This window comes from Salvia splendens, chromosome 20 (genome assembly GCF_004379255.2).
Source record: "Salvia splendens isolate huo1 chromosome 20, SspV2, whole genome shotgun sequence".
Taxonomy (NCBI): Eukaryota; Viridiplantae; Streptophyta; class Magnoliopsida; order Lamiales; family Lamiaceae; genus Salvia; species Salvia splendens.
In genome coordinates this window covers 25,774,371-25,845,731 of record NC_056051.1, presented here as the reverse complement: position 1 = coordinate 25,845,731, position 71,361 = coordinate 25,774,371, and the positions used below count along the sequence as shown (strand labels likewise).

Below are 71,361 nucleotides of genomic sequence, written 5' to 3'. Positions count from 1 at the left end.
ATCGCCATGTTTTGAACAACTTGAACTTTTGAGGGGTTTGCCTTGAGTCCGTCCTTTGAAACCCAACAACCCAGAAACTTTCCCGAATCTACCAAAAAGGTACACTTTTGGGGATTAAGTTTGAGGTTGGCTTTCTTGAGCACGTTGAGAGTGGACTTGAGGTTGTGCTCGTACTCCGAAGTGCTTTTGCTTTTGACGACTATATCGTCAACATACACTTCGACCTCCTTTCCAATCAGGTGCCGAAAAAGCTTGTCTACCATCCTTTGATAAGTGGCTCCGGCATTCTTTAAACCGAATGGCATCTTTTTATAAGCGAAAATGCCGAAATCAGTAATGAAGGCCGTTTTTGAAGCGTCAATCTCATCCATTAAAACTTGATGGTATCCTTTGTACAGATCAAGAAAACAAAAAATTTCAAAGCCTATCAAAGCTTCTACTTTTTTATCTATGTTCGGAAGGGGATAGCAATCTTTGGGACAGTGCTTATTTAGATCGGTGAAATCTATGCACATCCGCCATCCTCCTTCCTTTTTCTTGATCATGACAGGATTGGCCACCCACGAAGGATACTTCACTTCGAATAACACATCCGCCTTCAATAATTGACGGACTTCGTCATGGATGACTTGACTTCGTTCTGCCGCAAAGAGTCTTTGCTTCTGTTTTATCGGCCGGACTGAAGGATCAATATTTAACCGATGAGTGATTACCTCGGGGGGCACTCCGGTCATGTCCAACGGAGACCATGCAAAGACGTCTTTATACTCCTTGAGGAGCTGGATGGTTTTTTCCCGAAGTAGGGGCGTTCCCTGAACTGTCATCGAGTTCGGCTCCGGTATGACTTCGGTCATCGCCTCTGACTCCGGCTGCTGTGATTGCTATGCTTGGTGGTGCCGATCTGACTGCTCGGCACTTCTAAGCGCAATTTGCAGACATTCCTTTGCTCTCTTTTGGTCACCTCGGATGACCGCTATCCCTCCTTTAGTAGGGATCTTGATGGTGAGGTGATAAGTGGAGCAAACGGCCCGAACTGTGTTGAGCCAGTCTCTTCCCAGGATGATGTTGTACGGGGACCGAGCTTTCACCACGAAAAACTCAATCATCGTACTGGAGCTAGTAGGCGCTTTCCCCACCGTGATCGGAAGGCTGATAATACCTTCAGGGCGGGTGTCCTCCTGAGCGAAGCTCTTCAGGGGAAGCGGAGCCGGACTGAGCCGAGCTGGGTCCACTTCTAGTTTGTCAAAGCACTCTTTAAAAAGAATGCTAACCGACGCTCCTGTATCCACAAACACCCTGTGGATCAGTTTGTTTGCCACTCCGGCTTGGATGACAATGGCGTCTTGGTGAGGAGAGATGGCCGGGACGGGATCAGCATCCGAGAACGTAATCACTTCGTCCTGCTTCAGCCTTTTATGCGTTGGCTCCTCTCGATTGGAGCCTCTGCGCTCTGACTTTAGGGACGACTTGGTCTTCCCGGCAGGGAGAGCGTCAATAGTCTGGATTACTCCATCATATTGCGGCTCGTCATCGTCTTCGGGATCCGGCTGCCTTTTCGGATCCTGAGGAGCGCAGTTCGCACCACTCTGCTTCTTATTCTTCTTTGGCTGCTTGCTTTGGTATTTTTTCAATGTCCCTGCCTTCACAAGAACATCGATACCTGCAGCCAAGTTTCTGCACTCCTCAGTATCGTGACCGTGGTCTTGATGGTAGGAGCAGTAGCTATCCTGTGGTCGGCGCGCGGCTGATTTCGTCATCCGCTTTGGCTTTTCGAATAGGTCAGAGTGCAGTTCGAAAATTTCCGCTCTCGGCTTGTTCAGCGGTACGAACTGAGCGGGCGGCTTCTCGGGATTGAGACGGGGTCCCAATCTGTCTTGCACCGGAGCCCTTTGAATTCTTTCAAATGGAGTCCGGCGAGGATGCCCCTGATCGCTATGATCGGGCTTCCTTCTGTCTCCTCGGGTCGATGAGCTGTCTAACGACCGTTTGCGACGGTCTGCCTCATCGGCCCGGGAGTACTGGTCCGCAATGTCCCACATTTCCTGAGCTGTCTGCGGACCGCACTCAACGAGCTTCCTGTAGAGAGCTCCGGGCAGGATTCCATTTTGGAATGCCGAGATGACAAGCAGATCGTTGAGATCGTCTACTTGCAGGCATTCCTTGTGGAATCTTGTCATAAAGTCGCTGATTTTTTCGTCGCGACCTTGACGAATGGAAAGCAGCTGAGCCGAAGTGATTCGGGCTTCCGCTTTCTGAAAGAACCTCCTGTGGAAGGCATCCATTAGATCTCGGTAAGATCTGATGCTGCCCTGGGGGAGGCTATCGAACCACCTTCTCGCGTTCCCGATGAGCAGCTCAGGAAACAGCTTGCACATGTGGACCTCGTTGAGACCCTGGTTCGCCATGTTATATTGATAGCGCCCCAAGAAATCGTGAGGGTCCACGAGCCCGTCGTAAGTCATCGACGGAGTTCGGTAGTTCTGTGGTAGGGGAGTTCGGGTGATGTCGTCCGAGAACGGAGTCTTCAGTGCTCCGTACACGGCGAATCCGATATCTCGTCGGTATGGAGGAGATTGAGTTCTCCTGTGATTCCGGTACCGAGGAGGAACTGGAACATGTTGGGGACGGGGATTCTTTCTCCTGGGAGATGCGACACTACTGCGGTAGTGACTTTCTTGTGCGGAGGGAGAAGGAGAATCCGCCGTTTTCGTCTCCGGCTGCTTTTGGCTTTTTTGCAGGAAGGTTAAGAATTCCTCCTGCTTCGCCGCCAAAAACTGCTTGACAGCCTCATTCAAATCGGGCTGCTGGGAAGACTCAGTGGGACGATTTTTGGAGCGGCTTGTTCCTTCGCCATGAGAACTGGTGGTGGATTTATCCCTAGGCTGTTTTCCAGACCTATGGGATGGATTGGCTTCCTCCTGGTTCTCACGGGCAGGAATACGGGTACTCTGCGATCTGGAATGCATTTTTTGGGTGGAAAAAATGGATCGAAAATTCGCTTTATCACAAATTTTGTTCTCTGTTTCCCACAGACGGCGCCAGTGATGAATCCGCGAATTTCTGATGTTAGGAAATGCTGGTAGAGAATAAAGACTACGACACAATGAATTTACGTGGTTCGATTTACTGAAGTAAATCTACGTCCACGGGAAGAAGGGAGGGCAAGATTGTATTGCTTGATCTGGGATTACAGCTTACAACACAGACTTGCTATATGATATTTTATCTCTAGAGCCTGCCTCTTCTACCTGATCTAAGTTATATTTGTACATTGAACTAGGATCGTGGTTTGCAGCCCCACTAACAAGATCGTGGGTGAGCAATAACTGCTCAATAACTGCTTCGTACCACTAAATAGATCGTGGGTATAGTGGAGGTCGTGGAGGCCTTTCATGAGTCCACTAACTCCTAGTTCGGTCGAATGCTGAGACCGAACTGCTGGACTTTACCGATCAGCTCTTGCCGATCTGAGAGGAGAGCTTGACTGGTCGGCTTTTACCGAGCTGTAGGCTGAGTCCGAACTCTTTGGTCGTGCCGAACTCTTTGGTGCCGAACAGATACTCTTTCTTGGGCTCTGGGCTGATGGGCCGTCACTGTTATTGGGCTTGCCATTAGGGTTTAGTTCGTACCCCATCAATCTCAACACCATCCACTGCTGCTGCTGCTGCTGCATCCAGAGGATGCATTTCGAGATAGCACTCATCACATTGGTAGAAGAAATTTGGACTTCTGATACGACCCTACGTCGTATCCCGTTCTCCGGCGTCCTAGCGAAGGATCGGCGGTAGCAAAGAACCGGCTGTGCGCGGGAATTCCTCTCCGTCGGGCAGCGCGAGATCTTAGTAAAAGAGAATTTCTCAACACGTTATTGGACCAACAATGATTTTATTGATTTACTGAATGAATGCAAATAATAACCATTTATCCCTATTTATAATACTCAAATACTATACCCTAACTTATTGACCAAGATAACAAATATATGGAAGGATTTGGTGAATCAAAAGATATAATAAGATATAGGATCGTATCAACTCCCCCACGGTTAAAATCCACCTTGTCCTCAAGGTGGAAACCACGAAGCAACGAAGAGAGTTGAAAGCCGACTTTGGCGAGACATCTCCTCCTGGATCAAACACACACCGAACAACTAAACGTCTCACTTCATCTCCTCCATCATTAAACAACAAAGGACACCCAATGTGGGCGGCAAAATTCCATCCCAAAACGAAAAGCTTGTCCATGCTTCCAAGAGTGCTCAAACATGACGTGTCATTGCGCCTTTTTTCTCCACCGCTGAAACCTTCATTCACATATCTGTTTAAAAAATCGGTCTTCATATTGATGAGCTCAAGCTTAGGTGCCACGTAGCCATAAAACTCAATTGGACCAAGCTCTGGTAATCCAAGTTCCCTCCTCCTAGCATTGTAAGCCATATTTAAGAAGTCAATATAGCTTACACCTGGAATTTCAACTGATGATTGAAAGCTCATAAATAATCCAACAGTAGCTCTTTCCTCAGATTCCATCTCACGCAGATCAAACCCTTTGTACATTACACTTCCTCCTGTAACCTCATAATCTGGATGACCAGCAAGGGCCTTTGCAAATGTACTTTTCCCTGAGTCGTTCTTCCCCATCACAGCATGAACCTCTCCATGGCGGACGGTAAGATTAACCTCTTTGAGGATAGGCTGCTTGGACTCGGCGATGACAACGGAGAGGTCTTTGGCTTGAAGCAATAGGTCAGTGGTCGAGGATGAAGGGGCCTCGATGGCGACGGAAGCTGATGGCTGCTTGCCGCGATCCCCGTCGCCCTTGACCGTGTATCTGGCCCCTGAAGATGCACCAGGTTGGGTTGCCTGTTGTGGCCCATGAATTGAAGAATCGTCGCCAAACCCTAATCGCGGTATTGACGCTACCGCCGGCGCCGGTGGTTGTGCGATGGCCGCACGCCGTTCCGACGCGTCGATCCTCCGCGGCGGGTCCGAATAGCGATCGTCCTCATGTCTGCCCCTTGCCGTCTCCCACGTTGGCGCCAGTCTCCCGGTATGGTCGTCGACCCTTTGCGGCGGGTTGTCCCATGCTGTCGGGCGTCTCCCCCGAACTCCCTCGCCGCCGGATCCGTAACGATCCCACCACAACGCCTCAGAACTTAGCGGCTGATGCGTAGCCCTAGACGACCGCCCGTTGAACCCTAACAGGGGCTGTGAAGCCACAGTAGTTGCTGTCGACAACAGCGGACTTTGTCTTCCTGAATCGCCTCGCCCCCAAGGGCTGTCCCATGTCGTCGAGTGTCTTCCCCCGTGATCCTCGTTGAAGGGGTGTTGCCTTGGTGTCTCTCAATAGGCAGGTGGGTCCCAACAGGTACGAGTCCATGGTGGGTCCCAGCAAGACCCCGGACGGCCCCTGCCTCCGCGGCTTCCCCGCCCTGCCTGTTGGCTGTCCCGAAATCCCCCACTAGGGTTTCGAAAATTATTTCCCCTGTCACCATAACGTGTACGTCTAAAACCCTTATCCCCCCAATCATCTCCATCCTCGAAAACCGACGGCGGTTCTGCATCGCGAGAGATTACCGGTTCCAGAGATTGGAAGCGGCGATCTGTGTCGGCCCTCCACACCTCAAACTTGTCGAGGCGATCCAATAAACGATCCAACTTACCACTCACCGAGTCATCAAGATGTAACTCCTCCGGTTGACGAACTTCGAACTCCCCATCTTCCAACTGTGATTGATGCGAGTTCCCAAAATTGCGACGATCAACAGGCTGTTGACGGCGCGATGCACCATTCGGGAACGAATCTGGGCGTGAAGAGCCCCCGACCGCCTTTCCGTTGTTGTTAAATCGTTTCATGAGCACACAGGATGAAAGCACCAATTGATACGACCCTACGTCGTATCCCGTTCTCCGGCGTCCTAGCGAAGGATCGGCGGTAGCAAAGAACCGGCTGTGCGCGGGAATTCCTCTCCGTCGGGCAGCGCGAGATCTTAGTAAAAGAGAATTTCTCAACACGTTATTGGACCAACAATGATTTTATTGATTTACTGAATGAATGCAAATAATAACCATTTATCCCTATTTATAATACTCAAATACTATACCCTAACTTATTGACCAAGATAACAAATATATGGAAGGATTTGGTGAATCAAAAGATATAATAAGATATAGGATCGTATCAACTTCCTACTTGGAGACAAAGGATGTGGTCTTTAAGATTGGGAAGGATGAATTCTTGTTGGATTTTGTGCGCACATGACTCGTGCAGAAAAAAATTACAAGCAGCAAAGGTGCAAGTGTAAGAGGGAGCGGATAGAATTGGCAATCCGCAAATTTTGCAAAAATGATAGTTATCAGTTTCATCCACTTCATTATCATCTACTAGAAAGGAAATCAATGGATGAGGATGACTGAAATGCCTATCACCCTCCATGCCAACTGTCATTCCAAAATACAGAGAGAGGTGGTGTTAAAATAGTGACAAGCTTATATTCAATTAGAAGAAAAAAAGAAAAAAGATTAACTCAAAAATACCAACCTAAGGTAAGAGAAGTCGACGAAATGCGGAAGTGCCTCTGATATTTTCTCTCGAGTGTTGAATGCAATTGAATGTGAGAGAGGAGAAGATGGCAACAACTTCAAATATATATATGAATGTTTTGGATGGAATAATGATGCGTGCTACTTTAACAATTCATGTATTTATATACTTGACTTGGTTAGTCGGCCAAGTATATCAATCAAATATCACTACATCCACTTTCTTCGAATGTCATTTGAACATTACTTATAAGTGTAAGAGAATAATGTAATTTAAGAGCATCCACAACGGGCCGCCCTATAGTCCGCCCTAGAGGGTGCCCTATGCTCCGCCGCATCATCATTCTATCCTCTTACCCTTCCACCTGCAGTGGGATGCCTTAAAGTCCGCCCTATAGTTTTAACTACTGTTTTGTTAATTAATTTTATGTTTTCAAATATGTCATGCAAAATAATAAAAAAACATTACGATTTAAAGACAAATCCTACATTACTTAATTAAAAAAAAGTTACAAGATTTAGAAATAAAAATAAGTTCACTACAGATAAAAACCTGGTCTAAAGCAATCCCAATTTGCACTGGAGATCATCGATCATCCTCTTGAGTTATTCGGCTTCTCCCGGGTCCTCGCACTGCCTGAGGGCGTTGTGCGTGTCCAACAACGTCCTCCGGTTGGCAGCCGCCACCAACTCCGCGTAGGCATGTCCCGCAGCCGAAGTCGGGTTCGGGGCCGGGGCGAGGTTCTGTGAGGATGTCGCCTTCGCCTTGTCCTTGTTCTTGGCAGCCTTGTTGCCAATGGGACGCCGGAAGGACATCGGTGTGCCCGAACTCTCATCCTCGTACATCGAATGGTTGAGGTCCATCGGAGGTGCGCGGCTGTCGCTGCTCGTGAATCCCTCATTGAAACTTCTGTTTCTCCTTCAAGATGAGCCATGAGTTGTAATGCTTGAAATCTCCGTACAATGAAATGTACGACGCAATCGCTTTATCGCGCACATCAGTCAAACTCTCGCCGCTGCCCTTCTCCCTCAAGCACTTCTCGTACTCCGACGAGAACAAATTGACATGCTTCTTCACCTGATCCCAGTGCTTGCAGAGCTGCTCCCTATAGTGCTTGTAGGCGGCGGCCGGCTTGGCCTTGTTGTAGCGATCAGCGATGCGCTCCCAGTACGCGATTTGCTTTTGGTTGTTGGCAAACACCGGGTCCTCTGAAATATCAACCCAACACTTCGTCAAGACAATAGTTTCTTCCGGGTTGTAGTTCGTCCTCCCTGGGGCAAATTCTTCATTCTTCTCCGGAGGCGGCAACTTCTGGCTCTTTGCCTGTTCCTCTTCTTCTTGGGGCGGAGCCTGAGGCGGCGGCGGCGGCGGCGGAGGCAGAGGCGCGGCCGCGGGGTGGGGCGGGGGCGCGGGTGGGAGACGGCTCCATTTCTGACAGCCTGTACGAATCTATGCTGAAATCCAAATTGTACTGGGTGTTGGAGTTGAAGGGTCAGTATTCATCAGGGTCTGTACCCGGCCATGAAAAATGAATCCAGTAATCTCATTGTGAATATGACAAAGCCACGCTTGATCTACCAATCCCGGAATGATTTGGTTGCAACACCCACACTACTCGAGCCTCGCATCCTTCCCTTGCTTTGGATGACGGTGGCCAATGCGTCTTGCATCCGGTGCATTCATAAACACAATAACTCCTATATTACTCCCTCCCTTTTGCGTTAGTAGAGACATTTCTATTCAGCACAAGGATTACGGTCTACAGAAGAGATGCTTTTGTGTGTTAAGTGCAAAGCTAATAAAGAATGAATGTTTTCCCTCTTCAGTGATGCAATTGAATGTGTATGTATGTATATATGTAATTGAATGTGAGTGAGGAGAAGATGTGTTTAAGACATGCCAACAACTTCCAATATATATATATGTGTGTGTTTAAGACATGCCAACAACTTCCAATATATATGTGTGTGTGTTAAACATGGCAAGAACTTAAGCAGATCCCAAGCTATATGGATTGTATTATTTTCATAATGTATTAAATATGTTATACAATTTCTAAAATAATACTACTCCACAAAATATTGTAGTAGATGCCAAGAGTAAGGAACTAAAACTTGTTGCCATATTAAAAGTATGTTACATGAGTAATTAATTTCAAGCAACAAAGTCAGCACTGCACCTTTATTCTAGAGTGAAAGACAAGGATTCAATAATATAATTCTATGAGATGACTTATTGAAAGTTGAACGAAAAGAAGGGGCTGAATCTTAGAATTAGAATTGCACAGTAGAAAAATGGATTGATGACTGCGTGAAGAAGAAGATGACTTGGGCATTAAAATACAATATAATACTCCTAAATGATTACTATTAGTGGATTTTTTAATAATTATTTTCAATTCAATTTTATCTTTCTAATAGACTGTATTTTGTACTCCTAGTTTCCTCTTAAATTTTCTCTTCTAATGCACTGTTTAAATCATTCTCTTTTATCAACCATTTTATTTCATAGCTTTTGTGTTTTAAAATCTTCTGATAAATAAATATTTTATCTTTCTATTTTGAAGTAATTAGACACTATAATTATTTATCCCGTCTAAAAATTGAAAATCATGGTTACACCACTATGTGCGCACACATACACACATATCTTTAGTATATGGAGTACTATATACTCTCTTCATCTTCATCTGCTATTAACAGTCCCGATTTGCCATTTAGTCTACCCGCGGTTAAGAATTTCGATTTACTTTTACTATAGTAATCGCATTCCACTAACTCATTTCACTCGCATTTTATTATAAAACACGTTTATAAAAATGAGTCTACATTCTACTCTATTTTTCTCACCCATTTTCCTTTATATTTTTCAAAATTCATACCAAATTCAACCGAGACTCCTAATCTGCTGTTCAGAGAAAATAAAGTAGAGCCCCTACCAAATAAAATTTATGCGTCCGCCCCTGCTTACCAACCAATTTTAAATTTTCAATGCACTTTAACTGTATATTCGTTTATTACTATCAATGATCATGTGTCGTGATTTCATAACTACTTTACTCTAATAAAATCAAATTGAAGCCTAAAATTGGGCTTTCAAACTAACTAAACCAAAATTTCACACAATTTAACTTATTCGTAAGAAATAAGGTTGTGTGTAAAACTTCAAACTGTGCGGAAAGGGACATATTATAAAGTCGGTACAAATTAAAGTGTGATTTAACTTGTAGATCGGGCTGGAATTTGACTTATGTCCATCACTCCGATTTCAATTATTAAAGTTATATAAAGTTTGTAAAACATATCTCTCTAGCACTGTGGATTTATATTTCATCGCCAATCCCAATTTACTTCTTCCAAATGTATCCACCATTCCCAAAGAGGAATCAAAACTTGTACAAAAATACTTATTGGTGCGATGATAGTATTTAATCATGAAATTTTATCAAATTCTTATTTGTATTATCACGATGCCTATCAAATTTTGAATGATAAATAAGGAAATTTCAAATTTTCAACGGTCTCATTTTGACCAAATTTGTTTTAATTTTTTTAGTTTTAGCTTACTAAGATTAAAATGAAGTCGTTTGGTCGTCCATGACATCCAAAAATCAATTGGTTGATTCTTCCTATAAATGAATTGTGAAAACTTGTATGTTGAGGGGTTGGGTTGGGTTGGATTGGGTTTTGACATCCAAGTCAATGGAAATAGTTGCATTGATACACAAAACCAATGGAAATAGTTGCATTGATACACAAAACTCCAATTATGGTTATGAATAACCTAAAAATCGACCATTCGTAATATATATCATATCTTAATAAAATATATGTTCTCCCTCAGTTCCATCGAAGATGATCCTTTTTTTTTGTCCCAACTAAGATGACCCTTTACTAATAGTAAAAACCATGTTATCTCTATTTTTATTCAATCTTTCTTATTTTATTCTCTCTTCTCAACATCAAATTAATTTGCATAAATTCACGCGTCGTCCAAGAAAGGAGTCGCCTTTTTTGGAACGGAGGAAGTACATTATAACAACGAAGCACTTCTTTGGGACAGAGAGAGTAATTTATAAAAAAAATGGTAAATTTGAAATGCTAGGTACCCCTATTCAAATTGAGTGAGAAGAAATGGTCATCCCACCAACTAAATCTCTAAAAAAACGCGTGGGAAAAAAACACCTCCACATGCATTATGAGAGTTCAGTCATTGACTTGGAAGACTTATATTTATGATGTTAATTACACCAAAAGCAGACTGCTGAATCTGATGTGGTTAGAGGATTAAGAAAAGTAACCATACATATGGAAACTAGAAAAATAAATATAAGTGATGGATGTCGTTGCTGCTATGATCATTTTGAGCATCAGCATATTGTTGATGAGCAATGTAGTTGCAGCGAATGCTTCAAACTCGAGCAGAGAATTGGAGGCGTTGATGGATTTCAGGTGGCCTTATATCAACTCCACTGCTCATCACTGTGGGTGGAAAGGCATCACCTGTGATGATGATGGCCGCGTTGCAGAGATAAGCCTGCAGTCTCATGTAGGATGCTATGGTGATGATGGGTGTCACGATCTTGGCTGTTTGGATCCGCTTGTTTTCACATCTCTCACTAGCATTCATCTGAGCTCGTGTGGTCTCTATGGAGTTATCCCACCACACATAGGTTACCTCTCCAACCTATCTTATCTCAATTTATCACATAATCTACTCCAAAGTGTTATTCCTCTTTCATTGGCAAATCTGAGTGAGTTACGCGTTCTAGACATTTCTTATAACTATGGTGTTTATGGTAGCATTCCACCTGAGATAGGAAGCTTATCAGAACTAACTCATCTCGATTTGTCCTACAATCGACTCAAGGGTGAGTTGCCTCTTTCACTTTCAAATCTCTCTAAATTGGAGATACTTGACATTTCTTCTAATAACTTTTCTGGTGGCATTCCACCTGAGATAGGAAGCTTATCAGAACTAACTCATCTCGATTTGTCCTACAATCGACTCAAGGGTGAGTTGCCTCTTTCACTTTCAAATCTCACTAAATTGGAGATACTTGACATTTCTTCTAATAACTTTTCTAGTGGCATTCCACCTGAGATAGGAAGCTTATCAGAACTAACTCGTCTCTATTTAGCTAGCAATCGACTCGAGGGTGAGTTGCCTCTTTCACTGTCAAATCTCACTAAATTGGAGATACTTGACATTTCTTCTAATAACTTTTCTGGTGGCATTCCACCTGAGATAGGAAGCTTATCAGAACTAACTCGTCTCGATTTGCCTGGGAATCGACTCGAGGGTGAGTTGCCTCTTTCACTGTCGAATCTAACTAAATTGAAACGCATTGACATTTCTGGAAATAAATTTTCCGGTGGCATTATGCCTAAGATAGGAAGCTTATCAAGATTGACTCATCTCATTTTGTCTAAGAATCTATTCATGGCTGACCTACCTATTTCACTACCAAATCTAACTAAATTGGAGCTTCTTGACATTTCTTACAACATCTTTTCTGGGGTCATTCCACCTGAGATAGGAACCTTATCAGAAATAACTCGTCTCGATTTGTCTCACAATCGACTCAAGGGTGAGTTGCCTCTTTCACGTCCAAATCTCACTAAATTGACAAAACTCCACATTTCTTCTAATGACATTTCTGGTCCCATTCCACCTGAATTAGGAAGCCTCCAATCCTTGGCTGTTCTTGACTTGGGAAGCAATAGCATCACTGGTGTCATTCCCTCTGAATTAGGAAACCTCCTGTTGCATGCAGGAGTATAAACCGTAATTAGCTTACATGCATGCAACATTAGCGAACATGCATGCGGTGACGTGGCATTAGTTAAGAGGTCTCAACCAATAAGAAGAGGGCAGTGACGTGTTGCTAGCCAATGAGAAGGAAGTGAGCTAAGATACAGAGAGTATAAATAGCAGTAGTTGTTCTTTCTTTTGAGTCGTCGTGAATATTGTGAGTTGTATGTTTGTTAAGCTCCGATCGTGGATCGCGAGCTCCTCTTTGCTTCTTATTCGATTGTAGAACATTATCATTGTTAATGCAATCCATTTTATTGATCATTCAAGTGTTGAGATCGGCGTTTTATCGCTGAGTTCGGCAACGCCGAACTAAGAGAGGAAGACCGAGAAGAGGTCACTGAGCTCGGCAGTGACGAGCTAAGATAGGCCGACCACGAAGAAGTCACGGAGTTCGGCAGCCGACCGCGAAGAAGTCATTGAGTTCGGCAGTGACGAGCTACGATAGGACGATCGCGGCGTAAGATCGTAACAATTGGTATTCAGAGCAATCGATCTCCGGACGTCGGAACGGTTACTCGAGGTGCGGAAATGGAGAAGAAAATGTTGGAGGCGATGGAGCAGAAATTGCAAGAGATGCGAGAAGAGCATAAGGCCGAGATGATGGAGATGTCGCAAACAATTGCTGCGCTTAATTTGCAGAATCAGAAAAATAATGAAATGGAGACTGGTTGGAATCGGTATGAAAATGGAGGAAGATCGACGCGATATGAATTTCCTAAATTCGATGGAGACGGTTTTGAAGGGTGGATGATGAGAGCTGAGTACTTTTTCCAAGTGGCTAAGGTACCTGAAGAGGATAAGGTTAGAGTGGCTGCAATTCATCTAGAAGGGAAGGCTTTGCTGTGGCATCGAGGTTTTGAAAGCTTACATGGAGATATGGCGTACGCGGATTGGTCGAGCTATAGTTCATCCTTGGCAGCTCGCTTTGGTGCTCACGCATATGAGGATCCATTAGCTGACCTCAGGAACCTCAAACAAACAGGTACGCTACAAAATTACATGGATACCTTTGATGAATTATATCCTAGAGCTGGAATTAGAGAGGATCAAGCTTTGAGCTTCTTCTTATCTGGATTAATTGATGAACTACAAATGCCTGTGCGTATGTTTAGACCTAAGGCATTATCTGAGGCTTACTCTTTAGCTAAACTACAAGAGTTGACTGTGAGAGCTCTAGGTGTTAAAACAAAGGTTAGTCAGAGCCATGTTCAAGCGAGCAGTAGCTACTATTCTAATAGCAAACCTTTGGCTGTGACTGCTACTAATAAGGTTGGAGTCTTGAATAACTGGAATGGAAGTAACAAGGAGGTTGGTAGACCGAATGGTGTTAGAGCTAGTACCAATTTGACTCCAAAAGAAATGGATGAAAAGAGGGCAAGAAAAGAGTGTTTCTGGTGCACGGAGAAATTCACTCCAAACCACCAGTGTAGTAAGAGAAGATCATATGTTGTGCAGCTACTTGAGGTAGGAGAAGTGGGAAGTAATGAGGTGCAGGAAGTGAGTGAGGATGAAGAAGAAGATGAGAAATCTGATCTGCAGCTCTCCTTACATGCTGTGTGGGGAAAGGATGGACCTCAAGTAATGAGGATTAGAGGGAAATGTCAGGGTAAGATCTTGAGAATATTGATAGATACTGGTAGCACTCACAATTTTTTAAGCTCGAAAGTGGCTAGAAAAATCAATTGTGAACTACTTCCTGTTAATTCAAAAGCTGTGGAAGTAGCTAATGGGCAGATTCTGCAATGTACCCAAAAATGCAATAGGTTGGAATGGGAGATGCAAGGATCCCGATTTCAGAGTGAAGTCTATCTTATTACTCTGGAGACTTATGATCTGATATTGGGTGGAGAATGGTTATCCACTTTGGGAGAGATTAAGTGGAATTTTAACAATCTCAGTATGGTCTTCAAGTTGAATGGAGAGGAAGTGAAACTACAAGGTGAGAGATGGTCACCTAAGGTTGAGCAATTGAATTTTCTACACATAATGAATCCAGATGAAGCTGATGTTAATGAGAGAAAGCTCAGTCAGTGGATACCTGCTGTTGAGTTGGAGGCAGATTTATGTTATGAGCTTAGTGTTGAGGAAATGTGGCCAAAGCTTAATATGATTCTTAAAGAGTTTGCTGGAATATTTGAGGAGCCGAAAACACTACCTCCACAGAGAGAACTGGATCACAAAATTATTTTAAAAGAGGGAGCAGATGCCATCAACATGAGACCTTATAAATATGCTGCACATCAGAAAAATGTTATTGAAGCTATGATTGAAGATATGCTTAAGGCTGGAGTTATTCGACATAGTGAGAGCCCTTTTGCAAGTTCCATTGTGTTGGTTAAAAAGAAGGACTCTACTTGGAGAATGTGTGTGGATTATAGAGCATTGAATGCTATCACTGTCAAAGACAAGTACCCTATACCTGTTATTGAGGAGTTGCTAGATGAATTGGGTAAGGCTGCTTGGTTCTCAAAGATTGATTTAAGGTCAGGTTACTGGCAAGTAAGGATGAGACCGGAGGATGTCCATAAGACTGCTTTTAAAACTCACTCCGGGCACTATGAGTTTTTAGTCATGCCATTTGGTTTGACAAATGCTCCAGCAACATTTCAGAATCTAATGAACACAATTTTCAGAAGTTATTTGAGGAAATTTATACTGGTATTCTTTGATGATATTCTAGTCTACAGCAGCAACCAAGAGGCCCATGAGCAACACTTGAGAGTGGTTCTGGAATTGATGAAAGAACATAGCTTATTAGCTAAAAGGAGCAAGTGTACTTTTGGGTGTAAGAAAGTGGAGTATCTCGGTCATGTTATATCTCATGAAGGGGTCTCAACTGATGAAGGAAAAATAGAAGCAGTGAAACATTGGCCTCAGCCTAAGACTGTCAAACAAGTGAGAAGCTTCCTTGGCTTAACTGGCTATTACAGGAGATTTGTGCATCATTATGGAGTGATAGCTAGACCACTGATAGAGGTGATTAAGGGCAATACATTCAAGTGGACAAATGAAGCACAAGAAGCTTTTGAAAAGCTGAAAATGGCTATGATAACAGCTCCTGTGTTGGCCTTGCCAGATTTTTCTAAAGAGTTCGTTATAGAGACTGATGCTTCGGGATTTGGAATTGGAGCTGTGCTAATGCAAGATAAGCACCCCATAGCCTTCATTAGTAAGTCTCTATCTCCTAAATATCAGACTTTATCAGTATATGAGAAGGAATTGTTGGCTATTTTAATGGCTGTGAAGAAGTGGTATCATTATTTGCAAGGCAAGAGGTTCATCATTCTGACTGATCATCAGAGCTTGAAATATTTGATGGATCAGAAGCTGACTACACCTACTCAACAAGCTTGGATGACCAAGCTAATGCAATTTGATTATGAAATTAGATACAAGAAAGGCATTGAGAATTCAGTGGCTGATGCTTTGTCTAGAGTTCCAGAAGTGATGACTTATGCTCTAACTTCCTTTGTGATTCCTCTTGAGTTAATTGCAAAAGTTAAGGAATCATGGAAAAAAGACACTCTGATCCAGAAAATTTTGGAAGAAAAAAAAGCAGAATACAGAGTCTCATCCAAAATTTAGTTGGGAGAGGGAAGAACTGAGAAGAAAAGGCAAGCTGGTGGTGGGAAATGATGTGTTACTTAAGGCTCAGATCTTATCTACTTTCCATGGATCTGCCTTGGCTGGTCATTCAGGAGTATTGGGAACTTACAAGAGGATAGCTGCCCTGTTATATTGGCCGAAACTGAGAAAAGATGTCAGAGAGTTTGTGCGACTATGTGTTACTTGCCAAAAATACAAGCCTGGTAATACTTCTCCGTCTGGATTATTACAGCCTCTCCCAATACCTACTGCAATTTATACAGATATCTCAATGGATTTTGTTGAAGCCTTGCCGAGCTCTCAAGGTTATGACACTATATTTGTGGTGGTGGATAGACTAAGTAAATATGCACATTTTATGGCTCTTTCACACCCCTTTACAGCAAAGAAAGTAGCTGAGGTGTTTATGGATTCTGTGTTTAAATTGCATGGAATGCCAGTTAAGATTGTGAGTGATAGAGGAGCTATCTTTGTGGGAAGTTTCTGGAAAGAATTCATGAGCTTGTTAGGGGTTGAGTTGTTGTATTCCACGGCTTATCACCCAGAAACGGATGGGCAAACTGAAATAGTCAACCGAAGTTTACAATGCTATTTACGTTGTGCTATGGGAGAGAAACCGCATACTTGGTTCCATTGGTTGAGTTTGGCTGAGTACTGGTACAATACTACCTATCACTCGAGTATTAGAATGACTCCTTTTGAAGCTCTATATGGCTTTGCACCTCCTTTACATGTTCCTTATTTACCGGGTGATTCCAATATTGAAGCAGTCGATCTTGCTCTCAGAGACAGAGAAGAGATGCTTGCTATACTTAAACGAAATGTCCAGAAGGCGGCTGACAGAATGAAGAAACAAGCGGACAAACACAGAAGTGATAAGGAGTTTGAGATAGGGGGGTGGGTTTGGTTGAAATTGAGAGAGTATAGGCAGAGATCCATCCGAGGAAAACACCATAAATTTGAGCCCAAATACTTTGGTCCATATCAGATATTGGATAGGATTGGTGCAGTAGCTTATAAACTCAATCTACCAGCCTCGGCTACAATTCATAATGTGTTTCATGTATCATTGTTGAAACCAGCTTCACCTCCAACAGGCCCCGTAACTGATCTACCAGAGATATCTCACTTAAATGACGCTATTCCTCAGGCGATACTCGACAGAAAAATGGTTAAGAGACATAATCAAGCGGCTACTAAATGGCTCATCCATTGGGAGGGAAAATCGCCGGCAGATGCTTCATGGGAGTTTGCGGAGGTGATTCAAGCCAGATTTCCATGGTTCCTTGTGGAAAAGGAACCTTAAGAGGGGAGCATTGTTGCATGCAGGAGTATAAACCGTAATTAGCTTACATGCATGCAACATTAGCGAACATGCATGCGGTGACGTGGCATTAGTTAAGAGGTCTCAACCAATAAGAAGAGGGCAGTGACGTGTTGCTAGCCAATGAGAAGGAAGTGAGCTAAGATACAGAGAGTATAAATAGCAGTAGTTGTTCTTTCTTTTGAGTCGTCGTGAATATTGTGAGTTGTATGTTTGTTAAGCTCCGATCGTGGATCGCGAGCTCCTCTTTGCTTCTTATTCGATTGTAGAACATTATCATTGTTAATGCAATCCATTTTATTGATCATTCAAGTGTTGAGATCGGCGTTTTATCGCTGAGTTCGGCAACGCCGAACTAAGAGAGGAAGACCGAGAAGAGGTCACTGAGCTCGGCAGTGACGAGCTAAGATAGGCCGACCACGAAGAAGTCACGGAGTTCGGCAGCCGACCGCGAAGAAGTCATTGAGTTCGGCAGTGACGAGCTACGATAGGACGATCGCGGCGTAAGATCGTAACACCTCCAATCCTTGTATGTTCTTGACTTGAGCAACAATGGCATCACTGGCTCTCTTCCTTCAACTTTCATTCAATTAACAAGATTACAATTCTTGGGATTGGATGTCAATAGGTTGGAAGGTGTTTTTCTAGGGGGGATAGAAAAACTATCTTCAATCAAAATGATCAATCTAAGTAGGAACTCAATCAAAGAACAGATACCTCTTGATCTAGGAGATGCTCCCGTTGCACGGTATCTGACTATCGACCTTTCTAGGAACAATCTTTCCGGAAGAGTCCCTCAATCTGTTTTTAAGTTGAGTAGCATCGATTTGTCCTACAATCATTTGGAGGGCCAGATTCCGCTCGCTGTCTGGCGTAAGTTTCCGATTGAATCATTCTTGGGCAATCCCATGTTACTTGTTCCAAATGAGTCCATGCCCGAAAGAGAAAAACATCGAAACAATTCAGTTACAATTTATGCTGTGGGGATAGTATTTGGCTGTGTGTTTCTGTTTTCAATTTTCTTTGGAGTCTTTTTCTTAAGAAAGAAAGCAGCAGCAGCAGCAGTCACACCTGATCCCAAACATGGAGACATATTCAAGATTTGGAATTTCGATGGCAACATGGCATATCAAGACATCATTGAAGCAACACAAGACTTTGACTTCAGATATTGCATCGGAACTGGAGCCTATGGGAGCGTCTACAGAACTCTACTGCCCACTGGAAGAGTTGTTGCTGTGAAAAAGCTTCACAAATTTGAAGGAGATAATCCTACTTTTCACTCCTCTTTTAGGAATGAAGCTAAGGTTCTCTCTCAGATTCGCCATCGACATATTGTCAAGCTTTTCGGCTTTTGTCTGCACCAGCGATGCATGTTTCTCATCTACGACTACATGGAAAGAGGAAGCCTCTTTAGCGTGTTGAAGGACAACGAAGAAGCCGTGGAGCTGAACTGGAAGAAGAGGGTAAATGTGGTGAAGGGCATTGCCAATGCCCTATCTTACATGCATCATGATTGCAGCCCTCCTATTCTACACAGAGACATATCAAGCAGCAACATACTCTTGGATTCAGAGTTTGAGGGTTGTTTATCTGATTTTGGTACTGCTAGATTGTTGGATCCAGATTCATCCAATCAGACTCTATTAGTCGGAACTCGGGGGTATATTGCACCAGGTACGCACATCTTAACATAGTTTAAAGTAGTAGTAATTGTTTTCATGACGATAGCATGTTTGTTGGGTGCAGAGTTGGCCTTCACAATGGTGGTTACAGAAAAATGTGATGTGTATAGCTTTGGAGTTTTGGCATTGGAGGTCATGTTTGGAGATCACCCGGGGGATTTCATTTCCTCGATGACGACGATGAAGAGATCCATGCAGTTTGCTCAAAACATGATGGTGCAACAACTCATGGACAAGAGGCTACCATCTCTAGACGAAGATGTAAGAATGTCGAGGGAAGTGGTTGGAGTGGTGAAAATAGCACTGAAATGCATTAGTTCTGATCCAAAGTCGCGGCCGTGTATGAAGGAGGTGTGTCAGGAACTCGCAAACCATCCACCACGATTGACAATGCCATTCCGCTCCATATCGGTGCTCCATCTCATGCACTCACTCTGAACTCACAACTTACAACTGCCTTCTTTTGGTAATAAATTTTCAGATGGTCAGTAGCCATATGGAAATGCCTCTATTTTCTATGTTTATGTATCAAGATTCAATATAAATGTTGGCATATGTAGCTTTGGATTTATACTATTGGGTATAGTTAACTATGTTTATGTGACTTGTAAATGACTAGTATGTTTTTCTCCCCAAGGTATATTGCCACCTCTAGTTCTTTTGCTCTGTTTATTTTACTTTGATTAGTCCTGTATAAATTGCGTTAGTAGTCGATAATTATACAAGTGCAGCCTTTTATGAAACAAAATAAAATTAGAAGAGCATCATAAAAAGCATATCTTCCTAGTCAAGGCTTGGTTTGTATTCATATGTTTGAATGTTGGAAAATGAATTTGCCTCCGAACTTGACTTAGGACAGATAACCAAGCGAGGGAATGCAGTTTATGTGGAAAGAGTAGTCACATTTAGCACAGTGGTACAACCAATACTTGCACTCTATACCTTCCTCACACACCTCACAAATGTCATGATCAAATGCAAAGGATGTTGATTGAATTCACCAAAATGAACCATTTTTTGTAGTAAAGCGCACCTTATATGGAGCCACGGGAGCAACAACTGATGGGGTGCACGGATAGCGGGAGGTGCGAAAGAGAATGTGTGAGCTGTGATTTATAATGGTTGGAGCAGCCATGCATGACAGATCAGTCATCATGTACGAGGAAGAACAAAGCAATAGCAAAGTCCATTGCAAGAAAGAAAACAGAAAATACAGCAAAATATTCCATTGAAGAAGCATTTGGCTGGGTCCGAACAAGGTTGGGGAGTTGGGTTGGGTTGTGAGTGGATCATGGACATCCAAGTCTAGAAAACTCCTATTATGGTCATGAATTAACCTAATATTTGAAATATATATCATATCATCATATAAAGTTTTTGTACATTCAGCAGATGGAGGAGTTGGGTTGGGGAGTTGGGTTGTGAGTGGTACCACAATGGGCGGACGTCCCGACGGAAAGCCGCGGATCTGTGGTGTCCGCAGCGGACGTCCGTATCCGTCCCTCCCACGCCTAATAGCTGACGTCTCACGCGGACATCCGACATGCCGGTCGGACGTCCGCCGGGAAATCCGCCACTGCGAATGCTCTCAATGCATATACTAGTATTCACGCTAAATAATTCAAACATTCCGGAAGAAGCATGGCATGAGCTCAGCTCCATTTTGTCGTCTTTCACAATTAAATTGCTAAATTGCTAGAGTATTCTCATTAATAAAATTAAGTAGAATATGGATACACATCATAATTGATAGTAGTATGTCTAAATACCCTGGCAATTTTATTATGTATGTCTAAATACCCTGGCAATTTTATTATGAAAATAAAACTACACGTTTATATCATCGTGGTTCATTCTATATATAAAGAGCAAGGATATAAAACCAAAACAAATTGTTATTTTTGAAAAAAAAATATTTAGGCATTCTATTATACTCCCTCCTACCCATAGAAATATGCCATTTAATATTGACACGGTTTTTAATGCATAATTGGAAAAGTAAAAGAGAATGAGATAAAATAGTTGAAAATTGTGTAGTGAATAATGAGGCCCATAAATAAAAGGTAAAAGAGAAGGAGAAAAAAGTTGTCAAAAATGAATATGGACTATATGTATGGAATGGATGAAAAATAAAATATGACATATTTCTATGGGACAAAGGGAGTAAATAGTTGTAGTACATATCAACTAAAAATGAGATCAAAATAATGAATTTTGTCTTTTACAAAATAAATGTGATTTTACAAATTGGATCTTCTATAATCTGGAGTCGTACCGTTATTATTGACTATATATATATATATATATATAGGGTCATGATCTATGGCAAACACCTCTTAACCATATAACTAGAGAACAAATCATAGCCACAAGATCAAGAAAATCAAGGGCTAGTATTAATACATGTAATTTTCTAATTTAAGGAGAAATTAATTCCCTCAATCACAAATTTACTCCACAATAACAAGGCGGGGGTATAATTGTCATTGCAGCTAAAATAATGTCATTGGCAAATTCACAAATTCAATTCGTTTGAGAACGAATTCTTCGTTGAGCTCCGAGAATCTGAGCAAGCGGAAGCAGGCGGCGGAGAAGAAGCCATACCGCGGGATTCAGATGCGCAAGTGGGGGAAATGGGTGGCGGAGATCAGGGAGCCCAACAAGCGCTCCAGAATCTGGCTGGGCTCCTACTCCCCCCACGTCGCCACCGCCCGCGCATACGACACCGCCATCTCCTCCTCCGCGGCCCCACCGCCCGCCTCAACGTCCCCGACTGCGTCCCCGAGTACTGCCACCAGGACCTCTCCGCCGCCGCCATCAGGAAGAAGGCCACCGAGGATGTTGTACTGTACTGTAAATGCTTCAGAAAGAAGGGGAATATCTCATACGTGGCTAAGTTGTGTTGATGAATTGATAAAATGTGAAGTTTGGCAGTGCTTATATTGCTTGTATAATGTTTTGAGGCTCAAATCTTTGGTTGCTCCTCCTCTCTGTAAAAAGCAAGTAATTTGCAGAATGAATAAGGAAGGTTACTTGTGGATGTGATTTTACTTCACTCTTTTGTGAACAGTAAAATCAAAATAAGAGTGATGTCTTTTGTGAACAAGAGTAAAGTAAAATCAGAGTAAGAGTGATGTGTTTTGTGAACAAGAGTGAAGTAAAATCAGAATAAGAGTGATGTGTTTTGTGAACAAGAGTGAAGTAAAATCAGAATAAGAGTGAAGTAAAATCAGAATAAGAGTGATGTGTTTTGTAAACAAGAGTGAAGTGTTTTCTGAACAAGAGTGAAGTGTTTTGTGAACAAGAGTGATGTGTTTTGTGAACAAGAGTGAAGTAAAATCAGAATAAGAGTGATGTGTTTTGTGAACAAGAGTGAAGTAAAATCAGAATAAGAGTGATGTGTTTTGTGAACAAGAGTGAAGTGTTTTCTGAACAAGAGTGAAGTGTTTTGTGAACAAGAGTGAAGTAAAATCAGAATAAGAGTGATGTGTTTTGTGAACAAGAGTGAAGTAAAATCAGAATAAGAGTGATGTGTTTTGTGAACAAGAGTGAAGTAAAATCAGAATAAGAGTGATGTGTTTTGTGAACAAGAGTGAAGTGTTTTCTGAACAAGAGTGAAGTGTTTTGTGAACAAGAGTGAAGTAAAATCAGAATAAGAGTGATGTGTTTTGTGAACAAGAGTGAAGTAAAATCAGAATAAGAGTGATGTGTTTTGTGAACAAGAGTGAAGTAATTTTTAATCCATGTTGTTTTCGATTTACAATGACAAAAGTAAAATTTAATTGAATTCTCGACGAATTTAAACAATATTTCTGTAATTCTAAAGTTGTAATGGAAAAGAGAGTACTTTTTTCACATTGTGAGAAGAAATAGAAGATCGAAAATGAAATAAACTTCGTCTTTCAAGATCAAACGAAAAGCGATATGATATGACTATAGCAGCTCCAACACTAGAAAGTGATCAAGACCTAATTACTGTATTAAGATATCGGAGAATCCATGCACAAACACCCCCACTGTGTGATGCCTACACCAACCCCAATAATGTGCTGGCGCTTGATCAAGGCAGCTGCAGCTCCTCCGATGGCAGCCATATCAGCCACCAGAGCTTCTCCTTCCAAGGAATTGACGATCACCACCAAAACCTCTTCTTCAACGACGCCGGCACCTCCACTTCCTCTTCGAATTACGCCTGCTTCAACGATAATCCGCAGGATTACTACAGCAGCATCGAGGAGATCAAGGAGCTCATCACGATCAACGACGGCAGTGTAATTTCATATTGTAATTTCATAATGTAATTTACAAAAATACCCTTAGTCTATTTTATATAATTAATATAAAAAATATTTGTTCCATTAAGATGTGTGGCTGAGATTTGTTCTCTAGTTATACACTTAAGATTAGTTATATCTTGATCACTACCCTATATATATATATATATATATATATATATATATATATATATATATAATTTATATGTGTGATACTCCCTCCGTCCCCCAAATTTTTTCATAGTTTAATCGGGCACGAGTTTTAAGAAATGTAATGGAAAGCGGGTTGAAAAAGTTGGTAGGATGTGAGTCCTACTTTTAAAGTATTAGTTTTATAATAAAATGTGAATTGTAATGAGTTAGTGGAATGTGAAGTTCATTACTAAAAATGGTAAAAAGTGAAATGTGACAAATTTTGTGGGGACGGATGAAAATGGAAAAATGTGACAAAATTTCAGGGACGGTGGAGTATTTGTTTATATTATTGTCATATTTTTTTAGAATTATAATTTATAGACACTCACTGTCACACCCATATATATGTCTTGCCGACTTTATTTAGCAGCTTGATTAAGGAAAAATTATCAACTAAACATTGCCGACATTGAAACATAGCATGATTAGGGCCTAATTAACACCACTAGTAATTATGGGTAAAATTAATTAGTAGAATATGAAGCATAATTACCAAATATTATGTACTTTTTTAATTTATTAATATTTCACGTGCATGTATAATATCATTATTGCAATGTGATAATCCATGCCATTAGATACCTGTACTAGTTTTCAGTTTTTTTATGACCCAAAAAATGTGTTGCATCAATCAAGATTGTATTCAAACGGTCATCAAATTTCAAATTCATGATAGTGAATTGACTAAGTTCTATTTCTATATGTCTATATAGGGATTATCTCACAAATATGGATTACTTTGTTCGAATATTCCTTTTATAAATTATAAGTAGTACATTATAAAATGATGGACAAAGTGGCGGCTGATTAGCTAGATTATTCATGTAAATTTTTTGAAATGTATTAGAGATTGTAGTCAACTAATAGTGACAAGAAAATCCAAGACATCAATTTTGGTTGGTTATACAATTCTAACTTTTTATATGTTGGTCCCAAATATCAATTATCATTATATATTTTGCTAGGGAAAAGACCAACTATATGTCCATAAACAGTAGTGACACTGAAAAGAAATAAATGAACCAAATTGAAATACATATATTTATATTCATGCAACATTAATGGATGAGAAATTCTATAGAACTCGGCACCTCATGCAATAATGTCTAAGCTTCTTGCCGCTAAGACAAAGGCTCTGGACAAATGCTATAGCTTCTTCAAAACCCTAATATTGTTACTTATATATGTATCCTCCATTCAATTTTTTTGTAACATCTCATATTTAATTCGAAAAGGTATCTGAAAATACGAGATGTAAACGAACACACGAGCAATTTAACGTCGGAGGAGTGCCCTAATAGTATCTTCATCCACATTTCCAGAAGCAAGAAGCTGAGAGAGTCTCTCACTTAGATCATCCATCTCTTTGTGCAGTTTCTTGAGGTAATTGCATGTCTCCTTCAAAATCTTTGTTGCTGAAACCTATTTTAATGAACAAGAAAAAAATAAAAAAATTTATTTTCTTCATACTTCCAAACACATGCATGAATATGTAATGCCTAATTGTTCATATTTAGCTAGTGAAAGTCACCATATCAACTTTTTAATTTCTTATTGCTATTATTTTTCATTTTCTCCAATAGTTTAGATATATGATGATGGGTCTTTTTTGACCTATTTCCAATTGTGTCTTCCATATCTTGAGGTTTGGTTAAGGGAAATCTGTATGTGAATACTAGCTCTTTCTTTTTTGTCTGAACCTTGTGTCTTGTTTGTCTTTATATCATAAAATCAATGTTTTTATGAAGAAGAACTGCATAGATGGGGTGGTCTTAAACTTGATGTTTAGGGAAAAAAATATATTTCTTGGGAAAAAATCTATAATTACAACAATTCAGACATTAATTTAATTAAGTTAATACTTCATATTTATAACTTACCTTTGTGTTACACCTTGAACTTGAATCTGGCAACAATGGATGCAGCTTCAAGATCATTGATCTCATCTTCTGTTATTCTTGAACTTCTTTCCCTTCTACTTGACATAATCTCTCTCTCTCTCTCTCTCTCTCTCTCTCTCTATTGTTTGTGTGGAGAAGTGGGAAGATGTAAGGAGAGGAAATGAAGGTCTTAAAAAGGAAATGAGAAATGGTGAGGGTTAGTTAGAAAAGGTAATAGACAGTTGAAATAATACAAAAGAAAATTATTGCTATTTGCCCTTTTGCAAAGGTAGCAATTAGAAAAAGAAAATCTACCTTTTCAATCAAGTTAATTCTATTTAATTTCGGTTGCTACTATATTTATTACCTTGGGAATATATTATGCTGATCTATGTAAACTAATTCGCAGCCAAATTTTATGAGATGCAAATTAAGTTTATATTTAAAGGGAAATTAGGTATACTGTATAAAATTCAGTTACATGTCAACTCAAATTGCAGCAAAAAATAACTTGCAAATAACAAATACAATCATAGCTAGTTACAATTTTTCACATTTTTTATTTGGCGAAGTAAATTAAAGTCTATATAGCTTGGATGTTCACTTTAAGGATTCAATTTATAATCATATTTGAACCTAATTTACACAAAATTTAACAACCGGTTTGTATAAAACTAACAAAATTCCATATGCATCGATATTAATAATAAAGTATTATAACCCGACAATATAAGAGAAGATCCTAGAGGGAATAGAACACGTGTATGCATTGGATTGGTTAAACAGGATTGCACCAAATAGATTCCTTGTTTGTTTCTCATTTTCTTGCTGTTGTTGGGATTGGATTTGGGAATAGGATTTCTTGTCCTTTTTGTTGACATCTCTCTCCCTGTGACATTGAAATTGTGTCTCTTTACAGACTCCAAGAAAATTATTGGACCTTGGCAGCATTCACCATCCAAGAAATTTGGCCATAATTTTTGGGGTTAGTTCTCTTGTTTGGTATTAATTTTGCAATTTTCAAACTTGCACAGAGCATAACCACCCAGCATTACTATATAAGTGCTGTTGCAATGGAAATTAATTATCTGCCAATACAAATTCCATGTACATATCCATTGAACCAAGTAGTTTTGTTTCCTGTCCATCATTTAAAGTCCTTAATTTATTAGGGGTGATTAGGAATTGTCATATAAAACGTGTACAAACTTTTTTGGTAGTTACTTATTTTATTGTAAAGATTAGAACTTTGTTCTATCAAATTAAACATTTAATTTCGTATTGGGTACAAGAATAATTTCGATGTTAATTTATATGATAAACCAATAAATTACATGATTTTGACACTCATCTAACACAACTAATTATCTCCAATTTTATGCCAAGAAAATATGTACTAAGCGTATGAGAAAATCAAAATAAAAACCAAAAGAGCTGATAAACTTAGGAAACATGATAGGCCTTACAACTTGCAGCAGCCAGTGTAGTTCCAGTGTAGTTTGTGTTGCGCTCGTGCCTCCGGCCTTCCAGTTTCGAGAATGCTCCTTTTCTCCCACGGTGTATCCTGTAGCAAGGCTACTTACAATCAGCACGAAGTTGTAAAAGAGTCTCCGCATACTATAAATTTTCCTAATCAATCTATACTCGGATATAATAAAAATCAAACGTTACCGGTTTGGGCTCCCTCTCATTGTGTGAAGACTGAGACAGCTTGCAGATCTCTTCATGCTTCTGTATGCCAGTTTACCAATAATCTTTACAAGAACAGCTTCCATCTTGGAAATGATGGAAGCGATAGGCATCCCGTACAATGATAGGCCGATCAACCACCTTTGAGATAAACTTAATCCAGTTATGGCAATCGTTACAGACGCGCAGATTCTTCATGACATGCAAGGGGATGATATCTGGAAGACTTAAAAGTCCAAAAGCAACAGCCAACTTTTCACTGTGAATTTGTGCAGTCAGGTCCTTCTGCCTAAGCTCCGCATCGTTCCATAGGCTACTTTGATCTGGCACATAACCAATTGCAGCCGCCTTCTTGGTTAGTTCATCCAAGTACTTGTATATCTCGTCTGCAAGAGGATGGAGTCTATCACCGACAAAGAATGCATGGACTGTATTTTTCACTTCAATCCAACTACGACCAGCCTCTTTCTTCACACCTCTGTCTCTCATGAGGAGTCTTGTGCGATCCCGATGACCCCATTCACCGGTAACAGCATACATGTTCGACATAAGGACATAAGTAGCAGAATGGTCAGGTTCTAACTCCAAGAGATGCTTCGCTGCAACTTCACCAAATTCTCTGTTTTTGTGGACCGTGCAAGCACTTAAGAAGGTCCTCCAGATCATAGCATCTGGTGTGATTGGCATAGACTGCACAAATGCTTTTGCACGGCCGAGTTGACCTGCCCTTCCAAGAATATCGACCACACATGCATAATGTTCTTGTTTAGGTACTAAACCATGTTGTTCACTCATGGACTTGAAGTAACTAAGCCCCTCCTCCACCAATCCTACATGGCTACAAGCAGTCAAAACTCCAATATACGTTATATGATTTGGCTTTAGCTCGAGGATATTCATATCGTCAAAGAGCTCAATAGCTTTTCTACCGTATCCATGTTGAGAATAACCGGTGATCATTGAATTCCATGAAATTTCATTCTTCTGAGGCATCTCAAGGAACACCCTCTTGGCATCATTAAGGCATCCACACTTTGCATACAATGTTACTAAGACATTGCACACTTCAGTCTCGCTATTATGTCCTGTTTGAAGTATCCTGCCGTGAATTTGCTTACCTAGTTTAACATGTGCCAAATTTGCAGCAGCACTAATAGCAGAGCCATAGGTGTACATATTAGCCACCTCTCCAGCTTGTGTCATATGAGTGAAGACCTTCATTGCTTCTTCGTGGTTTCCACTCTGTGCAAATCCTGATATCAAACCATTCCATGTAACATTATCTCTAGAATGCATTTTCTCAAATGTCAAGTGTGCTTCTTGTACACAACCACATCTAGCATAGAGACATACAAGTGCATTCCCAACTGATATATCTGAAGAGAAGCCGGAGACAATAGACTGACTATGAATTTGACGTCCTTGTTTTAGAGATTGAATTCCAGCACAAGCACTGATAGCACTTGCTAATCCTATATTATCTGATTGAATCCATCGTTCTTGCATTTCCTCGAAAAGTTTAATAGCTTCAGCAAACATGCCATGTTGAGTATATCCAGAGATCATAGCTGTCCAAGAAACTATATCATCTTCGCTAAGCCGTCTCAAAATTTTCATGGCAGTTTCAAGTTCACCATTTTTGGCATACATATCGATAAGCACACTACAGACATACACATTTGGCTGAAATCCAGTTTTTATAGCCTGGGTATGAACTTGTTGTCCTAGATCAAGTTCTCCGACAGAAGTGCACGTTCTTAGAATGCTAGGGTATGTGTATTGGTTAGGTTTCAAGCCCATAATTTGCATACGTGAAAAAAGGTTAAAAGACTCGTGCAGATCTCCTAGCTGTCCATATGCCACTAGCATCATATTCCATAGCACCACATTATCTGTTTGCATTGCAAGGAAAAGCTTATGAGCTGTTTTAACATCAGAACATTTTACGTAAAGGTCTAGCAGAGAACCCTCGATAATGATATCCGCACATATTCCTGCCTTGATTGCATATGAATGCAATTGCATTCCCTTATTAAGATTCCCCATTGAAGAACTACTACCCAGCAGACTCGCAACCGTAACACTATCTGGTTTTAAGGACTCAGTCTGCATTTTCTCAAACAATTCGACAGACTTACCAACTGATCCTTGCATAGAGAACCCTGATATGAGAGTGTTATATGAAACTTTATCCCTTTGCTTCATTTCACTAAAAACCAGTTCAGCAGATGTTAAGTAACCACATCTAGAATAAAGTGAAAGAAGAGAGTTGCACACATATACTTGTGACGAGAACCCCCACTTGCATACTAGAGCATGAAGTTGCTGACCTACTCGATATAAGCTTATCTTAGTGCAAGCACTTAATATGCTTGAAAAAACATATGGAGTTGGATATACTCCTATCCTTCGCATCTCACTATAAAGTTGAATACTCTCTAGTTCATGACAATTACGAGACAAGCCTGATATCATGGCAACCCAAGACACACTATCCCTCGCACGCATATTTTTAAATGCTTGAATTGCAGAATCCACACATTCATTCTTCAGGTATAAGTCAATCAGAGGATTGCAAACATGAGGAATTTTACTTGAACCACAGCAGATGATCTTAGCATGAAGCAGTTGGACAAAGTGAAAAGAAACTTTAGCACCGATGCAAGCCTGCAGAACATTAAACACGGCATCATCCTCTAGAGTAGCAATCTTGTCGAGCTCTCGTGAAATGGTGAATACTTCCCTGTGTGAATCCCTCCCAACATAAAACGATCTTGTTTTCTCGTAGAAGCTCGAATTTCTACATTCTGAAACACCATTCAATACCTCTGATACATTCAACTCTTTTGCAGGTGTACTCCGATTGACAAGCCCCACGGAAACTTCATCGTTTTCACACAGCTCGGTTTTCAAAATTCCCCCTTCAATGTCATTGCCATTTAGCGAGTCTACAACATCCAGGTATTGCTCTAGAGCACCTGCATTGTAATTTCGATGATTTTTACTAATTTCCTGCAGCAAGCCAAGAGCACAAACTGTTAGGTTTCTTTGTTTTCCAAACTAATTTCTCCTAATTAGCACCAACTTCCATCAGTTGAAAATTTTTTATCATCACAAAAGTTTATCAATACATAGGTTTCTACCAAGGATTTAACGTCTAATTGCAATTCAAATACTTTTACATAGAGCTCAATACAGCTGCCCTAGTTTACTAAAACAGCTAACAAAAACGAAGCAAGGAGTTAAAACGAACCTTGTTGGGGAAGTTCACTGAAGCTACTAACTGCAATCGCTGCAAGGAAAAGTGCGCAAAGTAGCCACGTCGAGCTAGCAACATCCAACCACTCTCTACTCCCTTGAGAAATGTAGTTAATGAAACGTAGAAACATAGATGATGAGGAGGAACTTAATCATTAACAGAAGGAAGGCGGAGGCGGCGCTGTCGACTGACTGAGTCGGCGACTTGCCGGATTCCGATTAGGAAATCAATATTGCAGATTGGGGATTTTGGAGAGAGAAAGGAATCGATTGTTAGAGAGAAGGAGATTGGGCTTTTTTCATAAATAGTATTGGGCTTTGTTAGTTAAAATATATTGGGCTTGATTTGATAAAAATTATGGCCTTGTTTTAGAGTAATTAATTTTGGGCTGCAGAATTTAAAATAATATTTTTTTAATTAAATGTTGGACAGAAATTAAACCGATTTTGGGCCCAAATTGGGAACTAAATTAAATTATGGTTAACTAAATTAATCATATAAAAATTTTGGAATTAGATGGAATTAATAACCATTCATGCTAATAGGACCAGTTAAATAATTCAAGCAACCAATTGAACCTTTAAGTTAATTCCATCACTGAATAAATGTCATAAAGTAATGACTTGCCCCCAAGCCCGACGGATGTCCTCGGAGAAGCGTGTTTTGTCCTCACGTCACACTCCACCGAATTATTAAACTCACAATCCATTATGGAATCAATGTATAAAAATAAGGCTCATATTGCATTACCTTTACCTGTCCATTTTCTTTCTCAAAATTAAACAATTTTTTAAAATTCACATCGTCGTTATGTAACTTTAAATTGCAAACGGGAAAAAGTATTTTCGAATGCGATGTGCAGCATCATCTAAGAAATTTAATGCATAGAAAATTTAGCTAATATAGCAAGTGATACCTAAGATTGAGGCATCACACACCTAAAATGAACTAACTCGTTGATCTAAGGAAATAACTTAGGCCGAAGTAAGCCGCAATTTTCGCTAATTTAAACAAGTAATTAATAGAGTCCATTTGTCCTAGCGGCAAGGAGTTTAGACATTATTGCATGAGGTGCTGAGTTCGAGTCCTCTTGACATCGGTTTAATTTTCTCCTTGCTATAAGAGTTTAGTTGTAATTAGCAGTACTAATTTGCAAACCGTAACTAAATCAAAATCCTAAATTGCGTTAATCAACCATTTTCGAAAATTTAAATGCATATTATACTGCGCTAGTAGCTCAATAATTAATTCAAATTGAAATGATTCTAAATCGACCCCATTTACATAAACTAATGAACTTCTCGATGCTAGAAAAATTAAAACCGTGCATGGCATCACATACACATTATTATTCTTCTACTCGTAGAGACAGAATATCATGTTAAATTATGACAAAATCCAAGATACTAATTGATAATTAATTTATTTTAAATATATCATCAACTTGCTAAAAAGTTTAATTAATCCCACCCAATAACTAATTAGTCCTCATTAGCTGTTAATTATGGCCATGACATGTTCTTGGTTAAGGATGAACGAGATGAATGTCTCCACGTATGAAGCAAGTACCAATTGATACTATATATACATTTAATACTGCAAATTTGCAGCCACCAATCGTCATTTAGAATGTCAGAGAAACTATATATATCAAGTTGTATTATAGTAGGAAATTTTATTGCAACTTGATTTATGTGACAGAGTCGCAATATACTTAATTCAGTGCAAAAGCTTGTTTGTTAAGTTATTAGTTAATTCCCATCCCATGGAAATGAAAATATTCGTCAAAGGGAAAAAATTTGAATTTACTTTTACATATAGACTAAGTTTTAACTAAACATAGTGTAACAAATTTTCATAAAGATTAGTCATGATTACATTATACTAATATTTAAACATGAATATTAATTTCTTTGTATTCGGTGCATATATATATGGGACTATACAACACAACTTAGTTAGTATGACATTTATCTATCATTTTAAGGGTCGGGTCAATTTACTACTTTAATGAACACTTTATTTTTTAAGTTCGGGTCATTTTAATAAGTCTAAATTTCTAGAAAAATCATAAAGTTTGATTAAATTTTGTTAAGTTCTTTTGACTTTGAAAATCAGCTATAAAAATCATGAAGTTTGGATTTGTAGTTGATTATCTCATGGTGAAAAATTATGATCGCTTATGTTTAATATATTTTCATATTTTCAACCAAACTGGGTTGCTTATGTTTAATATATAATAATCCTTGTTGCAGTCCGTGCGGGCTTGACCCAAAGCGGACAATATCAAACTAATGTTGCAGTCGACGATCCTAACAAGTGGTATCAGAGCCCAGGTGGCTATGGGTTGTGCCTGGATGAGCCCAGGTTAGGGTCGGGCCATGAAGGACTCGGGTTAGAGTCGGGCCTAGGATGACCCAGGGGCCAGGGCTGGAACGACCCATGTTCGTGTCAACTGCGTTCCCGATGTGGTCTCGGTTTGAGGGGAGGTTTGTTGGGGTACAAAACCATCCCACATCGGATGAATAGGGGAAGTTGGAAGGTGTATATAATTCCTGTCCAACCCCAATTAGTTTGAGGCCTTTTGGGAGTGACCCAAAAACAAATCCGTGCGGGCTTGACCCAAAGCGGACAATATCAAACTAATGTTGCAGTCGACGATCCTAACACTTACATCCATATATGATTTTTCGAATGTTATATTTGATAGTACTAACTTTATCAAAAATAAACACTATGGGATAATTGAGAACAAATCAAAATTTTATGATTTTTCTGGCTAATTAATAGTTACATGATTATCAGAATTTGACCAAACTTCATAAGTTTCCCGCAATATAAGTTGCTATTTTATTAATCACTAACTCCAAAGTTCATGTTAAGCCATGAATATAATTCAATTTTGTACATCCATATTATTCATTAGTCTACAATCTAGAATTGATACAGCAAACTAAATTAGAAATTACTTCTATAAGATTCGGCCATTCTTTCCCACTTGAGCAAGAGCTACTTGTTTGTGTGGGATGAATTTTTAATATGCATAATTTAACGAAGGGGGACACTTATTTAGATATGAGTGAGTATATTGTCCTAATACTACAACATATAATTTTTATGTTAGTATATTGTCCTAATACTACAACATATAATTTTTATGTTATTACCATTGTTAATTAGTAGTATGATGTGGTCATGAACCACCTGGGAACTTGTGAATTCATATTGTCTTAAGCTTCAACAGAACAAATAATTGGAATCTACAGAGAGATAAGAGTCAGAGATTGATTCAAATTATACACAAATCTATATTAGAATATAAAAACTCTCCATAAATTGATTAACCAAACGATATTTCTACTGTGAAAAGCTTGGAAAGAAGAGAACAAGAAGATGCTTAATTAAAGCCAGTCACATGCTTCACTAATTATTCAACTCTTGTGGCCAAAACAATATTTTGTTTTACTACTTAATTTTCATAATTAATTTATAGCACATGAAGAAGAGAGAATTACCTGCTTTGGATTCCTTTGTAACAATCTCTCTCTCTCATTAAATTCTTGTTTAGGTTTTTATTATAAATTATTAATTAATTCTTAATTGAAGTCTACTTACGAACTAACCACAATTTAATTGCAGTGATGGCGCTTCCATCTAAAGACAAGTGTGTGTGAAGAACATAGTTCCACAACAAACCGATGTTTACTCAATTATAAATGTCATATTTTGAAATTTTATTTCATTCAAAATTTTAGAGTAAAATTATGCTAAACTCACACATTACAATTCCACCCTTGTCTTAAATAAATGAAAATAATAAAAACTTGAGCACTAAAAGATGATGTCTTGAAATTACAAAAAAATAATCAGGAAACAGAAGCAAAAATTAAGAGTAAATGTCATTTTTAGTCCTAAACATATGAACAAAATACGAATTTGGTCCAAAACATTCACTTTTTGAAAAATAGGTCCATAACAAATGAAATTATTGTCGGAATAATCTTTTTTTGACGATTCCGTCAAAAAATTAATATTCATGCCACTGTGCAAATAACGTTGACCGTTAGTTTTTTAACGAAACCGTAAAAAAAAGGACTACTTCAACGACTACTTCAACGACATTTTCATTTATTATGAACCTAATTTTCAAAAAGTGAATATTTTAGACCAAATACGTATTTTGGCCATATGTTTAGGACAAAAATTGACATTTACTCAAAAATCAATTGTTCATTTTGGTATGTGTTATTTTTCAATGGTATAACTGATACGCTCAGATTTTGCACGGTTTTAAGGTCATCTTTTGGTTCGTTTTCAATGTCAAAGTCGCATCATATGTCCATTATTTGCATATTTTGTATATTTTTGTATTTTGACATGTTTTATGAGAAATGTGCATATTTGAGCCTAAAAAGGGAGTCAAATCGCGAAAATGGAAATTTGGAGTTGTTCTGCATGTCCAGCGACCGCTTCAGCACTACCGGCGACCGCTGGCGCCTAACGGCCGCTAAGCCAGTAGTGGCCCGCTCCGGAAAAGTTGTGCATGAAATCAAGACGCACCCAGCAACCGCTGGAGAATGCGTGGCGACCGCTGTCGAGAGTACATAGAGTTACGGAATGATGGATGGCGACCGCTGAAACAAGTGCAGCGACCGCCAGCCAAAGGTCAGAAGCCTCAGACCATCTCATGGCGACCGCTGGCCAAGGTGCAGCGGCCCACCAGGAAAAAGCAGCGAGCAAATTTGCCCTACTTTCTCTCCAAGATTTACCATATTTTGCAACCCTTTTCCTTATATGATGAGGGACGATTTTCCCCTATAAATAGCCCCCAAAGCTTCATCAAAAAGAAGTTATTCTCTTTGCAAAAATATTTCCAAAGTTCAAGAGTTAGAGTACTTCATTATGCAAGGAGTTGAAGAAGGATTCAAGATCATCAAGGCTACAAGGATTCAACCTTTGGGTTGTATTGCTTTAGTTCTTATGCTTTCATTGTCTCCCCTTCAATCTATGTGTTTAGCTTATTTCATTATGTGTAACTAAACTCATAGGATTCTAGGGATGTGTTATTAACTTTTATTGGTTTATACAGTTCTTTTATCTATTTAACATCTGTTTGTTCTTACTTTGTTTCTTCCTTAAGTTGTTCTATAATACTTCACGTTTGAGTGACACATTCGGTGATGATTAAATATAACTTGTTACATAATCGTGAGACGAGGTTGGCGAGTTAGATCCACTTAATAGACACTACAATTAACTTCCTTTAAAACGGCACTGTTAATTGAGAGTGAGGACTTTTCAAGGGTTTTAGGAGCTTCTAGGAGTTACATATTTAGGATTGACAACCATAATGTTCATAATCAACGTTTGCATCGCATGAGCATAAGCTAGGTGACTCGTTCTATCAAAGTAAGAACTGTGCTAGGGTGTTGTAGTTGGAATTTATATAACCATAATTGTGAAAGCACATCCCTAGAATTCCCCTTATCTCTATACTTTTATCCTTGTGATTTATTTGCAATTAGTTGTTTCTTTGTTTCTAAAGTTCTTTGTTTTCAAAAAAATCCAAATCTTTCAGTTTTTCAAATAGCAATTGAGTTTTAGTAGAGGATAGATAATTTGTGTTTGCTTTCCCCGTTATCGATATAAGGTATTGACCTTTAGCTATATTATTCTTACTCTGTATACTTGCAGATATTTATAGTGCTAATAAAAAGTGCACCAATAACACTTATTTGAAGGCATAGGTGCATGTTATTTTGCGTGGATATAACACTCATTTGAAGATTGAGAGAATATCAAATGATCACTTTTTATACATTTGATTATAACTTACACATGCTCGTGAATTAATCTAGGTATCCTAATTCAGTTATGTCAGTTAGGGGTGAGCAAAAAAACTGGAAACCGAATATCCGAACCGAACCAAACCGAAATTCTGAAATTCGGTTCGATTTTTTCGGTTTTTCGGTTCGGTTCGGTTTTAAAAATAAAAAAAATTCAGTTTTTCGGTTCGGTTCGGTTCGGTTCGGGCGAAGAAAAAAATCGAAAAACCGAATTATATATATTTTTTATTAATATAATATATTATATTATATATAATATATATATTCTTTTAATATATTCTACTATATAATATATATTATATGTATTATTAATTTTATATTATATATAAATATTCTATTAGTATATATAAAATAAAATAAAATAAAATACACATATATAAATATATATTTATATTATATTTATTTTTTTTTCAGGTTTTTCGTTTTTTTTTTTCGGTTTCGGTTTTTTCGGTTTTTCGGGTTCGGTTCGGTTTGGATTTTGAACTAAATTCGGTTTTTCGGTTTTGGTTCGGTTTTGGCAAAAAACCGAACCGAAACCCGAATGCACACCCCTAATATCAGTTGAAGTGCAAGGAATTGACATATTTTTATTTCCTATAAAATTACAGAAAATTAGATAAAATCCTATGCATTTATGTAGAAATATGGTTAGGTTGATGTAATTACAAACATTCTAATATGACCTAAAAAGTTTAAAGTGGGCTAATTCGTGATTAATTTATTACCGTCTTTAATTCGGGACTAATTAACCACATGTGGTCGGTAATGACGGTTTACAATGGCAGTTAAAACTTTGTTTTTATGTCCGTTTTTCTAGGCTACATTTTCACCGACGATAATATAAGATATTAGCAATTAAAATAAAATATAATCTGACATATGATAAAATAATTACTGTCACAAAACAAACCAAAATGTCCTTAGCAATAAACAATAAGATTAATCAGTACACAGCATATGCTTATGAGATTATCAAATATCTTTCTTGGAGTCTAAAAACCAATTACAAAAAATCAATTGGATTTGGACTAAAATATAATATAATTAATACGTGATTAATGTTCCTCGTGACCTCGAATGGAATCCTGGCTGGCCATTGGATCAAAGTCATGTGCCCCGGGATGCACGCTGCAATTTCTATAATTTTTATTTAGGAGTTTTTACTTTATTAAATTAATTAAAAGAAATAGTAGAAAATAAATAAAACATTTATTTTTACTAATAGATCCTTCTAAATTTCTAATGATAAATGAAAGGGGATCCTTTCTCTAGCTGAACCATACGCATTTCAAGAATTTTACTATTATATACTATCTCCATCTTTTAAAAATAAATACTTTTAAAATCAATAGATTTTAATGTACAATTGGTAAAATAAAAACGATAGAGAGAAAATAGGTAAATTAAGAGAAAAAACAGTGAAAGTATTAGTAACAGTGGGCCCACTTCATGAAATAGAAAATATAGAACATCTATATTTTAAAGGACATGCTAAAATGGAAATAGTTTCTATTTTTAAGAGATGGATGTAGTTGAAAATATAGTAACAAAGCAGGTATTGTTTGATTATAAAATGAAACTAATGAATATGCCCGCAGGGGCAATGCAGTTGGTTCCAGAGGGGAAATTTTGTCGGAGCGTCTAATCTATCATGCAACTGTTAGTCATAGAGCTTCATAGGGATGAAATAAGCATAAAAGTTTCATTTTCTATGCAATTGATGAACTACAATTGAATCGAAATCCTTTGGTCCACGCATCATGAGAACTATAGCCCTACAACTAATGGATACCGCAAAACGTCCCATAATCATAGACACTCCGACAAAACTGTCACTCTCCACCTCAAATTTCTGAAAGCCAAGGTCTTTACTAACTCTCATGATTGAATTTTTTTCCTTTCATTCTTTGAGTCGCCTGCATGTAAATGTGTTATTTTAATAGTGTGAACTCAATATTCAGTGTATCAACTTTATCGAGTAATTAATTAGTAGGAAAAAGTTGGCAAAAGATTTAAAGTTGTTAATAAGTGAATCAAAACCTCAGTTATTTAAAAATTTGGTATTAACTTCTTTTAAATGAATTAAACAAGTGTTAAATTAATGAGTTAAAAATGGCTGCGCCTGAATTCTTAATTTAAGCTGGCAAAAGATTTGTTTTGTCAATGTTCATTTCTTGCTATTGATGAACTGTAGTTAGGGAGATATAATTAATTCGTTATTTAATTGAACTAAGTAATTTACAAGTTTTAGTTTTGATTGTATAATTTTATGACAACACAAATCAGTTATGATTTAGAAATAATGTCCCTTTTATAAATTTGTGATAGATAACTATTTCCAAAGTATGCAATAGGATCTTCCAACTGCAACGGCAATGACAACGTCGTACGAGTCAGCGAATTCCTTTTTTTAGCGGGCAAATTCTGATTCGATAAATTCAGTTTCTTTGATCCATTTATACAACTTCCAAAATATAGAACAATGGGATCAAGTGACAATTTTTACATGATATTTGGAAAATGGTCGTTTAATTGTGATTAATAAAAATATAAATAGTGGAGTAGTAGTAATTTTTAAAGCACACAAAATCTCTCAAGATTGATCTGAAATTAAAACTTATATTTTTAAATAACTTCTTACACACATTTTCCCCTTTTATTTCCTGAAAGCTTGTTTGTGGTCCAAGCTTTATTGCAATAAATTAAATGGCAATAATTGTTTGCTGATAAATATCAATATATAATGGGGTTGAATAAATTTAAAATATATCAGGTAATTTTGACCAATCAAAGAGATTTTTGAATGATCAAATCATATTTTCAATTATTGGAGCTCTCAACCATTGGATGCCCTTCCATGCACGTGTTTATGATCTTAATTCTGCCAAAATGGAAATAAAAATAAACATGAAAAATAATACCTCATAAAAATAATAAAATGAGCATAAATAGTACATTTAGCTAACAGCACACCATGTTAATATGCCAACCAATTAGAAACCAAACTTAATTTATTAGTAATATTTTAAAGTGATAAATCAAATGTTAATAATTACAGTAATGAATTTAGATTCTTTATAGTCTTTTTCTGTCAACAATATCATGTATTATTGTTGAGATATAGAATAACATTCCTAATGTGGACAAAAAGCATGATTAATAATTTTTTAACCTAGGGAAGCTTCATTTAAAAAGTAAACTTGTTCTTTACTAAGTACTAGTATGTTATAGTAGTAATTCTTTTGTATTAACAATGTTGAAATTTACATTTTACTCTCATACTAAAAATTAGGTGCCGCCCAAGCTACCTCTCAAAGAGTCGAATGATTGAAGAATATCGTGACAACAATGATTTGAATGAAAATTTATGACAAGGTTCAACCGATGATAAATTTAGAGACAAAACTTAATTGATGCAAGTGAATCGTCTCTTTTCTTCACTCCCCCCACCCCACCCCACCCCACCCCACTGTTGGCAATTGAAACATAAAATGAACATTAAAAAAATATCCCACATCGGTGTACACAAAGAGCTTAATCCACTATATAAGTCTCATGGGCCTCTCCTCCTATTACCAATTGGTTTTAGGATGGAACCCATGGATTTCTATCACCCACCCCAACCCACACCCACACCCACCAACCCCAACAAAAATGAAAACCCTACTTAAAGACAAGCCTGTGCATTACACACTCTCATGCAATTGTCTTCCTCACTCCCAGACACAACTGTTTGTTTCAACTCAACCACAAACCTAGTACTGTGTTTTTACTCCACTTTCCTATACTCTCTAGCTACCTACATCTCTTCCTTTTCAGTTCCATTTGATATTTTTTCAACTTATTCATCATACTAATTATATAAGGCCTCATTTTATCAAATCATAGTGTCACATTTCACATTTCACATTTCACTTATACATAAAATGTCGAGCCGAAGATCAAGATCAAGGCACGCTGGATCCTCAAGGATCACCGATGATCAAATCAACGATCTTGTCTCCAAACTGCAGCAACTCCTCCCCGAGATGCACAATAGGCGCTCAGACAAGGTACTTTTTTAAGAAAGTTACAATTCTCACACTCTAATCAGATAACATTTGTACATTATATTGTAGCACGAATATTTGAGATTTTATAAAATGAGTTAGTTTATATATCATCACAGCCCCCAGATTAAAGAGAATATGAATTACTACTAGTTTTTATATCATCACAATCCCCAAAGTTGAAGTTTTCAGGGTTTTGAAGATAACCTTGGAATTGTGTGATGCTAATATAAAATAAAGTTTTGTGACATATACTCCTTGAACATGAAAAGTACCCACCCCACCATTTGTGTTTTTTTTTATAATTTAGATGTCAGAACAAGCTCAATGCATGTGCAAGGAAAAATAAAATATAAGCACTTTTGAAATATGAAAAATTTTATGCAACTATACTTTAATTTTTATTATAACTTGATATTTTCAGAAGTCAGCAACCAAAGTGTTGCAGGAGACATGCAACTACATTAGAAGCTTGCACAGAGAAGTTGATGACTTGAGTGAGAGGCTGTCTGAATTGCTTGAAAATGCAGACACAACTCAAGCTGATCTTATTAGAAGCTTAATCATGCAGTAGTTTTTATTTTTTTCGATTTTGAATTTTACTATTTCTTGCTGCAATCATCACTGTATTTTGTTTCCGGAGTTTTCATGTTACGTAGACGAGGATTTAATGTAATAAAATCAATTTTCAGATCATTTTCTTATTATTAGCCACTTTTTTATACTACACTTATCTTTCCAAATAATTATAGAGATACTTATTACAAGATTTTATTAATATGTTAATTAATTAATTAATTAATTATCGTACTGTATAGCTAACATCGATAAGATCATTAACCTGTATCAGATCTTAAACCATCTCATGGATTATCAACCACATTAATCGGACTAATTTAACCAATCTGCCTAATTGAATAGGACATAATTCTTCTAGATAATCTGTTGATTAATCGTAGAATTCAATATTGATCAAACCATTTTCGAATTCCTAAACTATTGAAGTTGCCCACCTTTTTTATAATTTTTTGACATGCTATTTTGTCATAGTAAATTAAAGCATTGGGCACTAAATTGCATTGTTGAACGTACAAATATTCTACAAACATGAAAAAAAAATCCTTATACAAATATGAATATATATTAAACACCCAAAATAGAAGGTGAAGAAAATAAATCAAGAACAACTTCGTAGCTCAGTTTCGAAATATAGATCATGATTAAAAAAAATTTATCGCCTAGCTAAATATTTAATTGAGTCAATTCAAATATGATTATATTTAGAAAGATTTATTTATAATTTAATTTATTTATTTTGTTAGAAAATTCGTGGTTTAGAAAGAGCTACGATAAAACCGTTGAGTAATTTGACGAGTATTGCTTAATCGGTAAAAAAAATGAGTTTATTTCTTTGCTCTCTTTCCCGCCAATTAATGGTTCTCTGTTTGCCGCTAAATACCGATTCTCATTGTTCGGTAATGTTCTCGAAAGGTTTCTGTATAATGTTTGCGATTGTGATTTTCTATGCTGCTTTAACTTGATTAATTGTTTGCTTATCTGAATTATTCAGCTTCTTGTGTTGATCGAGCTATTCATTTGTCATGGGTTAGTTCTTTTTGTTTCTCTACTTGATTCTTAGAACTATGGTTTATGCTTCGAGATCCGGTTTAAATTGTTCCAGATTTAGAGCTCCTTTTACTGTTTTCATTGCTCAACCACAATCTAATGCTCTGATTACTACAAATCTTAGGGTTTTTTGGGGGATTGCTTTGCATAATTGCATTGCTATTCAGATTCGGGCGTTTGAACTGAATCTCAAAATACTTGTGAATTTAGGTAGGAATGTTTCCACGCAAGTTGTTTATCCTACGATTCGTAGTGAATAAAAGTGGAAAAAATTTCATCTCCTCAGGTGTTTGCATCGACTTCTTTTGGACTTGTCTTCCTGTTTCGAGTTACTTGTGTTGCTTTGTGTTGTGTTTTTTCAGTTTACCACAATCTGATGCACTAGTGTGTACAGTAGCAATGACATATCTAATCTAATCATATGAATAAGAAAGGAAGATGAAAATGCCCTCTCTATGGAAGCTTTGAAACTTGGTCTGTTGTTTCCCTTTACAGCTTCAAAAATGCAGTCTAAACATGCATATGTTTTCTTATTTGTATCACTAGATAAGAAAGTGATCATAATCTTTTCGTCTTCCATGTGCTTGTTCGTAGGAAGCAGTGCATCTACTGCACCAAAGATTTGTGAGACTTATTGATCATTTTTGGCATAGAAGTAGCTGCCTTAAATCAGGGAAGAATCAATTACCAAGGAAGGCCCCTCTTCCTTGAGTTGTTTGTGCTTGGTCAGCCCAAATACAAATAGAAAAGCAAAACTGTTTTATTTGCCTGGCTATTCGACTTTACCCTTACCAATCTAATCAAGTGGAAGATTCATTGAGTAAAGAAGTTCTATAAACAGATCTCAGTCTTGTTTTAAATCTTAAACTTTCTTGGGAAGCTGGTATATGTAGGGGCTGTTCAGTGGAGCTATCAGAATTTCCAATTTTCATAAACTTGGAACCTAAGAAACTGCAGGTACCAGAATTTTCTTTTAGATACTCTAATAAATATGGTTTGCTTTAAGTCTAACTGAATATGCCTGTTTGATTTTAGCTCTTATCACAATTGTTTTACTTACCCTCGCCTTTGGTTAGACCTTTTCTTTCGTGCTTAGTTTGACAATGAACTTCTGTTTTGTATGAATAATAATTTCATTATGATACTTGTGCATTGGCCCCTCCATTTCCTTTGCAGTTTGTATCTGCTCTTCCATTAGAAGCAGCAGCTCTTAAGATAATGTAGATAAGAATGTTACTTGATTTTCATCTCATCCATCACTGCATCTATTGTTCCCTTTTGTTTCTCCAAATCTTATACTCCATTTGAAATATTATAGAAAGCCACTGTACAGTCTGTACTAGGTATCAAACTCACGCATGAAAACTTGCAATATTCGTAACTAGTAAAATACAGTCCGGAACAATGGAAACACAAAATATTAAGTAACTAAGATAAGCATCCTAGTTATGGCAAATCATGACTAGTTCCTCTCTTCAATCCTCACTGGAAAACCACCCTTCATTTTAGCTGTCATGTCTGCTACGTATACTGGCTCTGTTTCTGCTGCCGCCACCACCCTAAACTGCTGCAAAACACCAGCAATCACCCTCTTCATCTGCAAGAAAGCCATCTCTTTCCCAAGGCAAATTCTCGGTCCAGCCTGAAAAACTGGGTATGTAAAGCTATCCCTGTTTACAAAACTCCACTTTCCATCAACACCTGCCGCCCTCTCCAACCACCGTGTCGGGCGGAACTCTGCCCAATCTTTACCCCACACTTTCTCAACTCTACCCATAGCATATGGATGATAGAGCACTCTCATGCCCTTCTTTACAGCTGTTCCATCAGGCAAAACATCATCACCTATAGCTTCTTTACTATCTGTAGGAACCGGAGGATAAAGCCTCATGCTTTCACAAATTGTAGCGTGAGTGTATACCATGTCCTTCACCTCATCATAAACTGATGAAGCTTCTGATGTTCCATTGATCTCTCTCAGAATCTCATTCTCCACTTCTCCACGATCTGAAAGCAGCCAGAAAAACCATGTCAGTGCTGCGGAAGTCGTGTCTCGGCCTGCTAGAATGAAACTTATCACTATATCTGTGATGAAGTCTTCATCAGAATGTCCAGAGCTCAAGAATCTCGAAAGGAGATCAACTGATTCCAGAGATGATTTATGCTCAAGTTCTTGCTTTTTCTCCCGGATTATTTTCTTAGCAAAGGTGTGTATTTCTCCTATAGCTATCTTAAGTTGCTTCTCTGATCCGACGTTAATGGCCTTCTTAATTTTCCAGATCAAAGGGGTGAACGAGATGAACCTCTCAGTGGAGAGCTTCACAGCCATTTCAAAAGCAACCGCGAACTTCTCCTTGGGTAGAGATGCCGACAGGTATCCGGGATCATAACCGAACGCAATCTTGCAAATATTGTCAAAAGCAAATCTCTGCAAAATGTCCTGAAAGTCAATGACAGTTTTCTCCACCGCCGCCTTTCTCAAGATGGGAATGAGGCGTTCAGAGAGCTCAGAGTCCACCACGTTGACGACGAACTTGCGTAGGGATTTGGTGTTGAACTCATGGCTGGCAACCTGCCTCTGGAACTTCCATGTCTGGCCATCGGAGTTGAATATGCCATCACCAAGAAAATCTCTCAAGTTCACTTTGAAGAAGTTCCCCTTCTCGTAGTTGTGGAAGTTATCCTTGAGAAGATGCTGCACGTTGGCAGGGTTGGCCGTGTAGATGATCCAATGGCCGCGGCCGCGGTGGAGGGGAAAGGTTAAGTTGGGTGTAGATATCACTATCTCTGATGACCACTGCACGAACCTATCTCTGTTCTTCACGATTGCGAAGAATGAACCGAAGATAGGATATGATTTTGGTAGCTTAGTTGAGGTTTTGGATGTGGTCTTAGATTTGGTGAAGATGAAGAGAGAGAGGGGGACAAGTATGCAGAAGATGAGAGTGGTTAAGAAGGTAAAGGCCATTTTTTTTAGGAAATTTGAATCGATCTGTATTGAGTATTTATGCAGGGATTGTGTTGTGTGTGAACTCGAAAGGAGAAAAATCATATGATCGTATGAATCTTTGCATTCAGTTGAACAGGATTTTTGTTTTGTTTCTCTAAGCCACCTTCCTAATAGTCAAATTTGATGATTGGAAAGCTCACCAATTCTGCCAGGTTGGTAGTTTCTTTTTTAATATACTTTTTTTTAATGTTTTTAATAATGACATATATTTGGGTTTGGATGTGTGTAATTCTACAGATATCAGTGCGTATTATAGAAATACTTTTGGTTTGTCTGAGATTAAATTAATCAAGTGAGATTAGAGTTTGTTAGGGGTGATGCAGCTGTGATCAGATTAATGTTTTTTTTTTCTAATTGTTTTTTTCATGGTTGAGTTTTATTAATTTGGCCCAGTTGATTTGTGAACGAGACTTTTCAAATCTTATTTGCATAATAAAAAGGAGAATTATGACAGAGTTTAAGAACTTTCATACTCAATGACAAAACAGAAAAGTATGATCAGTGCGTTGGGCAACTTCCCCATTTCCTGAAAATTTCTCAAACCTTATTTCACATGAAAATTATTCACCATTGATTAGTTAGTTGCTTGCTTCTCTGAATTATTCAGATAAACGTACATAAGTTACTGACAAAACTTTTGAATCTGAAACTCTTTGATCCTTATGTTTTCTTATTTGTGATTAATAGATAGGAAAGTGATCATAATATTTTCATCCCTTGCGTGCTTGTTCATGGGAAGCAGTGCTTCTACCACACCAGAGATTTGTGAGACTTCTTGATCATTTTGGCATGGAAGAAGAGATTGGGAATTTAGCTGTGGTCCTCTTCTTTGAGTTGTTTTTGCTTGGTCAGCCCAAATAGAGAAGGAAAAACATTGAATCGGCTTGGTTATTCGACTTTACCTATACCAATCTAATTAAGTGGAAGATTCATTAAGAATGTAAGTTATAGAAACAGGATGAGTCTTTGTTTCATCAAGTCAAACTCCAGATTTAGGTATCTGGGTCTATTGGCAGGTCTCAATCTTGTTTGAAATCTTAAAACTTTCCTGGGAAGCTGGTTTATGTGGCACAGGTGCCATCATTTTTTTTAAATAATATATATGGTTTACTTTATGGTTAATCTGATATGCATGTTTGATTTTGGTCCTTTTCCTCAAATTCCTACTTACCAATGCCATAGCCTTTGGTTTGACCTTTTCTTTCGTGCTTGGTATGACAATGAAATTCTCTTTTGTACGAAAAAAAAATCTGGTACTTATTCATTGCCCTCTCCACTTCCTTTGCAGGTCGTCTCTTCAACAATGTAAGGTAAACATGTTACTTGATTTTCATCTTATTTGATCACTGCACCTTTTGTTCCCTTTGTATCTCCAAAATTTTGTTTTCTGGTATATGATTATGACTGAGATTGCTATTTTTCTACAGTTAGAGTTAGGTCTATGTCATAATTTTATTTGAAATATTATAGAAAGCCACTGTTTTAAGTCTCAACGTTGGGAACTAGTAAAATACAAAGGTCCAAATCAAAGGAAACACAAAACATTAAGCAACTAGGATAACCAAGACTAGTTCCTATCTTCAATCCTCACTGGAAAACCACCCTTCATTTTAGCTGTTATGTCTGCTACGTATACCGGCTCTGTTTCTGCTGCTGCCGCCACCCTAAACTGCTGCAACACACCAGCAATCACCCTCTTCATCTGCAAGAAAGCCATCTCTTTCCCAAGGCAAATCCTCGGCCCAGCCTGAAACACTGGGTATGTGAAACTATCCCTGTTTACGAAACTCCACTTTTCACCACCGCCTTCCGCCCTCTCCAGCCACCGCGTCGGGCGGAAATCCGCCCAGTCTTTACCCCACACCTTCTCAACTCTCCCCATAGCATACGGATGATACGCCACTCTCATGCCCTTCTTCACAACTGTTCCATCAGGCAAAACATCATCACCCATAGCTTCTTTACTATCTGTAGGAACCGGAGGATAAAGCCTCATGCTTTCGCAAATCGAAGCGTGAGTGTACACCATGTCCTTCACCTCATCATAAGCCGATGCACCTTCTGATGTTGCTCCATTGATCTCTCTCAGAATCTCATCCTCCACTTCTTTATGATCCGAAAGCAACCAGAAAAACCACGTAAGGGCTGCAGAAGTCGTGTCTTGGCCTGCTAGAATGAAACTTATCACTATATCAGTGATGAAGTCTTCATCCGAATGGCCTGAGCTCAAGAATCTCGAGAGGAGATCGACTGACTCCAGAGACGACTTATGCTCAAGCTCTCTCTTTTTCTCCCGGATTAATTCCTTCGCGAAGTTTCGTACTTCGCCTATAGCTACCTTGAGCTGCTTCTCCGATCCGATATTCATCCCCTTCTTGATTTTCCAGATCAAAGGGATGAACGAGGTGAACCGCTCACTCGACAGCTTCACGGCCGCTTCAAAAGCTACCGCGAACTTCTCCTTAGGCAGAGACGGCGACAGGTATCCGGGATCATAACCGAACGCGATCTTGCAAACGTTGTCGAAAGCAAACCTCTGCAGAATGTCCTGAAAATCAATAACAGTTTTCTCCGCCGCCACCTTTCTCAAGATGGGGATGAGGCGCTCGGAGAGCTCGGAGTCCACCACGTTCGCGACGAACTTGCGCAGGGACTTCGTGTTGAACTCATGGCTGGCGACCTGCCATTGGAACTTCCATGTCTGGCCATCGGAGTTGAATATGCCTTCGCCGAGAAAGTCTCTCAGGTTGACTTTGAAGAAGTCCCCCTTCTCGTAGTTGTGGAAGTTGTCCTTGAGGAGATGCTGCACGTTGGCCGGGTTGGCCGTGAAGACGATCCAACGGCCGAGGCTGAAGTGGATGGAGAAGGTTAAGTTGGGGGAGTTTGTGACTATCTCTGATGACCACTGCACGAACCTATCTTTGTTCTTCACTATTGTGAAGAATGAACCGAAGATTGGATATGATTTTGGTGGCTTTGGTGAGTTATTTTTGGATGTGGTCTTGGATCTGGTGAAGATGAAGAGGGAGAGAGGGATTAGTATCAAGAAGATGAGTGTGGTTGAGATGGTGAAGTACATTTTTTATGAGAAACTTGGATATGAATTGGAATTGATTTGAAATTGAATGGAATATTTATTAAGGGATTTTGCCATGTGTGACCTCAAAGGATATAAACGTGTGGTTGGCTCAATAATCAAGATTTCTTGTCAAACAGGTGATGAAAAAGTCTATTTTAAATCAAGTAGTATTAGTGTAAAACTTTGCATTCAATTGAACATGCTATTATTTTGTTGTGGAAAACACACGGAGTCTGCTATTGGAGAAAAAGTTAGGGTACGGCCGCTTCTTTGATGATAATTAGATAAATAGGGATGTGATCAAACCCTTTTACTACTATTATGTCTAGTCGAGATGTGGGGCCCTAGAGTGAGGGATTTGCCTTTGGTGTATAATAAGGGGAAAAAGTTTGGTAGGTTCTTTACTTAATCTATATTCAAAATTTGGATAATTAGATAAATAGGGATGTGATCAAATGCAAACTTTAAATATTGTACAGAGTTTGCTAGACTTCTTGATCATTATGGCATGGAAGAAGAGTTTGGGAATTTAGCTGTGGTCCTCTTCTTTGATTTGTTTGTGCTTGGTCAGCACAAATAGAGAAGGAAAAACATTGAATCGAAGATTCTCATTAAGAATGGAAGTATGTTCATTATCCATAACAATAGGTATCTGAGTCTCTTGGCAGGTCTCAATCTTGTTTGAAATATTAAACTTGATGTGGGGTGGTGTTTCAATGGAACTTAGAACGTCCAGGTGCCATTATTTTGTTTTAAATAATATATATGGTTTACTTTAAGTTTAATCTGATAAAGATGTTAAATTTTGGTCATTTTCTCAATTTCATACTTACCATCTTTGGTTGGACCTTTTCATTTGTGCGTAGTTCGACAATGAACTTTTGTTTTGTATGAATAAAAATCTTATTATGATACTTATGCATTGTGCTCTCCACTTCCTTTGCAGGTCGTCTCTGCTTCTCCATTATAAGCAGCAGCTCTTTCGACAATATAAGGTAAGAATGTTACTTGATTTTCATTTTATTTGATCACTGCATCTTTTGTTCCCTTTGTTTCTCCAAAATCTTGTTTTCTGGTATGTGTTAAGGGCTGAGATTGCCATTTTTCTACAGTTAGTTTTATTTGAAATATTATAGAAAGCCACTGTACTAAAATACAGAGGTTCAAATCTTAGTAAACACAAAATATTAACTAGTTCCTCTCTTCAATCCTCACTGGAAAACCACCCTTCATCTTAGCTGCCAGGTCTGTTATGAATTCAGGCTCCTTTTCCGCCGCCGCCACCACCCTAAACTGCTGCAACACACCAGCAATCACCCTCTTCATCTGCAAGAAAGCCATCTCTTTCCCAAGGCAAATCCTCGGCCCAGCCTGAAACACCGGGTATGTGAAGCTATCCCTGTTTACGAAACTCCACTTTTCACCACCGCCTTCCGCCCTCTCCAGCCACCGCGTGGGGCGGAAATCCGCCCAGTCTTTACCCCACACCTTCTCAACTCTCCCCATAGCATACGGATGATACGCCACTCTCATGCCCTTCTTCACAACTGTTCCATCAGGCAAAACATCATCACCCATAGCTTCTTTGCTATCTGTAGGAACCGGAGGATAAAGCCTCATGCTTTCGCAAATCGAAGCGTGAGTGTACACCATGTCCTTCACCTCATCATAAGCCGATGCTCCTTCTGATGCTGCTCCATTGATCTCTCTCAGAATCTCATCCTCCACTTCTTTATGATCCGAAAGCAACCAGAAAAACCACGTGAGGGCTGCAGAAGTCGTGTCTCGGCCTGCTAGAATGAAACTTATCACTATATCAGTGATGAAGTTTTCATCCGAATGGCCTGAGCTCAAGAATCTCGAGAGGAGATCGACTGACTCCAGAGATGACTTATGCTCAAGCTCTCTCTTTTTCTCCCGGATTAATTCCTTCGCGAAGTTTCGTACTTCGCCTATAGCTACCTTGAGCTGCTTCTCTGATCCGATATTCATCCCCTTCTTGATTTTCCAGATCAAAGGGATGAACGAGGTGAACCGCTCACTCGACAGCTTCACGGACGCTTCAAAAGCGACCGCGAACTTCTCTTTAGGCAGAGACGGCGACAGGTATCCGGGATCATAACCGAACGCGATCTTGCAAATGTTGTCGAAAGCAAACCTCTGCAGAATGTCCTGAAAATCAATAACAGTTTTCTCGGCCGCCACCTTTCTCAAGATGGGGATGAGGCGCTCGGAGAGCTCGGAGTCCACCACGTTCGCGACGAACTTGCGCAGGGACTTCGTGTTGAACTCATGGCTGGCGACCTGCCGTTGGAACTTCCATGTCTGGCCATCGGAGTTGAATATGCCGTCGCCGAGAAAGTCTCTCAAGGTGACCTTGAAGAAGTCCCCCTTCTCGTAGTTGTGGAAGTTGTCCTTGAGGAGATGCTGCACGTTGGCCGGGTTGGCCGTGAAGACGATCCAACGGCCGAGGCTGCGGTGGATGGAGAAGGTTAAGTTGGGGGAGTTTGTGACTATCTCTGATGACCACTGCACGAACCTGTCTTTGTTCTTCACTATTGTGAAGAATGAGCCAACGATTGGATATGATTTTGGTGGCTTTGGTGAGTTATTTTTGGATGTGGTTTTTGATTTGGTGAAGATGAAGAGAGAAAGAGGGACAAGTATGAAGAAGATGAGTGTGGTTAAGAATGTCAAGTCCATTTTTTTCAGAATTTGGATGTGAATTGAATTTATTTGGATTGAGTATTTATGAAGTGTTTTGTCTTGTGTGAACATGAAATGAGTAAAAAACTTGAGGCTATCACAAAAATCTAGATTTCTTGCCAACGAGTTGATGAAGTCTATTAAAAGTTAAAAACTCATGTGATTATATGAATCTTTACATTGAATTGAACTGGTAATATTGTTTCTTTAAGCCCCAGTGCAAATTAGATCATGGTAGAACATACCAATGCAAATAAAGGAGAAAAGTTTGGTAATGATAATTAAAGACCATCAGCAGTGGGGTTTCCCGATGGCGTCCTCCCAAAACGTGAATAGCAGTCGTGCACTTTTGCAATGGTGTAAGGCCGGGTTTCCCGATGGCGTCCTCCCGAAACGTGAAGTATTCTTCACGTGAAGACAATGTACGAACAATGCTGAGAAAAAGGTACCTCGACAATCGAAACCAGCGGCGGAAAACAGTCGGGCCCCAACGTGGTTGATCGGCAAAATAGTCTTCAACCAGACGCCTGTGAGCTTCCTCGTGGTTGCGTCGGACATACGTCCGATGTCGAATAGGACGATGGACTTGCTCAGCCGCCGCTGCAGCCGCCGCCTTCTCGCGCTGCATTTGCGAATAGCATGCCGCCATGGCCTCTTCAACGGCTGCATCTAATGCTTCGTCAATCGAACGACCGGAATCAGATGAACTAGAACTATTGGTGTCTTCGCCGGGATTCATTTTCGTTGGATGTTGAGAGAGAATATGTTGAGAGATAGTCGATATGTTCGTATGCACAACTGAATGAGAAACGAGATTTATATAAAAAAACGAAACTGCGTGCCATCGTCTGCGGCCCTCACAATGGGGCGGACGATGTCGCGGACGATGGCCATCGTCCGCGACCATCGTCCGCGACGTCCGCAATGGAGCGGGCGATGGCGCGGACGATGGCAATCGTCCGCGGTTTAAGTCGCGCCCGAAGCATAGACCGCGACTATCGTCCGCGGCCTATGCCACACACCCACAATGGGGGCGGACGATGAATGGCGCGGACGATGCGCGCCATCGGGCGTGCCATCGTCCGCCCATTGCGGATGGTCTAAGATAGATGTAATATAAACGAAAGAAATTAGTCCCAAATTTTGAATACTACAATTTTTTTAATGTGGAGAAAGATTTTTGGTTTGGATATGTGTGACTTTGTGGATATTAGTGCTTATTATATATTGTTAGGCCTATGTTTGGTTGAGTCTGATGTCAGCATTTATAACAGATGCATGGAAATTTATTAATTTGGTGTAGTTGATTTGTAAACGAGACTTGTCATCTCAAGTCTTATTTCAATATAGAAAGGAGAATTATCTTTCTCTTTCTCTTTTTTTAATGACACAGCTCAAGAACGACGAAACAAAAAGTATGATCTGGACCATTTCCCATTTCGTGAAATAGTCACTAAAAACATAAATTTATAATTCTAATTAACTACCTACTATTAATTCAAAAAACAGTACTACTACTTTATTCACTAATTGTTTATCATTTTCACCCCGTATTTTTATTACTCCTTCCCTCCAAAAAAATAATCATATTTGTGAACCACAAAGTTTAATAAGAAATTGGTAAAATAGGAGGGAAAGAGAAAAAAATAGATAAAATAAAATAGATATGTAAAAAAGGTAGGTAAAGTATGAAGATAAGAGAAAAAATAGGTAAAATACGAAATAGAAACTTTCCATGTATAGAAATAAAATTATTTTTTTGACTATCTCAAAATGGCAAAATGTAACTATATTTCATAGAGATGACATTCTATCTTTTGAAAAAAAGATGTTCAACTAAAAAAAGCAAACTTAGAACTTTCCTCTAGAAGTTTTACGGAATTGTGCAGAAATAAATATAGAGACGGAAAGGATCTATTGGATTTTCTTGATTTAGAAGTTGGAAGTTACGTATGCAATGAGGTTTGAGAACCTTGACAAATGGGAATTTGAAATAAGGTAAATTTTCCTTTCAATAATCTTAGGTCAAATCAAGTTCATTCAATTACCCCAAAAAAAAAAATTTTGAGGCTACTTTTTATAGGGAATATAGTACTTCTTTGTCTCAAATTAAGTGAGTTGTATATTACTGTATTTAACTAGATAAACACAACTTTATTAATTCTCGTCTAAAACTTAAATGAATCATTATTAAAGTCAGGAGATAAGAAGTACAGAGCACTACTATTTCACATGTGGCAAAATCATAGGCAGTAATTCAAATAACATTGCAAAATAAGATTGATGTTCCAAGTAATATTCATTACAATTTTCCAGTCACGCAGTGGTCATTGAAATTCGAAAATTTACAGGGATATAATGCAGCAGTCTTGGCATGATTTATAAGCTAAATAGCTTTAATCCAACTCAAAGAGAGAAACACCCCAATACATACGCCCTCGACTCACTCACCATGCGATAAGGTTTAGTCAGCCGTCCAGCTCTGCTCGACGATCTCCCTCACTCTGCGATTGTATTCTCTCTTATTCTCACTGAACATCCGAGCAGCTTCAGAATTTGCAGGGGAATTCGGATTTGGATCACACAGCAATGACTGCAAAAAATCAAAATGGGATGTCAACCTTTTCCGTTGATGAACAACATATCATTGCTCATGTAAATCAAACAAGTCTTTCATGCGTATCGCAAAAGAAAATAAGGCCACATTGCAGCAAAATATCTCCAAAAGCCTTTCTTTGCAGTATTGCCATTCTAACAACGTTAAACAATCCTAAGCTGCAGAGGGTTTTAGAGGGTTCCCACAATCTTTTTATGTGGATGGTTTTCTATAGTTGTAAGGATTAAGTAAACATAACGAAACTACTAGCAATGAGGCCGCTTAAATCACATGATTGTCAAGAAATATTAGGAAAGATGATAAACAAAAACAATACTACATCCGTATTTTAAAAATAGAAACATTTGAAACGGCACGGGTTTTAATGCACAATTGGTAAAGTAAGAGAGAATAAAAGAAAAAATTGGGAAAGCAAGAGAGAAGAAGAGAAAAATGGGTAAAGTAAGAGAGAGGAAAAGAAAAAGTAATAGAATTAATGTTAGTGGGTTGTGGGGTCCACTTTATTGCAGAAGTATAAGTGGAAAATAAATTAATGTATAGGGGTTTAAAGATTTTCTAAAATATAAAGTTTGAAAGTTTCTATTTTTAAGAGACGGATTAAAATGGAAAGAGTTGCTATTTTTAAAATACGGAGGTAGTATGTGATAAACAAAAATTGAAGTGATGTGATGATATTAAGAAGCCAAATCAACACCTAGGAAAGATGAAAAGGGAAATTTTTTATAACTGATATCATCACTTCCCAAGTATATAAAGTACTCCATCAAATTGTTCGTTTTATCAAGAATGCAAGCAACAAAATATCATTCTATCCATCAGTTCTCCAACCTAGACATTTTACCTAGCATTATAACATGGTAACAAATGGCTGTATATTTACCTGGATTGAAGTGAGTATAGCTGCAACATCATAAATAGGACTCCACTGATTTTGAAGAATGTCCAAACATATACTTCCATCCGCATAAACTGAATCAACCAGATAAATTTAAGCACGGGATAAACTAATATATGAGATTATTGAACCGCCGTGCAGTGGCTTACTATTTGGGTGGAACATTCTAGAAACAAATCGAACTGTTGGTGGCTTGTTTGGATAATCTTCCGTGAACTGAAGGGTCAACTTGAACGTACCTGTCGAATTCAAAGCATGGCCAAGGCATTTAAGCCACCAAAATATCTCTTATAATAAGCAGGATGAAAGAAAAAACATACTTATAATATTAAAGAGTGTAAACTTAGGTATCATAACCTTAAAAAGCACTGTGCATGTCATCTGAGCATGGCATAAATACTAGCTCAAAAATAAACAAAGTGTACAATTGCATAAAACGGGTGTTTTGATAATCAGACAACCTAAATGTATTGACTCACCACTAAATTGGATTATTGGGCATCAAGAAAAACTTAAGTTAGCATAAATAGGTTGTTTAGTGAAACCCAGGACCCTAAAGAATCGGTTCATATAACATTCATATCCACTAGAGGCCAAAATGATCATCGTAATGAGATTTATAATGACAACCATTTCTCTTAAAATCTATGGTATTTAATCATCTTAATATCAGAAGCATCTATTATATGTCCCATTTAAGTGGCTTGCAATCCATTTTGGGCATCCCACTATTAATGGTTCATTCCTAAAAAAAATAACCTTCTTTAAGCACAAAAAGTGGCTCAAAACTTGCGGGCCACATTACTTTATACACACACAAAAATACAACTTTCTAATCTACATGCCAAAAAAACAAGCCACTTATAATGGGATAGATGGAGTACTACTAAATAGGCACATGAAAGACCTAACATTCCATGAATCTATAACAAGCAAACATGCTCGTTTGTAGCAAATATGCAAAAAATGGAAATAAGCAAGTGAATATAAGGAAAGATAGGCTGGTAGGTTTCGGTATTATGACTGACCTCCATCCCATGGCGTATCATCAGGACTGCAATCCAAAACAACAAAAGAAACCACGAATTAGCATATCCAGCCACACTCATACGGGCTACATAGGCAAACAAATACAATCACCTGCTCAATCGCATAGAAATAAGTTTCAAAGCAACATTAAAGCGATATGATCCATTAGAAATGAACTTTCCACTTGACTAAAGCGTACTAATCAACGAACTAACCCGAATATAACAGCATTCCAGAGCATAATGTTGTTGTCTTGCGGCGCCCCACTGATACCAGCAGGCGGGTCATGCTGCAACCTCTTAAAGTCCCTCATCAGTCTCTTTCGAGACGGAGTCGACATATTATTCCCTGCAGAAGCACCGCGGTTTATCTACTATCCTAACGAACAATCAATCCGATTAAGCAAGTAACACAACCTCAAAAGCAGATCCTTTTTAGACAGTATCCATTCATAATCCAAAATTGACTCGATCACAAGCATGAATTCAGCTCACCGTCACAACAATTCATCACAGCCGAAGCCAAAGACAAGTGAAATTAACATTTAACAAAGGCAATTTTGTAGATTAGAACAATTAGGGCACACAAAAGGCAGCAATCAATCAAATTTTTGAAAAGCATAGAGATTAGGGTTAATCAGCACCAAATATGAGGATCCAACTGCTCAATTAAATTCACCCCCATCAAAATCAAAATTCCGAAACAAAAAAGATCTAATTAACGATTGATTCATTAAATTCAGAAAGGGGAGAGTTGTATGAACACAATACCCTTTTGAGTGAAGTCGTGTTGGAGAGCAGGGATGGAGCTGGAGTGAAGAAAGCGAAGGGAAAGAGGAAAAATCGAATCTCTGTATTGGTATATATGGCGTGTAAATATGTATTTTGTATTTTATACGTATACAAATATTTATATTGATGTCATGGCTCAAAGAGGTGGCCCCCACCTTCTCACTGGCAATCACCATTAATGGTCTCTCTCAGCTGGGCCCTTCTTTGATAGGAATAAATCTTTATATTTTTTTCCCATTTTTTCATAATTAAATATGATTAATTATGGTATAATATTGATTTTATATAGTTTGTTTTATGTGTAAAATTGGAATAGAATAATCTAAAAGATAATATTTCCTAGTCCTACAAATAATAGTTTTATTTTTTTTCATTTTAGTATTTGGCATAAAATTAGTCAACTTTTATTTTTGGCAATTTTCAATTTTAATTCTCTGCTAACAATATTACAATCCAATTTTCTTTTTATCTTTCATATTTTACTAATTTTTAGTATTAAAATTCATATAGTCCATAAAATTTTTATTTTGGGGGATGTAGGAAATAAAGTTTTCTTTTCATAAAATAAGTCATCTTCATTGACATAAATCAAACAATAAAATTGATTATCTTTGCTGAGACATAGTGTTTATTATACAAATATAATTGCTTTCTGCATAGAAAGATGCAGTTTCCTTGTGTTAGTATATCTAATGGATTTAATAAATAAAAAATTAGAAATTTAAACAAGTATATATATTGATGATTGTTATCACGTCCAACACATATACTATAGAGTTTAGACGATGAAGTTTGTGATGGGATTCTCTACTTAATGTATGATATATACATAATTTATTTTGCAACTAATTAAACTTTTATCAAACCATCGTTTATGTCGGCAAAACTATTTGCCATTATTATTGAAGAGTTTGTGCTATATACTCCATCTGTCCTTTTAAAAATGAAACATTTTTCTTTTTGGATTGTTCCATTAAAAATAAAACGTTTCCAAAAATAGAAACATCTATATTTCTATTTTTTCATCTCTTTATTTTACTCTCTCTTCATTAATTTACAAAACAACACTATATAAAATATGTGTCAATTCTCAAATATTGTATATTTAATAGGACGAAGGGAGTATACCTTACAAATGTGACAGTTAACTTAGACTATATTAGGAGTGTAAACAAATTAAATGAATTAGTTAGGTAGGCACATCTATGAATGAGAAAAATTGAAATTTGGTCTGAGTATGACTTGCTTTTAATTGAATCGAGCAAAAGGAGTCATCATCATCAAACCAACTTGAAGTTTTATTGAATTTGGTTTTGATATCGATCAAATCAAGTTGATGAATGTTAATCCGGACACCACCATCAAATATTGCATTAGATAATTGTTATTTCAGATCCAATATTAGTAGTTCACTTCCAATCCAAACTACAAGTGGCATATTCTATGTTGATGTTCAGTTCTCATTATTACTTATGATTAGAGACCATCATGTTTGTTCTTATATCTTGTTCGACTGCTTTTTCCTTAAAATTTGACACATGACAATGTATCTCAACTTGTTTCCAAAGTGCTAAGATTGCATGTGTCCCACGATTATTCATCTTGCTCCCACTCACGTGACAAATACGATTCAAGATAAAGTCTATTTTGATTTATCCCATATTATATCTCAATATTATCTTGTTCTGCATATCGAACTTATCCTACATATCATACCATGTATATCCTGAATCTTATATTTGAACATCCAATATATCAATACATCACCAAGATAGAGGTAGAGAAAACTATTGTATTAAGATAAAACTTACCCATCAAGAAAAAGAAGATAAAACTTACTAATTCTTTTATACAAAAATGCATTGTGATCTAAGCAAGGAATTCTTGATGAATTTGCATGGTGATACTTGAGAAAATAAACCCACCCTAACCAATCAATAAGTAAAGAACCTTTCCATACCAAGATAAAGCAAAGTCTCCTAATTTTATGACATAATTCTTCTTACAACCAACTTTTCAGACAACTATATATAAATTGCATGACATAACACAACATATGCATTCAAATATCAGTGAAAACACAGACAAAAATGGAGAAGGTGGTGAGAAATCTAGAAAAGAAAGATTCAAGCTTGATGTTCAGAGAGATTTCACCGCCACACAAATGGGATCAAGATTTAGATTTTCATTACCTGCGTTTAACTCTTCCCGGTATCATATAAGTCATTCATTTATCCATTTAATTTGCAAGTTAAATTATCAGAAAAATCACAAATTTTAGTTACTTTCTAGTCAATCTCAATTATATCATAACTTTGACACTTTTTTCATTTGTCTTGTGGTGAAAATTTGTGACGTGGTACATGTTAGAATTTATTGATGTTGCTCACATATGTTTAAAAATTAAAAACGTAGTTGACTAGGTGTATTATAAACGGTGTCGTTTATGTAGCCTAATATTTATTCTACATACTATTTTCCGTCTGACACATCATCCCTAATTTTGAGATTATGTGACAATCGTGAAAAATGTATCGATAAATTTTTAATTTGTGAGATAGACTAAAAATCGACCAAACTTGGTGATTTTCCCAAAATCCCTAATTTGTACTACTAAAATATTTGGGAGAATATAACTTTTTGATTGATCACATGACAAAGATACTAATATTTGAATTATCATTATTTACATCAATAGGTTTTATATCATCCGACGTCACTCTGCACATGGACAAATACGGTCATCTAGTGGTGCGTGGGAGCCACAAGATAACCGAAAACAAGTACTTGAGTTTCGAGGAGACATTCGATGTTCCTGACGGGGCCGGCCTCGAGCTCGCCGAGGGAATATTCGAAGACGAACAAATATATTGTGTGACCATCCCAAAGAGCAACGAATTAGGTCAACGGGTCGGACCCGGAGGCTCCGGATCCGGCTCCGAATCCAAAAGGGTTAAATTTGACGATCAAGATCAGAACAGATACAAGAAAAATGACCTTAATGAACGACCGCGTCCATCCTCAGTTATTGAGACACAAAATTCTAGTATGGAGAAAATTGCATTTCTAATTGCAATATTAGTTGCGATATATGTTGCTTGGCTTAATCGTTAACTTAGTTAATGATTGAGAAAATAATTAAACAAATGTTTGTATAATGTTAAATAAGCATGTAAGTGCTTAATGTTCGATCTATGAAACTGATCAATTGCTAAATAATTTGTATTTTTTTTCTTTTTCTTTTTCTTAGTATTAATTGCAGAAATAAAGTAGTATCACTTTAAAATTGGGTGGATTGAGATATGTATTTGTAGTCTAGAGAAAAGTGGGCAGCCGGGCCCGACTCAAGACCCAAATCAGCCCGATGGGCTTGCGCTAGGTAGCTTAGCTATAATTGTGAAGAAAATAATAATTTAGATCACAAAATTTGTTTAAATTGTTATCAATTATATTAAGACTTGAAAATGGAAGGTTTTAAGTTTTGTGGTTGTCTTATCCTTGTGCAAAACAAAACATCGTATATTGAATTATTCCATGCATAATTATTTGTGAGTGAATCAAGATGGTTTATTTGTTATTGAAATGAGAGTATACTGTTATAAAAAGAAAAGATATTAGCTTGGGGTTTAAGAAAAGGTTTATTAGAAAAGTAAAAGATATTTGTGGTTTGGAGTCCAAGAAAAAGTTGATTACATATTAGAATTGGATTTATTTAAAGGTGACACATAATTGAATAAAATTATTAAGCCAATACAATGTACAAATTTACCACTCTTTTATTTCCTGCATTATAAAGTATTTTATTTTTTGCATTCCATGGTCAACATGTACATTAGGTTTGTACAATCAGATAAAACTGAAAATATACTTCATTTAACTTTATTATTATGAAAATTAGAATTTGACAAAAAATACAATATTTTAAAAGTTATTATCCTCAAAAAAATTCATAGGCTAACAAAATACTTGAAAATTGAATATTAAATTGCGAGTTTTCAGTTTTTGAGATTGTCTTATCGTGTACAAAACGTCGTATATTGACATCGTTATGTACATGAACACGACAATTAAAAAACCTAAACTCCGTATTTGGTATTTTGTTTCTAAACCTCATAGTATGATTTAGATATGCAAGCCGACCGGTATAGCCCGAGCATTTTGTGACTCAAAAGATGAAACCCGGTCATTTTAACACCTCGCTTTCTTAGTTCAAGCTTCAAAGTAAGACTCACAAAGGGGGAAATGTGGGAAATTCAAAATTAAATTTCCATTTCGATATTATTATTGGCAACATTTATATCAAAATACATAAATTCTGATGCCTAATATTGGCAACAAAATCTAAGTTCCATTCTACTAGCATCTATACTTGCAGATACAATCTAAGATTTCGCAATCACCAAATAAGTAGTTTTCTCTCTGACAAGCTAAGGAGCATATGCCCCTTGATAAGTCTGAATCATGGCAAACTCCAGTAAATGTGGTGCTTTTTTGTGAGCAAAAGTCTGCTTTAGTCACCATTATCTCCTCTGTAAATGAAATTAGTTAGAATAGATAAAGATCAAATCCATAAATTTAGTTAAGTCTAATCCCATCAAAAATTAATCTATATAAATTGTTGTGCTCAGTACAAATTTAGTGGTTTTAGACAAATTTTCTCACTTGGTGTGTTCAGGAAATTATAATTGCGCAGAAAAAAAAAAAAGTTTCTGCACCTCCTATGATTGTGATTTCCTTGACACGTCATATGGCAACGTGTTTTGTCCACTAAATTTTTACTCTCGTTGCAACCTCTAAATAAAAACATAGATACGGAGTACTATATTTTACTATGAGATATTGTTTGTAAATTGAAAATAATATATATGCTATGAGATAATCTGTTAAAGAAAAGATATGATTTCAATTTTGTTAGTGTATTTGGTAAAAATGGATTATTTTTTATGGAAAACAGTGTGTAAATTAATCAATGAGATGGAACTAAATTGTTAAGAGATTTGACCAAAATGCAATAATTTATGATTATATAAAGCAGAATAAATTCAAAATTTCTTAATTAAAATTAGATATGGTGAAAGTGTGTAAACTTACGAGAAGCCAAGAAGAGGCAGAGAAGAAAGATTGAGAGAATTGAGACTTGTTTAGCCATTTTGAGAGTGAGATTTTGAGATTGATATTTGATATGATTACATTCGCTACCTTTTATAGAGTGGAGAATTGCATAAATTGAAGAAAAATCATATAAGTAAAGCTTATCCCATTTTTCCATTACTTTTACATGGAAAAAAATAATAAATATTCATTTCATCACATTTGATAACAATTTTCCATTTTATTTTACATGGAAAGATAATGCATTTTAGTGGCAATTGTTTTTTAAAGCACTTGTCTCAAATAATAATAAGCATGTCAACCGACCAAAATGCTAGCAATAATATAGCCACAATCTACAATCTAGCAATGACAAAAATTTGCTACGATAATAGCATAATATAGGATAATTGTCTATAAATTCCTAAACTTTCCATCAAAATTGATTGCTGCAAAACTAATTATTGCTCTTAATAAAAATATATTGGTTTAATGTGAAAAAAATTTGTAGTTTGATAAAAAATAAATACCCCCTCCGTCCCAAGATATTAGAGCAACTTTCCTTTTTAGGATGTTCCAACATATTAGACTCATTTCCTTTTTAGGAAAAAATCATCTATATTACTTTATTCTCCACCTACTTTTTTCTCTCTTCTGAGTCTTCTCTCATCTACTTTTTCCATCTTTCCATTTTAACTATTTAAATATCAATTCTTTAAATCTCGTGCTCAAAAGATGTTGCTCTAATATATTGGGATGGAGAGAGTACTAAATTAATTGGGTTATTTTTCATTTATTTTTAACTAAGTTCGTGTTTGAAGTAACCTCAAAACATGAAGAGCATTTTAGACATTTTGAAAGCTGTCACTTTCACTCTTTCACTTTTTCAGATTTGTAAATTCTCTCTCTCCATCTTCTTCTCTCAATCTCCTTAATTTTCCATTAAAAGGTGTTGGCTAAGGACTCTACTTTTATTTTATATCACTAAATTATCTGTCAAATCTGCATTAGCTCTCCCTTATATATCACCAAGCTGCTCAGTCTTAGAGTTCCACAATGGCTCTTGGACTAGAAACTAAACACCCTCCTGCCACATAGTTAGGACTAAAATTTGTCTGCTACATGATTAGGACACCCAACTGCACAAAAGTGGACTAGAAACTGGACTAGCACTAGGACTAGTCACAATAAACAAAATTAACAAATTCATATATAAAATACATTCACGCAAATACGGAATTAAATTTACGACACAAATACGGGAAAAATGCAATCATTTTATTTATGTTCATACTAAAAAATTACATAAATTTACGAGGCGGGCGAGCTCGGGACCCGTCTGGCCAGAAGGGGATGTCGAATGGACTCAGGGAACCCGCTGGCGACTCCCCTAGCTGCCCGTTGGGCCCTCTTTTGACCAACCGGGCGAGTGCGGCGAGATAACGATGGAGGGGTCGGGAACTCTTCGGTAGTGTCGAGGAGCTCGTGGGAATCGGCGCTGCTGTAATCGCCGGCGAGGTTCAGCCGCTGCTTCTTCGGCCAGCCAGCATCGACACCCGCCCGAAACTTCTCAGACTCCATCAGCACCTCATAGCAGTTCCAGTATGTGAACTCCCTATGAACCCCCGGCACGGGGAAGACGGCCTCCGACATCCTCCTCACATCCTCGCCAGTTTGGCCACTGGTCTTCATGCGGAGGTTGTTGGCGTACAAGCCGCAAATCGGGAGACCGCAACCCTGATTCGTTCCCACTACTTCCGGCACTCCTCCCTAGTGTGTGGCTTCCCATCCGGATGATGATGCTTGTAGGCTGCTGCTATTTTAGCCCACAAGTTGATGACCATCTGATTGTTCTACTTCAGGGGATCATCGCAAACACTCACTCAAGCCTTGGACAACGCGACGTTCTCATCATTCGTCCACCTAGTGTGATTTCCTTGACACGTCATATGGCAACGTATTTTGTCCACTAAATTTTTACTCTCGTTGCAACCTCTAAATAAAAACATAGATACGGAGTACTATATTTTACTATGAGATAGTGTTTGTAAATTGTAAATAATATATAGAATAAAGGCCAAAATTGGTCCTGAACATATGTCCATTTTACGATTTTGGTCCTAAACTTTATCTTTTGAATTTTTTGCATCCTGAACATTTCAACTCGGATCACAATTGGTCCTACACTAACAATTCCGTCAATTTTTAAATGGCTTTAACCCGATTTTGACCGATTTTGATGGTTTTAATAGTCTCAATCGGGTTAAAGCCGTTTAAAAATCGGTCAAAATCAGGTTAAAATCGTTTAAAAATTGACGGAATTGTTAGTGTAGGACCAATTGTGATCCAAATTGAAATGTTCATGACCAATTGTGATCTGAGTTGAAATGTTCATGATGCAAAAATTCAAAAGATAAAGTTTATGACCAAAATCATAAAATGGGCATATGTTCAGGATTAAATTTGGCCTTTACTCTAATATATAGGCTATGAGATAATCTGTTAAAGAATCGAGATACAGTAGATTTTAATTTTGTGAGTGCATTTGGTAAAAATTGATTATTCTTTTATGGAAAAGAGTGTATAAATTAATCAATGAGATGGAACTAAATTGTTCAGAGATTAGACAAAAATGCAATAATTTATGATTATATAAAGCAGAATAAATTCAAAATTCCTTAATTAAAATTTGATATGGTGAAAGTGTGTAAACTTACGAGAAGCCAAGAAGAGGCAGAGAAGAAAGATTGAGAGAATTGAGACTTGTTTAGCCATTTTGAGAGTGAGATTTTGAGATTGATATTTGATATGATTACATTCGCTACCTTTTATAGAGTGGAGAATTGCATAAATTGAAGAAAAATCATATAAGTAAAGCTCATCAAAATAATAAATATTCTTTTCATCAAAATTTATAACAATTTCCATTTTATTTTACATGGAAAGATAATGCATTTCAGTGGTAATTGTTTTTAAAAGCACTTGTCTCAAATTATAAACATGTCAACGTCCGACCAAAATGCAAGCAATAATATAGACACAATCCACAACATGATAAGTCCATGAAGAAAATTGCATTTGTAATTGCAATATTAGTACTCCCTCTGTCTTTTAAAATATCATATTTGTGAGATGACACGAGATTTTATAAAATTTTGTTTTATATATTAAGTGAAGAGAAAAATATGATTTTTATTTCAATGTGAAAGGGAAAGTTTTTAAATATAAAAATATAACATATTTAGTAGGACAATTTAAAACGGAAAGTGAGACATAATATGAAAATTATTATCTCACTTCCCGATTAAAATAAAAGTCTAGATCCCTATCAGACCATGAGTAGATTAGGTGTGATATTTGTTGTTTGGCTTAGTAGTTAACTTAGTTAATAGGAGTGATTGATAAAACTAATTAAACATTTGTTTGTAAGTGCACAACTACATAAGTGCATAATATTCGTAGATGTTTTCAAGTGTGGAATAGTGCTTTGCAAAATATATTAATTCTTAGTATTAATTGAAGAAATAAAGTTGCGTCACTTTAAAAGTGGGGTAATAGGCTAGAGAAAAATGGGTTTGCGCCAGATAGCTTAGCTTATAATTTTAGAGATAATTGTTATTTAAATCATAAAATTTGAATAAATTAATTATCAATCCTACAAGACTTGGAATTGAAAAAAAATTTGATGAGGTTTCAATTTTTGTGATTGTCTTATCTGTGTACAAAACATTATATTTTATCAAAGTTCGAAACGATGTAGTTCATCAGAATAAATATTTTCCACCTACTTTTTATTTTCTTATTTTAATAAAACAACGTTGTTTTGAGCATCACCAAAACATGCCGTTCTGTACATGGATTCAACAATTGAGGAATCGAAACTCTATATTTAATTTTTCGTTTCTAACCCGTATAGGATTTAGATATGTGAGTCAGTCAGTCTAGCCCGGGCGTTTTGTGACCCAAAAGATGAAACCTGATCATTTGACACATCTATTTTCTTAGTTCAAAATTTAAAGTAAAAGTTAGAAAGAGTGATTAAAAACGTCGGAAATTCAAAATGAAGTCGAAAATACATAAACTTTGATGCCTAAATTGGCAACAAAATATAAGTTACAATTCTAATTGCAAATTTGTGTGCAGAGACATTGTTGATCATTGTTGCATTCACCAAATAAATAGCCCTCTTCCTTACACTCTGAGGAGCAGTAGGCGTCAATAACAGGTCCTCCTGAGCAAGTCCCAGTAAACAATTTGCTTATCCTTGAGCATGTATGTGCTCCACTCACCATTGTCTCCTCTGCGAATGAAATTAGTTACTATACATATATGTAAAGATTAAATCCATCAAAAATTGATCTAAATGGGTGTGCTCAGTAGTAGTTCAATTATATTTTGTCACGTGATATGTTCAGCCAGCCACAAGTGCATAAATATATTCTCTCTTCCCATGATTGTGATTGGCTTGACACGTTACGTGGCAACATGTTCTGTCCACTAAATTTTACTCATGTTACAAGGCACTAATGAAAAAAACGGTTAGAGTGTTAAAAAATAATGTTTGGTATGAAAAGAGTGTACACACTAGGTTGTAATCAACGAGATGGAACAACAAGATGTGATAATAAAATACTCTAGTTAAAAGGATAATATTTTTTTAATTGATTTCTGATGCTATGACCCATAATGTGGAATAATTATTTTTCAATGGAACATACAATTTAAATAAAAATAGATCCCCATAGATGATTTCCCTACTAAATCTTCACATTTTTTTTTATAATTATAAAATATACTCAAGCCATGACTCTATGACAAGTCAAAAGCTTAAAAGTACAGGTGAATCAAAGTCACAATAAAAGAGAGAAACAGAGGCCAACCGCTACCACAGACAACCCCGATCCTTATAAAACCAAGAACAAACCAAACCAAATAGTAAGAGCACCAAACCAAACAAAGACTAAATCCTTACATGACAAACCTAATATTCTAATATCAGAATAAATTGGTTTTAATTGTGAAATTAGAATAAATTGAAAATATACTTAATTAAATTTTATAATTGCAAAAATTAGACCTTGACCAATATGCAATAACAGGTCCAAAAAAATATGTGGGCAAAGAAGATATGGTAAAAGTGTGTCAACTTACGAGAAGCCAAAAGGCAAAGAAGAAAGAGCGCCAGAGTTGTGAATTGTTTAGCCATATTGAGAGTATATTTTGAGGTTGATATTTGATTGACATGCCCATTTATAGAATGGAGAATTGCATAAATTGAAGAAAAATAATAGAGCTTATTTTCCATTAATTTTTTCATGGAAAAAAATAATAAATCTTATTTTAATCCAATTTTATAACAACTTTCCATTTTGCTTTATATGGAAAGATAATGGACTTTTGTGGTTATTCTTTTAAATGCACCCATCTCAAATAATAAACATGACAAAGACTTCTGCAATTAATTTTTTAAGATATTGGCGCAAAATATCACAAATCTTTTCAAAACTTTATTTTTCTTCACGAACCTTAAACTTTAAACTTGACATAAAATATTACCCTCTCCATTTCATAGTAGTGGAGTCATTTTGTCATTTTGGTACGTTCCATAATAGTTGATTAATTTCTCTTTTTAGTAAAAGTCAACAAATTTCTTTTCACTTACTTTAGTCTCTTACTTTATTCTCTCTTCATCTCTCTACCTTTTTCATTTCCTACTTTATTCTTTATTTACTTTAATTCACTTACCACAATTTTTCTTAATCTCCGTGCCGAAAAGAAATGTCTCCACTACTATGGAACGGATGAAGTACTCTCTCCGTTCCAAGATAAGCGAGTCATATTACTTTTCAGGATGTCTCACTATAAGAGTCATTTCTCATTTTAGCAAAATATCATGTCTCTTACTTTATTATCCACCCACTTTATTCTCTATTTTTTCTCTCTCGTACTTTACTCTCTCTATTTTAACTCTTTAAATATAAATTTCTTAAATCGTTGCGCCCAAAAGAAGTGTTACGCTTATCTTAGGACGGATGGAGTATCTCGTATAATGTCGTGATTCTTGTATAGAGCTACTCCGTATTTATTTTTAGGTCAGAGAAAAATGGGCGGGTCAGCCCAACTTAAGACACAAATTAGTTTGATGGGCTTTTACAAAGCATCCCAAAATCTAAAAATATGAGGATATTTAGGTCATGAATTTTTTTCAAGTTACAAAAGATTTGAAAACAGAATACTAGATCACAGTTTCATGTTGACAATTGTATCATCTGTGTATAAAACGCCATCTTTTAATGATACTTAAAACGAGATATTTTATTAAATATTTCTCCCTTTATTTCTTTTTCTCATTTTAACGAAACAACATTGTTTTAATAATCATCGAACGACGTCGTTTTATACATGCGATAATTAGGTAATTGAAACTTCATATTAATAGTATTTCATTTCCAAACCTCATAGGATTGGCCACAATTTGTGATTTAAATAGTTATCGTCCTAAAATCTTGATCCTTAATACATATGAGTAGACTTAGCCTGATTACCTCTAGTCTGATTTTGACACCTCTAGTCTGATTGTTCAAAATTCAAACTTACACTCACAAATGGTGTCCGAAAATGTCAAAATTAAGTTACTATTTCGACATTATAACCGTTGCGACAATAATGGTCGGATTGTATTCTTAGCTCATTCTTACTCTTAGGGCATTAGCAATGGGGCGCCCTAAGGCGCGCCATAGGGCGCGCCACGTCAGCAGTTTTATCCTCCTACCTCCTCACCTGCAGTGGGGCGCCCTAAGACGCGCCCTAAGGCGCGCCACGTCATCATTTTTTTTAATATTTACAAAATCCATACGAATTAAAAAAAAATAATACATTAAAAAAAATAATACATCGTCCGCGCCATCGTCCGCTCCATTGCGGCTGTCGCGGACGATGGCCGCGGACGATGGTCATCGTCCGCGCTATCCTCCGCGACCGAAGTATAGGGCGCGACTATCGTCCGCGCCCTATGGCACGCACCCGCAATGGGTGCGGACGATGGATGGCGTGGACGATGCGCGCCATCAGACGTGCCATCGTCCGCCCATTGCAGATGCTCTTAGTTCAGTTTACTATCTCTTCATTTAATATAATAAATATATTTTTCTTAATTTCTGTCACAAAAAAATGCATCAATTATGGTGAAATTGATGAAGTATAATCTTTAAAAACCTCTTAATTCATGTAATCAATTAATACAACATTATTAACCTCTTACCAAAGTTACAATTCTAACAAAATGCAACATTATTATAAGTTTTCGCTTAGCAATTTTTATGGCATATGCATTTTGAGCTTTTGCATGCACCACCTAAGAAGCCCTCTTTCTTACAAACTGAATTGCAGTAGTCAACATTAGAGCTTGTGCAATTCCCCTCAAACAAATAGCTTGTTGTTGAGCATTCAGCTGCTTCAGTCACCATCTTCTCCTCTGCAAATTAAATTAATAAATCATTGATAAAGAATATATCCATATATTTTTATTGTAGTCTTGACATATTGAAGTATATTACTTGATATATTGAAAGTAATATGTTATGGGATATTATTATAAATAAAATCAAACAAATTTTTGTATAAACGTATATAGATGTGAAAAATGGATTTTTTTTGGACAGAATATAAATATATGCAATGAGTGAGATGGACAAAAAAAAGCATTTGATAACAAACTAGTCTAGTAATCAAAAGGATAATAGTTTTTAACTGATTTCCAATTTTTTGACCGATTCGTCTTCAATGAAAATTAAATTATTGCTAATGTGGCATAATTATGTGTCCGTGACATGGTGACAATTGCAATTTAAACAAAACAGATACTCGATCATAAATTACAAATATACTTAATTTAAATGTATAATTGCACAAATCAGAACTTGACCAAAATGAAATATTTTACATGTTATTATCCAAAATATTAGTAGGCCAAGAAGAGAGTATGAAAGTGTGTAAACTTACGAGAAGCAAAGAAGAGGCAAAGAAGAAGGATCGAGAGAGTTGAGAATTGTTTAGCCATTTTGATATCTAAACTTCACACGTTCATTACCTTTTATAGTGTAAACTTGCATAAATTGAAGAAAAAAATATATTAAGTTTACTTGAATTGCATTTATAACAAATTTCTATTATTTTTACATAGAAAGACAATGGAGTTCTATTTTGGTTATTATTTTTAAATGCATTTATCTCAAAAAAATAAACCTGTCAACCTATCAAATATGTTAGCAATATTGCCGAAATGTATGATAACGATATGATACTTTTTATATGGTATCTTTTGACCTCTATTTGTAAGCTCCAAAAAAGAGTTATTATAAATGTACATTATTTTTATACGTGACTACAAACTATGTTGTTAAAAGTGACTACGAATAAAAGTCTTTTCCTTATAATTAAAATAGTTGCTCGTATTCATTAAAAGTGAACTGCATAAACAGCCTTTGATCTTTTGAGTTTGGACAAATTTAGTCTCTAGAATTTTAAAATAGCATGGGACAGTCTCGAAATTATGATATAATCAAATTCTCGGTACTTTTCATTTTTTAACTAATTGTGGGGCTGAAATATCCTCAAAACATGAAAGGTACTTTTCGACGCTGTCTCTTACTTTTTCACTTTTCATTTGTCAAATCATCTCTCCCCTTCTCTTTAGCATTCCATTAAAAAGGTGCCGTCTAGTGACTATTAGACCATCCACCACTGCGGACGTCCGACCGGCGTGTCGAACGTTTTCACGGGACGTCCGCCATTAGGCAGCAGAGAGGCGGATACGGACGTGCGATGCGGACACCGGAGTTCCGCGGCATTCCGGGGACGTCCGTCTTGACGTCCGCCACTGCGGTGACATGACGGACGTCCCGGCGGACGTCCCGTTTTTTCATTTTTTTTAAAAAAAAACTCTATATATACAGCTCGTTGAACTTCATTTCATTCACACCACTTGTTTTAACGAGTTTCTCTCTCTACTTTCATTTCTTTTGAAAATAAATGGAGCACTTCGATAGTGATTCCCCGCCACGAGCGAGTCACAAACGCTGACTTTTCCAATTAGAGTTGGGGAAAATGCCGGCGGAAGTGCACCGATATCCGGGGTGATGCCCGGAATGGCGCCGATGATGCCCCAACCCCAAATGGCGGGGATGATGCCCGGGTACTACAATATGTACCCCCTTGGTGTGGGATGATGGCCCAAATGCCCGGGATGAGTGCCGCGATGACAGGGATGATGCCTGTCATGCCCCAAATGCTCGGGATGAGTGTCGCGATGCCCGGGATGATGCAGGGCATGGATCTATTGTCAGGTGATTCCCCCCAAAGTACTCCTCTGGAGACTCAGTTCACCGGCATTGAGACTTTCTCTTTTGAGGAGTTGAGGATATCTCCGGTCAGGGATTCTCCCACTGAGATGCCATCGGCGGCAGGGAGGACGCGGAGGCAAGGGCAAGGGCAAGGCCACTACCTCGTCTACCCGTGCGGGGAACGAGGGTGGGACGGGGGCCGAGGGGGAGGAAGCCGGCAGGAGAAAAAGGACCATATGGAGCATAGAGGAGTGTGTCGCCCTGGTAAAGGCCTGGATCAATGTAGTCGAGGATCCCTAAGTCGGGGCTAACCAACATATCGACAGAATGTGGTGGCGCATTAGCCGAAGCTACCTCCAATTCAAACTGCCAGGGGGGAAGCCTCACGATGGAGAGCAATGCCGGAAACAGTGGGAGCGGCTGAGGAGGCAGCTCAGCCGATTTGCCGGCATCTACCAAAACAACCTCCGCACGGCAACCAGCGGCATGTCCACCGATGATGTGAACCTTTTGTCTCACCAGCAGTACCCCGACAGTGAATTGGGTTTCGGGGATTTCAAATATTGGGATGTCTATCTTGTGGTGCAGACTTCCGCCAAGTTTAGTTCGGGTGTTGAAGCTGGCTGGCCGAAGCGGACGAAGATCAACCCCTCCAGGGAGTACAGCAGCAGTGTTGGTTCCCACGAACTCCCTGAAGCCGAGGCAGAGTTCCCAACCCCTCAATCCGGCCGCCGTCGCCCGGTTGAGTAAAAGTCCGCGATGCTGATGGCTAGGGGAAGCACCATCGGGTCCGGACCCGAGGTCCAATCGGCAGCTCCTTCCCAGATCGATCCCGAGCTCCCCGCACTCGCCCGCATACAGCAGCATGATTTAATTTTAATCACCATGGAGAAGTGGCTTTCAGCGACTGATCCCTTATACAAGATTATGCTGAAGGATGTCATCGACAGTATGCGCCGCGATTTGGGGATGCCACCCCTGCCCGAGAATTACGATGGGGTTGGCGGCG

At 37.8% G+C, this 71,361-nt stretch overlaps 8 protein-coding genes across 10 annotated transcripts; 2 read left to right on the top strand and 6 right to left on the bottom strand.

The window, feature by feature from the left end:
- Positions 1–3,733: 3,733 nt before the first annotated feature.
- Positions 3,734–5,855, bottom strand: LOC121781751. Its single transcript, XM_042179442.1, has 2 exons — positions 5,577–5,855; positions 3,734–5,339 (listed from the first exon to the last, which is right to left on the bottom strand). Exons 1-2 carry the CDS (start codon positions 5,853–5,855, stop codon positions 3,960–3,962), a joined length of 1,659 nt encoding a protein of 552 aa, XP_042035376.1. The 3' UTR covers positions 3,734–3,959.
- Positions 5,856–24,773: 18,918 nt separating this feature from the next.
- On the bottom strand, positions 24,774–30,554 carry LOC121782830 (pentatricopeptide repeat-containing protein At4g13650-like). 3 transcript variants are annotated; one of them, XM_042180798.1, is made up of 4 exons: positions 30,267–30,554; positions 26,996–30,025; positions 26,791–26,888; positions 24,774–24,866 (listed from the first exon to the last, which is right to left on the bottom strand). In XM_042180798.1, exons 1-2 carry the CDS (start codon positions 30,348–30,350, stop codon positions 27,068–27,070), a joined length of 3,042 nt encoding a protein of 1,013 aa, XP_042036732.1. In that variant the 5' UTR covers positions 30,351–30,554; the 3' UTR covers positions 24,774–24,866; positions 26,791–26,888; positions 26,996–27,067. The 3 variants fall into 3 exon arrangements, with proteins under 3 accessions (XP_042036732.1, XP_042036731.1, XP_042036730.1); XM_042180797.1 differs by lacking the exon at positions 24,774–24,866 and adding an exon at positions 25,490–25,513; XM_042180796.1 differs by lacking the exon at positions 24,774–24,866 and having other exon boundaries at positions 26,611–26,888.
- A 9,444-nt stretch (positions 30,555–39,998) lies between these two features.
- LOC121781852 (transcription factor PRE3-like) lies at positions 39,999–40,810 on the top strand. Its single transcript, XM_042179553.1, has 2 exons — positions 39,999–40,170; positions 40,592–40,810. The coding sequence occupies exons 1-2, from the start codon at positions 40,045–40,047 to the stop codon at positions 40,739–40,741; spliced, it is 276 nt and encodes a 91-aa protein (XP_042035487.1). The 5' UTR covers positions 39,999–40,044; the 3' UTR covers positions 40,742–40,810.
- A 2,268-nt stretch (positions 40,811–43,078) lies between these two features.
- On the bottom strand, positions 43,079–46,109 carry LOC121782140 (cytochrome P450 94A2-like). The gene has a single exon (XM_042179864.1). It carries the CDS (start codon positions 44,843–44,845, stop codon positions 43,256–43,258), a length of 1,590 nt encoding a protein of 529 aa, XP_042035798.1. The 5' UTR covers positions 44,846–46,109; the 3' UTR covers positions 43,079–43,255.
- Positions 46,110–46,236: 127 nt separating this feature from the next.
- Positions 46,237–48,015, bottom strand: LOC121782142 (cytochrome P450 94A1-like). The gene has a single exon (XM_042179866.1). It carries the CDS (start codon positions 47,880–47,882, stop codon positions 46,371–46,373), a length of 1,512 nt encoding a protein of 503 aa, XP_042035800.1. The 5' UTR covers positions 47,883–48,015; the 3' UTR covers positions 46,237–46,370.
- An 872-nt stretch (positions 48,016–48,887) lies between these two features.
- Positions 48,888–51,442, bottom strand: LOC121782141 (cytochrome P450 94A1-like). Its single transcript, XM_042179865.1, has one exon. The coding sequence runs from the start codon at positions 50,658–50,660 to the stop codon at positions 49,074–49,076; it is 1,587 nt and encodes a 528-aa protein (XP_042035799.1). The 5' UTR covers positions 50,661–51,442; the 3' UTR covers positions 48,888–49,073.
- Positions 51,443–52,836: 1,394 nt separating this feature from the next.
- On the bottom strand, positions 52,837–56,004 carry LOC121780921 (ubiquitin-conjugating enzyme E2 2). The gene is made up of 6 exons (XM_042178578.1): positions 55,900–56,004; positions 55,345–55,477; positions 55,129–55,154; positions 54,250–54,339; positions 54,086–54,174; positions 52,837–53,181 (listed from the first exon to the last, which is right to left on the bottom strand). Exons 2-6 carry the CDS (start codon positions 55,467–55,469, stop codon positions 53,053–53,055), a joined length of 459 nt encoding a protein of 152 aa, XP_042034512.1. The 5' UTR covers positions 55,470–55,477; positions 55,900–56,004; the 3' UTR covers positions 52,837–53,052.
- Positions 56,005–57,975: 1,971 nt separating this feature from the next.
- On the top strand, positions 57,976–59,159 carry LOC121781299. The gene is made up of 2 exons (XM_042179041.1): positions 57,976–58,131; positions 58,619–59,159. Exons 1-2 carry the CDS (start codon positions 58,011–58,013, stop codon positions 59,032–59,034), a joined length of 537 nt encoding a protein of 178 aa, XP_042034975.1. The 5' UTR covers positions 57,976–58,010; the 3' UTR covers positions 59,035–59,159.
- Positions 59,160–71,361: the final 12,202 nt, after the last annotated feature.

Bases quoted from the DNA above. Each gene is read 5' to 3' on its own strand.
- LOC121781751 (XM_042179442.1), bottom strand. From the start codon at position 5,855: ATGAAACGATTTAACAACAACGGAAAGGCGGTCGGGGGCTCTTCACGC. The intron at 5,340-5,576 runs GTAATCTCTCGC...GCCTATTGAGAG, and splicing joins GCTTCCAATCTCTGGAACCG to ACACCAAGGCAACACCCCTT.
- LOC121782830 (XM_042180798.1), bottom strand. From the start codon at position 30,350: ATGTTGCTAGCTCGACGTGGCTACTTTGCGCACTTTTCCTTGCAGCGA. The intron at 30,026-30,266 runs GTTCGTTTTAAC...GGCTTGCTGCAG, and splicing joins CAGTGAACTTCCCCAACAAG to GAAATTAGTAAAAATCATCG.
- LOC121781852 (XM_042179553.1), top strand. From the start codon at position 40,045: ATGTCGAGCCGAAGATCAAGATCAAGGCACGCTGGATCCTCAAGGATC. The intron at 40,171-40,591 runs GTACTTTTTTAA...TGATATTTTCAG, and splicing joins ACAATAGGCGCTCAGACAAG to AAGTCAGCAACCAAAGTGTT.
- LOC121782140 (XM_042179864.1), bottom strand. From the start codon at position 44,845: ATGATTTTTCTCCTTTCGAGTTCACACACAACACAATCCCTGCATAAA.
- LOC121782142 (XM_042179866.1), bottom strand. From the start codon at position 47,882: ATGTACTTCACCATCTCAACCACACTCATCTTCTTGATACTAATCCCT.
- LOC121782141 (XM_042179865.1), bottom strand. From the start codon at position 50,660: ATGTTCACACAAGACAAAACACTTCATAAATACTCAATCCAAATAAAT.
- LOC121780921 (XM_042178578.1), bottom strand. From the start codon at position 55,469: ATGTCGACTCCGTCTCGAAAGAGACTGATGAGGGACTTTAAGAGGTTG. The intron at 54,175-54,249 runs GTAAGCCACTGC...TGGTTGATTCAG, and splicing joins TAGAATGTTCCACCCAAATA to TTTATGCGGATGGAAGTATA. The intron at 53,182-54,085 runs GTAAATATACAG...GATTTTTTGCAG, and splicing joins CTATACTCACTTCAATCCAG to TCATTGCTGTGTGATCCAAA.
- LOC121781299 (XM_042179041.1), top strand. From the start codon at position 58,011: ATGGAGAAGGTGGTGAGAAATCTAGAAAAGAAAGATTCAAGCTTGATG. The intron at 58,132-58,618 runs GTATCATATAAG...TTACATCAATAG, and splicing joins CCTGCGTTTAACTCTTCCCG to GTTTTATATCATCCGACGTC.